Source organism: Pinus tabuliformis, chromosome 6 (assembly GCF_031772625.1).
Source record: "Pinus tabuliformis cultivar Carrire ecotype Pingquan chromosome 6, CPIR1, whole genome shotgun sequence".
NCBI classification, from domain to species: domain Eukaryota; kingdom Viridiplantae; phylum Streptophyta; class Pinopsida; order Pinales; family Pinaceae; genus Pinus; species Pinus tabuliformis.
Genome location: NC_142292.1, coordinates 1,836,875,778 through 1,836,947,866, shown reverse-complemented (window position 1 = coordinate 1,836,947,866; position 72,089 = coordinate 1,836,875,778). Strand labels below are relative to the sequence as shown.

General features: G+C 37.2%; 1 protein-coding gene across 1 annotated transcript; it reads left to right on the top strand.

The window, feature by feature from the left end:
• The first annotated feature begins 34,694 nt into the window (after positions 1-34,694).
• On the top strand, positions 34,695-63,310 carry LOC149266342 (chromatin modification-like protein). Its single transcript, XM_089430336.1, has 6 exons — positions 34,695-35,009; positions 35,097-35,169; positions 61,572-61,623; positions 61,745-61,814; positions 61,977-62,115; positions 62,689-63,310. Exons 1-5 carry the CDS (start codon positions 34,869-34,871, stop codon positions 62,055-62,057), a joined length of 417 nt encoding a protein of 138 aa, XP_089286462.1. The 5' UTR covers positions 34,695-34,868; the 3' UTR covers positions 62,058-62,115; positions 62,689-63,310.
• The last annotated feature ends 8,779 nt before the right edge of the window (positions 63,311-72,089 follow it).

Here is a 72,089-nt window from a genome sequence, read left to right as displayed (position 1 = left end):
CCCTGAGTTTCCTGTAGGTTGGACAAAACAGTGTTTGCTTCCTTAATGGATCTCCAAGGTGGTCCCGATATCTCTGATCTCAAAATGAACAATGGGTACATGAAATTTTGGCATTTTTGCTATTTATGGTTGATTCCTTGGAGCGTTGTGTTAGTTGGAAGTAGTATGATATTTCCTCATTGTGACCATTGGTGATCAAGCAACTTCACCTTGTAATTATCACCCACTCTCACATAACTAAATCGACCACCTTTTTTACTAATGCTCCTTGATGTGACATTCCAACATGGCATGCTGACTGGGAGTTTACTTTTTGTCTTCGAGCTGAGGGTGGCCAAGTTAACTGGCCACCTCCAGCTTATAAAAACTTTTTCACATTCCTTACACTTTTAGCATATCGTACTCGGGGAAGAGTTTGGATGAGGTGCCATACTTGTGCCTACCTTTGCTGGCCAATACATGTTGGAGGATGACCTTGTTGTGCTTCTTGTTCAGGTGAGTGCTCTTCTTTGGTATTTTTTGTTGATTTCTTCCTGCTGATGTAGCTGTCTTCTGGTTATTTCCTGTGTGTAGGTATTGGTATCCTTGCTACTGTTGCTGAGCTCTAGATAGGAGGCACACGTCTTGTAGGGATACTGGAGCTCCCTATTGCATTTGTGGTGAAGGAGAATGTAGCAATGGCCTATTGCAATTGTAACACAAGCTGCTACAGGAAATCCTATAGATGTTAAAGGAAACCCTGTAGCTGCCTTTTCTTCATCATTTCTTGTTTTTTTTTTCACTTAGAGGGAGGCTGGGTGGTGGTGTAGGAGTTGAGAAATGGTGATGAAGGAGATGGAGTGATGGGTGGATGAGGCCAATGATGACATGTCCTCTAGATTCTCCCCATTTTTTTTGTATATTTTTTCATTTTCCTGTGTTTTTTTTTTTTTAATGGACATAGGGGTAGGTATGGATATGAGTGGATGTTGGGTGAGAGATGGTGAGGTGTAGGGTCCTCTTTTTTAACCTAGAATAGGCCTGCATCATTTTTTTCCAATTGGGACCCCTTTCCTATAGTATTTCAGGACATCCTGTAGTACTATAGGATCTTCCTATAGCAGCTACAGGACATCTTGTAGAAAGCTAGAAAAATACTCAAAAATTGGTTTTTGATGCCTGAAAGTGGAAATGGATGATGGGGACATGGTAGGCATGTATGAGATGAAGTGGATGGAGGAAGAATTAAGGTGATGATTGGCTTGATTTCCCTAGAAATCTGAGTCCTTTGTTGTCTTTAAAAACCTGCAAAATGACATAATTTTATTAGTGGGCAAGTTTGAGATCCCTTCCATGGCATTTTTTTTTTTGAAAGACACACATGTCACTCCAAAGGAGGTTTTCAGCCTTTATGCCTGCCCTAGGTGCTTCAAGGGAGGTTTTCAATCATGGATATTTTTATTTTCCTTTTTCACTCCCGGGATGCCTCAAGGATGTTTTCAACCCAAGAGTTGGCCTCAGGTGCCTCAGAGAGGTTTTCACCTATGTTCCTTATTGTTTTTTTTTTTTCAAAAATAAAAACAGTTTTCAAGAATTGGGTGAGCTGGACGATGAGACACTTCCAATCACATTCACTTCCTTACTGATGGTATTGATGAAATCCTCCCTTGACATAGGTATTTTATAGGCTTTTAATTTGTACCCATTGACAAGTAAGGTGATAACTTCTTCATCAATGGTCCTGATTTTCACAGGCCCATTATCATGACACTTTTCTATCATATATGGTCCCAACCACCTAGTCATCATTTTCCTTTTAAGTCCTTGATCCTGGAGTCATATAGCAAGGCCTAATCTACTTCTTGAAAAACTTTGTCCTTGATGTTTTTGTCATGCCAAACCTTTCTCTGTACTTGAATAACTTTAGTTTGTAGGAGGGCCTTCATCCTAAATTCATCCAAACCATTGAGTTGGAGCACCCTCTCCTATTGTGCCTTTGTAACCTCCAAATCCAACTGTGCTATTATTCTCAAAGTGTTGTACTCAAACTCAAGGGAGAGTAGAGCCTTATTCCATAGATCAAGTCATAAGGGGTGAAGCCAGTGGTTGTCTTCCATATTGCATTATAGGCCCAAGTGGTCGCCATTAGTCTGTCAGCCCAATATTTTATGTTGCTGCTCACAACCTTGGAGAGGATGATTTCCAATGTTATGTTAGTAACCTCTACTAGTCCATTAGCCTGAGGATGATAAGCAGTTGACTTCCAGTGTTTGATCTTATGTTGCCTTAACAAATTCTCAACCAGGTGTGATGTGAATTGAGCTCTTTGATCAATGACTAGTTCTATAGGGTACCCAAACTTGTAAAATACATTATCCCTTAAGAACTCAACCACTTTCGCTTTTGTTTCTACCTTGACAGCCTTGGTCTCAGTGCACTTTGTCAAATAACCAGTGGATACAATTATATACCTTTTCTGCCCTAATGGTGGATCAATGGGACCAATGAAATCCATGCCCCACTTTTCAAATGGCTTTAGAGTCACCTGAGGTTGCAAAGGAATTTCATCCTTGGGAGTAGGTTTCCCCATTCTCTGGCACTGATCACATTGACTGGTGTATCTTCTTACATCTTGGTGGAGAGTGGGCCAGTAGTAGCCAGTTTACAGTACCTTGAAGGTTGTCCTCTTAGCTGCAAAGTGACATCCACAAGGCCCATCATCATAGGCCAGAAGGATGTCAAATACTCACTCCTGTAGATTTTCCTGTAGATTCACAAGCTCATGCAATGTAAGTCTAAAGAAAGAGACAATAATCTACTTCTACTCTTTACAGTGAAAGCCCATAAAGATCCAACAAAAAAATAATCGACAGGAGGAAGAACATCAATGGAACATAATACAATAAGTATCCGGGGAAAGCCATAGCTCAAAACCCCACTATCTGTATTTCATTAATCAGAATCCAAGATGATAATACAATGCTTGTTCTCACAAGAACAATACCAACACTCAGTAAAATCAATCTCCTAGCTCACAAGCAAGCTCAAGCCAAATATAACAACTAGTACATTGTCCCTGCACTCTAGTCTCAATTGGTTCTTTCTTAGAATCAACATGCATGAGTTTCTGATGAGGGGCCCTTTAGTTAACTGGAGTAGCACTAGTTGAGTGCATTAATGCATCAACTTACTGTTAACTCACTATTAGTTCCTCAAACAGTTTGGAACTAATTTAACTCGACTTAACTCAGTAAATTGAGTTAACTAATTACCACTCATACTTAACTCATCCTAGAACCCTATAATATAGGGAGAACATATACATGACTTCAAAAATACTTCCAACTCAAAATTCCTAAGTTAACTAAGTCAACTCATTCTAGTTAACTATTACAAGTTACTATGAGAATAAAATTCGATTTTCATTCTCAGTTTAATTCAAGGGAAAATTAAACTGGAATTTTTAGATTCTATTTTTATAATTTCTTGTTTCTATTTTCAACAATCCCTCTCAACAAGAAAGGAATTCAACTCGATCCCGATCCTAAACCTTTGGAAAGTTCTACATGAAACACTTCTCTCTAGTGTTGTTGCTCCAACAACTCCAAAAACAAAAAACATCCAACCTGAATCAGAATGATGCCTCTGTCATCAATGTCTCTGACTACTCTTTCCTTTGTCAACTGAAAACTCTCTTCTTTTGTTGACTCTGCCTTTCTACTTGTCAAACCTCTCTATGCTTATTTCGTATCTAACTACTCTAGCCTACTTTGTTCTCTGACTCCATCAATCCCATTGATTCCTCCAGTTACTATGTACTTTGGGCTCCCGTAGTAAGGTACGATCCATGAGATAAAATCACTCAATGGACCTTGTCCAATTTCAGCCCTCTTAGGACTATCACTTCAAATCGCCCCACCTCACACCTGGAGGTATGGCTGCATGTGATCCCTCTGCCCGCTTAGCTCAAAATTCCGCCCTACTGGAGGTTTCTGCATGACTAGATGCCTCCACTCAGTCTCCTTTCATCTTCTCCAATTGTGGCTACTCCACAATTGTCTGAGACTGCTTCTTCTGTGCTTGAGTGGATCTCTCCACTCAGTCTCCTCTCAGCTTCTCTAGTTGTGGCTGCTCCACAACTTCTTGAAGCTGCTTCATAGGCTTCCTCTGTGGCTGCATGTTGAGAGGTAATTTACTCTCCCTCTCAACCGCCAAGTCTCTAACCTTTTCCTTTTCTCCTCAAGGATTTGCATGCATCTTGAACCTCAAGAGCATACATGTTCTTGGCTAGCACACCAATATGTTTCATTAGTCCCGCCATTAAGAAATTTTCTAAAAAAAGATATGATTTTAAATTAGTGATATCTCCCTCATCTGAACTTCGATTCGACTGATTTTTTTTTTGAATTTGGGTATTTTTTTCGCAAAAAATCCAAATCTTCTATTTGTATCTGAAAATTTTGCACAAACATTTTCATATTTGCTCTACAAACTCACGGCCCAAAACTCAAAACTATGAAATCTCCTCTATTATAATGTTCTTAGCTTCAATACCATGTAGATTTTCCTGTAGATTCACAATCTCATGCAATGTACTAAAGAAAGAGACAAGAATCTACTTCTACCCTTTATAGCGGAAGCCCATAAAGATTGAGCAAAACAATAATTGACAAGAGGAAGAACATCAATGGCACATAACATATAAGTATCTAGGGAAAGCCACAACTCAAAACCCCACTATCTGTATTGCATTAATCAGAAATCCAATATGATAATACAATGCTTGTTCTCACAAGAACAATCCCAACACTCAATAAAATCAATCTCCTAGCTCACAAGCAAGCTCAAGCCAAATCCAACAACTAGTACATTGTCCCTGCGCACTAGTCTCAACTGGGTCTTTCTCAGAATCGACATGCATGAGTTTCTGATGAGGGAATATTCAGTTAATTGGAGTAGCACTAGTTGAGTGCACTAATGCATCAACTGACTATTAACTCACTATTAGTTTCTCAAACAATTTGGAACTAATTTAACTAGACTTAACTCAGTAAATTGAGTTAACTAATTACCACTCATACTTAACTCATCCTAGACCCCTATAATATAGGGAGAACATATAAATGACTTCAGAAATACTTCCAACTCAAAATTCCTAAGTTAACTAAGTCAACTCACTCTAGTTAACTATTACAAGTTGCTATGAGAATAAAATTCGATTTTGATTCTCAGTTTAATTCAAGGACAAATTAAATTGGAATTTCTAGATTCTATTTTTATCATTTCTTGTTGCTATTTTCAACACCTCTTCCCTGACACATCTCCTCAAAATTTGATCTGGACCTAGCTTGAAGAGATTGCCCCCAATCCAAGTGAATGGGGCGCTCTTTCTCACAATTCTAGTTTTTTCCTTGGAGGGAAAATTTAGAGAGAATTGTGCAGCCACCAGGTAGTTGGCTATGTTAGAAAACCACAGAGAGAGCACTGAAATAGAAAACAAATGATCATTTGGCAGCTGATCATCAACCATTCCATCGTCACCTACAGGCAAAGCAATTCTAGAAAAAAAATCTACAACTACATTTTCTCTACCAAGCTTATCAATGATAGTTAGATCAAACTGTTGTAATAAAAGAAACCATCTAATGATTTTGGCATTCACATTGGGCTTGTTCATCAAATATTTGATAGCATCTTCGTCAGTATGTACAAGGGTTTGGTAACCAATTATCTAGTGTCTAAATTTGTTTAAGGAATGGACAACAACTAGGAGCTCTTTTTCCGTCACAGTATAGTTCAATTCAGCCTTGGATGGATTTTTGCTAATGAAGTAAATGGCATAAGGCAACTTGTCATTTATCTGGCTTAGAGTTGCTCCTATATCTTTGTTAGAGGCATCAACATGGATGTGGAAAGGAAGAGCCCAATTTGGGCCTCGGAGTATGGGTGCAATAGTCAGCTTGTCTTTTAAGGTTTCTAGGGCCTCTTGGCAGCTTTCTGACTAGCAAAATTCAGAGTCCTTGGCCAGTAGTCCAAACAATGGTACGCTACTTTGTTGAGGTCCTTTATGAATCTCCTCTAGTACCCAACTAAGCCCAAGAAAATTCTGAAATCCATCTACTTTTGAGGAGTAGGGACCCTCTTTATGATAGCAATTTTATTTGGGTCCACTTGTAGTCCTTCCTGGGATATTGAGTGACCTAGAACAATCCTTGATTTCATAAAGAACTCACACTTCTCAGGACTAAGGGATATGTTCATTTAAATGCACTTATTTAATACTTTCCCAAAGTTAGAGAGAGCCTCCATGAAATCACACCCATAGGTAGTGGAATCATCCATATAGATTTATACAGAGTCATGGACTAGCTCAGCAAAGATGCTCAGAACTTTCCTTTGAAAAGTGGCAGGGGCATTACATAATCCAAAAGGAAGGACCCTATAAGAAAAGGTACCCCAAGGAAAAGTGAAGGTGGTTTTATGTTGGCCTCTGGGCTGATCCAGATCTGATTATAACCACTAAATCCATCCAGGAAAGAGAAAAACTTCTTCCCTGCAAGAGAATCCAAGACTTGATCAATGAAAGGTAGAGGGAAATGGTCTTTTTTAGTGGCTTTGTTTAACTCTTTGCAGTCCACACAGATCCTCCATTTTCAATTCTTATTTAGGACTTGTTACACAGCAATTTGTCACCGTTTGCCACCGTCCCTATTACCCCCTCACCCGCACACTGGAGGAATCATTCCGGGACCTGTGAGAAGTGACGTGACCTGAAACCACTTGCATCATATTCCTCTAAGTATGAACTTCATTTGCCTTGAAGACATCTCCTGCAAAATATCCATGAAAACAACTCTTTTTGCATTAGCGCGGATCCACAGTTTACTGCCCGCACCAATGAGGGAAATCCTCTAAAAAGGGCGCGCCATTAGCGCTTTGTCCCAGAGTCGCACTCGCGCCAACCGAATTGAGTAAAGTTTTTAACCAACAAGCTTCCGAAGGTTCTCTTCAACCCATTCACCAACTGAATCTATGTTGAGCTAGGATGGTTTGGCTTCGAATCTCCATAGAAGGGAAAGTGGTTTGCCACCTTTCATGGAAGTTTCCAAGTGATAAAGCCAATCCCATGAATAATGTGGTTGATCCTATCTCTTTCTTCTCTATCTATAAAAGCTTGCCTCTATGCCTTGAGCAAGCTAGTTACAGTAATTCTAGTTCCAGTATAGTGATAGAGAGTTTGAAGTTGTAAGAGCCTTCTTTTCACCCATAAGGCCAAATCTAAGTAAGGAGATTCTTGTCACCCAAAGAGAGAGAGGCTTGTTTCTCATCCCAACAAGCTTTGCAAGACATGTGTAGCTGACTACCCAGCCAAAGGAGGGTTTGACGTCAGAACAATGGTTGTATTCTTCTTTGTTATTTATTAATAATAGATGACTATCATTATGGTTCCACTCTCATTGTCTTATGTTTGATGTTGAGTTATATCTTTTCTGACTGATATATAATTGCATCTACTAGATTTTATGCTTGTATTCGTGTTGTTCTTTGCATGTGCAGGTGTCCAATCACGGAGATCGTGGGGATCGTGACCGGCCGAGGCAAAGGAACGAGGGCGACATCTCTTCTACGAACATTAGCATTGGAATCCAAGTAGGTTCTCACCATCCACCTTTAATTTGCAATTAGGAACTTGCGTGATAGCATTGTTTGATTGTTGCTAGACCCGGTCTAGGCTAGTAGGGATCGTCTCTGTCCGCAGAGGGGATTTACCTCCACAACAAGACTAGAACTAGAGGAGACACCCTTTCACTATCTGAGATGGGGTAAATGATCCTTGCATCCAACAACTTTTGCAGTTCTTATTTAACTATGTCTTTGAGGGTTGGGTTCATTCTCCTCTGAGGTTGGCGCACTAGCTTGCAACCTTCCTTGATGTAAATGTGGTGAGTACATATCAAAGGTTGCAGTCCCTTCATTTCCTTATAACTCTAGGCAAAGGCATCCATGTGCTCTCTTAGCATGTGACATAACTCCTTTTCCTAATGTGCAAAGAGAGAGGGGTTGATTTTCAATGTTTAAGTTGGACCAAATTCTATCATTTACATGAGTAGGACTTGAGTCATCTAGGCTCAAATCAGTCCAAGGGTTATCTTCAGATTTCTTTACTAACCCATCAGGAGACATGGTGTTGGGGGCCAATTCTGGAGGATTTAATCAATCAGGCCATATTCATGAGGTTGCACCCTCCTATAATAGCATATAGGGTACATATTGGCTAGGATCTGGCATGGGATACTTCATCTTCCTCCTCCTCTTCCAACCATATTGGTAAGTCATGCTCTAGATATGGTTGAGTAGGAGGGTACAAGACCAATTGTTTGGACAAATGCCCATTTTTAATGGTCATGTTCCCAGCCCTGCAACTTATGTAAGCATCAGTAGTGGCTAGCCATGGCCTTCCAAGGATGAGAGGATAACCATTGAATTTGGTATTAGGTTGGAGAGCTAAGAAGTCAGTAGGGTATTCCCAAGAATCAATGGAGACCATCACATCCTCAACAACTCCCTCAGGAGCTACTGTGCATATGTCTGCACGCTGCAAGATTGTTGTGGTATTCCTTAATGATCCTTGGAGATTTAGTTTAAGCATGGTCTTAGTCATCAAATTGATGGAAGCCTTATCAATCAAGGTATGGGGGAGAATGATGCCATCAATGTGCACATCTACCACAAAAAATTCCAAGGTCTAGATACTTTGGGCAAATCACTCTCCCCAAAATTAAGTCAAATAGTTGTCTAATGACATTAATGGTAGGGGTGTCTTTCTTTCTCCTCCCAAAATGTTTGAAGCATTTCTCCTTGATTAAATTGTTGTAGATGGGGACATCTTTGATAGCTTGGAGGAGTGGGATTTTAACACACAAGTTTTTGAATTCACCTAGAAGTTTAGTCTCTTATGGGGTGTGATGGCTAGGATGGATTAGTCTCTCAGGAAAAGGAGGTGGATTGTCTTGAGGAACACTCTCTTCCTTTTCCTCTTCAAGCTCCTCAGGTGGAGATGGAGGTTGGTTATCTGGAAGCACTCTTCCAAACCTGAGATTGATTTCTTGAATTTTAACAGCATAGGAAGCGTAGGATGTCTCTCCACTATAGACTTGTTGTGCCTACTTGTTGTTTGGGTTAAGATTTGGTTGAGCATGCAGCTGAGGTTTTTTAGGTGGAGCAGGGTTAAGGAGTTGTGGTTGAGATGGAGATGGAAGCAGTAAGGTTGAGGATTGGTTGAATGCATGCCTCCACCCCTGTGATGGGGTAGTCCATTGAGGTTGTGTGGGAGACTATGGCTGAAATTATTGACTGGCAGGTTGGGAATGGTATTGAGGTGCATAAGACTAGGGAGAAGGTGTGAACCATGAAGGATGAGCAAGAGGAAACCAAGGGGGAATGGATGCATTCTTATTGGTGTTGTAATATAAATAGGATGCCCCTTGCATTCCTTGCTAGTATGGTCGAGGTCCTTGAGGCCTCCTTTGGTTGATATAACATAGTTCCTTTATACACATATTTCAATCCAGGCAAAGAAGGGCACTTGTCTGTGGAGTGGTTTTCCTCACAGACTGAGCAGATATCCATAAGATTCAATGGAAATTCATTTCTAGGGTGCCTCTTAGTGCATCTAGGGAAAAAGACAACTAAGGCTCTTTCTGCTTCCTCCTAATTCCTCTTGATCTGCATGGTGTCCATTTGTAGAGCAAGGGTATGCAAAATTTCACTCTTAAAGTCCTCCAACATGTTTCCAATTTCACTTTTGATGGATGTGTTGGAGGAGGATGAACTGACCAAAGCTTGACTAGCCCTACCCTTCTTTCTGGCTACCCTAGAATGATTTTTGAAAATTGTCTTGATATCATCATAAGATAGCTGGTAGATGTCCCCTCCAGACAACATGTTTAGGGTTTCTAGGATATCTTCCCTGATCCCTCTAAGAAGGACTAACTTGAGTGATTTAGGATCGAGGGTGCATCTGGCCCTTTTGTAGTTGAGTTGGAACATTTCCTCATAATATTCCAAGGATTCATCATGTCCCAAGGTCATTCTGAAGATTTCTTCTTTGGTATCTTGGACCTACAGTAGTCCCTATACTTTTCATTGAAGGATTTCTGCATCTAAGCCGAGGTAGTGATGTTTTCCCCAGGTAAAACCATGAACCAGCACAAGGTTGTATTCTTAAGGGTAGATGGGAACAATTTCAGCTTCTGGTCATCAAATGCATAGTCATAGGTTCTATAGATGACAAAAAACTCAAACAAAAAGGTATCAAGGTCTTATGAGGTTAAGCCATGGAAGTGAGGAAGGGAAGAAGGACTTATGTTTTTCATCCTAACATCTCCATTGGTTTACATGCTGGGGAAAGCACCTTCATTTCTATTTGCAACCATGTTGTAAGTGTGTGTAATGGTTTCTTCTTCTTCTACCCCAATAGGTTCTTCAAAGATCTCTTGTGGCTCACCTAATGGGTCCTCCAACTCCCCTGTAGTCAGAGAGGGAAGTTGACAGCCATTGAAGAAGATGGAAGGTTGGTTGTTTGATGGTGTGGGGGTGTTTGGAAAATCCTAAATTGTCTCTACTCCTATGAGTCATGAAATAATTTTTTTTAAGGTTTTGTCATAATTACTTGCAAAATAGAAAGAAAGCATAAATTGAAACTATCTATTGAATGAAAAATAAAAAGAAGGCAGAAATTGCAACTATTTACTGAATGTCAAATAAAAAGAAAGCAAAAATTACATCTACGTAGACACCTCCCGTGCAACGACGCCTAAAAGTGATGAGCCTCAGTATTGTAGCAAGGATGTTGCAACCCTTAGGGCTACCAACTTTACTTTATCAACCCGAGATTTCGTACAAACTTGGAGGAGATAGTGTTATATGCACAGTAGATTAAATAACTTACTCTTGTCACTTTTCAACTAGGGCGATAGACCACTAGGGTTTTCAAACTAGTCTTATATTGACTAGAAGGAGTTTGACTACTGACAATGAATGTACAACTAATCTTTAAATCAAGAAATTAAATATTGGCCTATTTAGGAAATGAAAGTGATGAATGGAAAGTGCTATGAAATGCCATGAAATAATCTAGCTAAGAAATGACACACATTACTTGCAGAAAAGAACTAATCTAACCTTGCATTCTATCATCTGGCTATTTGGACTAAGTGGACATGGGAAGTTATCCTATCACTCTATGACTGATGTATGCATGCACTAGCTATCTCATGTTGAAATGGTAGAAAAAGAGTCTTTTGATTTTTTATTTAGAAATGTAAATGCTAAGTTAAACAATCTGATCTTTGCAGGGGAGAAAGGCATGGAAGAGCTGGTCTAAAATGGCACTGAGAGGCATGGAAGTCAAGTGGAGGGCCTACCCTATGCTCAGACTATCATTTCTGCTCAAAACATGTTTAAACAGGCTGCTATAGGAGATCTTGTAGCTGCTATAGGAATTGCTACAGGATGTCCTAGTTTACTACAGGATGTCTTGGTTTTCTACAAGAAGTTAGCTGAAGGCCATAGGAAGGTAGGGAAGGTGAAATGAAGTGTTGTAAATATGTCTGATGGTGAAATAGGGTGTAGGGAATGTGTACATTACCCAAGGCTCAAACCTACACTTCAGGATGGTTGGATTTGCCCAAGGTGGTTGTCCACAATGGCTACAAAATAGAAATTTGGATTAGGGGTTGGTAGGCCTTGGCAAAAGATGGAGAAAACTTATATGAGGTTGGTGGAAGGAGTTCCTCCATGCAGAGCAACAATCCCTGCAACAAAACATGTTCTTCTCTCATTTATGCATAACTTCATATAAATAAGGAAAATATGAGTTGAATTTGAGAAAACCGATTTATTAATGGCGAATGACTAAATCTATGAAATGAAATGTCTTCTTAAACTACAGAAAAATCAAGAAACAAAATGAAAATTGCAGGTGCTTCCAATAAATCATAAATAATGATCTATTCAACAATGACCCTAATCTATGTAATTGTCAAAAGATAAATCTTTTTTTGGGGTTGTGAGAGTGGGGCCCTCAAACCATGATCCCATGATGGAGATGAGGAAGAGACCATTGTCACAAGATTTTCTAAAGTCATGGTAAATCTTCACGTAAGAATTGGAGAGAATTTACATGTTCTTTTTTTGGTTTGAATAACCATAATGTTTAAAGATGTTGGAAGAAAAAGGCCACATACAAGAAACTTTTAAAGCAAAAGAGACAAAAAACCAGAGGTCCATTGGATAATGGAAACCATGTTGCAAAGAAGATTCAATTGTTTTGCACTCATTTCCATAAGCAAGGTCATATCATAGACAAATGTTGGACTTTGTATCCAACAACTCATCCACGACATTTGAAGAAGGTGGAGAGAGATTTTGGCAAGAATGGAAAAGGGGATTCCATAATTGATGTGGGTCAAGATGATTCACAAGATGATGTGCAACTGAAAGAAGCGCCATGGAAATGGTTTGGTAAGAGGTGGTTTGATTTCTTATCCAAATAAGGCTTGCATTTCTTTTGTTGATAGATGCAATTATTTGCCTTAAAAATGCATTTCTTTGCCTTATGAATGCATTACTTTTCTGTTGAAAGTATGCTGCAACTTGTATGATGCAAGATGTTGAAAGTGGAGTTCTGTTTGACTCACTTTAATGCAACAAAGAAGGAAATTTGTGGTTACAAGTTTGTATGTGAATGCATTTCTTTTGAAAGCATTCTTGATGTTTCATATTTTCGCCATGAAGGTGTGTGAAATTTGAGTATGTTACTCACTTCATTTGCAACAAATTTTTCATTCTTAATGTTGCATATATTTTCCAAGAAGGTGTGTGAAAGTAGGGTATGTTACTCACTTCATTTGCAGCAAATTTGTCAATTCATCTCTTATGTACCCATACATGTTTTTGGGCTTATTGTACTTGTGTTTATACTTGAGGGAGAGTTGAATAATTGTACACATACATGAGAGTTTTTTTGTGTGTGAGAAGTGGAATTGTTGCTAGTTTAATTGTGTTTAGATACATGCATGAGTGTCGACTTATGTCGATTGTTGTCACATGTATGTCAAATTGACTTGGAAGAGTTGATTTTATCTCCAAAGATGAAAGGAAGTTGTTGATGGATTATTGCATGAGATGTGAAATTCTTGTTGTTTATGCAAAGAATCCTCAAGTTGTTGTACATGCTTATGTTTAGTTCTCAAGTCAAGTCAGTTGCTTGAAGATGATTTTTGTCGACTTGTGTTTAGTAAACCATCGACTAACATACCAAGATTTTTTGCACACCAAGATGAAAGAGTACATGGCGATGTTACATGATGTAACAATTGTTGCTTTGAAGGAGCAAAAGAAGAGGTCGTCGATTTGCATTTCTTGTATAATGTGTTTTTTCCATTTAATGGTTGTATTTGTGACAAGATGTCACAGGATTTTGGAAGGTCCATTCTTGAGCAAGATGTTCATGCTTAGATTTCATTCTCAAATCATGACATGAGCATCATGTTGAACTGGAGGATGATAGGAACAAGAAGCGAAAGTGGACGAGATGCCAACAATTTGCAACGATTATAGACCATTTGTATGTGTTGACGCGAAGATTCTCAGTGGGAAGGCTATCAGATTGTATTAGTTTTCCAAGCACCGAGGGATCGATGTGGTAAAACAAAGGTATTTTGCAGCCAGAAAGTGTCCAGCAAGTGTTGGAGTGGGTCAAAAGCAAAAGGAGAACAGTGGTTGAAGGACATAGCCATTTGCAATGCAAGGCATGTCAGTGTACCCAAGTGGTTGTCATGGAGACATTTCAAGTATAATCAATTGATAGAACTTGGGAAGGAGAAGAGTGTTCAAATCTCATTAGATAACCAACTTCTGTGGGTCCAAAAGGCCATCAGTGGGAAGGAGTGATCAGAATCTGGATTAGGGGCAAAAATTAGCTCAAAAATCAAAGTGCTCAGAATCATGTGAAACCTGAATGACCACGTGTGTCTCGTCAAAACAATCCCAACACAACTTGTTTCGTTCAAAACGGAGCTCCTATGAGGAAGTTTTTCACCAAACATGAAATTTTTTGAAAAAAAAAGGTTGACTGGGCATCCATACAGCCTAGTCAGCAAGGAGAATATTCCTTGGAATATTCCCTAGAATATAACTATATAGGTGGGTGAATCATATGTTGACAAGTGGCATCTGGGCATTGGGCAATTGGTGATGATATGGACCAATGAGAAGGCAACACGTGGCAAGCACAAAGGCCACCACATGCCCCTATAGTGTTATATCAAAATTTTGTGGAGGCATCGGGGTTCGACCTCGCGACCTCCCCTCTACAATGCCCGCATCTTAACCGTCTCACCTACACTTTGGTTCTTAACTATTATGGGTAACCACATAAACTTAATGTTTGATGGTTAAAGGATTGGTGGTTAGGGAGGGCCAGCCCTCCCCATGTGAACACACTACCCGAACCACAGGCGATCACAGCTACGGTTTACAGATCCAGCGGCTCCAACACTTGATGGTTAATCCCCATGTGAATGCACCAACGGTAACCAAAAACGGTTATCGACCGACGTTTAAACAAAAAATAACCATGAGTTTAATGTTACCATGTGACAACACGTATCTGATGGTCAGCGTTACAAACTGCCAGGCAACAGTTATGAAACCACACAGATCGTGTTCACTACCCATGTGTCTGCCTCCTTTAACCACGGGGTAACGGTTAGGCTAACCCCGCAATTAGCATTAATCCACCATTAACCTTTAATTAATCAACAGTTAGTTTTTAATTAAATTGGAGTTAATTCGGCGAAATCCAGCATTTTCGGGCCTGCCTCCAATTTTAGCAGCCCTAACTGGAGTTCTTCCAGATTTGGAAGAGGATTTGTAGGGAAAGTTAGTTTCTCTCATAACTAGAGCATTTTTCGATGAAATGAGGATCAGAAAAAGGTGTTCTTAGCTAATTTTGACATTATGAACACAATGGAATAGGTTTCAGAGGCAATGGGGCACTTTTGTATGTGATTTTTCCACGTTGAAGTTTTATGAAGCCTAGGGCCACCAGGGAGGAGGTCAAGCCCAGAATAGTTGTAGTCTATTTGCAGAGTTTGGAGAGCCATCTTAGGGGTTTTGTGATGCTCTGAGTCCATTGAAACAAATTTTAGGAGTTTTTTTTTCCAAAGAAAAAAATCGAACTTTTTATTAAAATAAAAAGTTACATAGTATATGCATTAAGCATTCAATTTGACTGTATGAAAGTAGATCATACAGCCCGCAGTATACAGTCCTGCCTAAAAGCAGAAAAAGAAAGTGCTGCTCCTATTATCCGGAGTGCAACCCACAAAAAAAACCAGCTGGCCTAAGTCTTCCTGCCCTTCTTCTTCTCCACTTTTCGCCAACCATCCATGTCGGGACTGTGACTTCGTTTATTACCACTTATTTCCAGCTGGAGCTCTTGATCCTTTTCCTCATTAATCTCCTTATCCTTATTGTCCTGATCTTTTTCCTTAGCTGTATTTTTTTCTTTCTTTACTGTAGTTGCCTTCTTGTATGCTGCATCTATGTTGTGCCATCCTTTCGACTTCCTTTGTTGTTGCTTGCTCTTGTTGAGGCTTGGACATGCATTGTACAGATGACCTATTTGTTGACATCCTCGGCATTTGAAAGCTGTATTCTCATAGTTCAAAGGTTGTTTCCACTGTGTATTATTGAAATTCAGGATGATGCTTTTAGGTAGTCCTCGGCTGAGATCTACCTCGATACATATTCTGGCAAAAGTAAATATTCCTTTTATGTGTCTCTCTCTGTCTATCTTTAACATTCTCCCCAAGGTATTTCCAATTGCTATTAGAGCCTTTGAATGCCAAAAATGTAAAGGAAGATTATGCATCCTAACCCATACTGGCATCCTTGATACCACCATGGTGTTGGCATCAAAATCAGGAAACCAAGGGGTAATAAAAAGTCCATCACTGCCCCAGAACCATGGCCCTTGGTTGAGAACTGTTTCCTTTTCTTCTTCTATGTGAAAACATACTATAAAGAAACCCTTAGGGTATAGCTAGATTTGGCATTTTTTTGTCCAAACCGAGTGGATCTATTGATACAATGCATCAGTTCTAGGCCAAAAGCCATTAAATCTACAAATGACTGCATTTTTTTGTAGCTTTGAATATATATCATTTACCTCTGGTATTTCGATGGCGATAGATGGGCTCTCCGGCATTTGATCTACAATGTACTACCCCGGAGGTTCAGTGACAGCTGTGGGATTTTTCCCTTTGCCCTTCACTGCTTCCTTAAAAGACCCTTTGCTTTGCGAGCTAGGTTCAGCGCTTTCGGCTCCTCCTCGTAATCTCATATTGAGAATGATTGTGGAGCCTGGCTTGATGTTGTATTCTTGCATGGTTCTGCATTCCTGCAGCGATCTGCCCTCATTTAACAGGTGTTGTTTCTCAGCCGAGTAGCCAATCTGATCGGCAATATTGTTCTTCAAAATAAATTTTAGGAGTTGTAGAGCATTGTAAACTGTATTTTTTCCATTTTGAGCAAATATAGAGGCCCAAGCGATGGAGACTGGACCAAGGAGATGTAGCCCGGGAGGGGTGAACTCCTTTATCAAAACACTGTGTTAAGTGTTTTTCTTGATGGTTTGTTGTTCATTTGCTTTCTGTTATTCAATACTTTACTTTCATGCTTTTCTGCTCATGATTTCACAGAAAACTTGACATAAAAATTTACATGTTTCTGTTCACAAACATCATAAAGGAACCATGCACGTGAAGGAATTGACAAGCACATTTTTATAAAGCTGAAGTTGAAATGAGCATAGCAAGACTAATATTCAGCTACATATCACCACCTCACCCTTTGACCCCCATTTGACATTTTCCATATGGTAGGTGTTGACGTGTTTCACATGTGGCACTATTGAGATGTATATCAGGATATAGAGATATCGACAAATCTCCATAATGCAACCCCTGCCAAATCTCGATATGTTTATATGACAACTTAGCCTACGACTTCATTACTATGACACTCAATCATAGTTTAAAACATGGCATATGTTGGCCTATCCTCAACCACTTCACATTGTTGACGTGGGTCATGTGTCACTTACAATTGCATGGCTAGCAAACCAAAAATATTGAATATGAGTGACATGTGTCCTCCATCTGGCACAACCACATCATCATGAGTGTCATCACCTTGAAAATGCTCCTCAATGCTTCTAGTACTTTGATACCCAATAACTATGATACTCTAGAGGCTTGATGTCATCAATTGACACACCTAATTAACATAAATGTTTTACATCGAGTGTCAGTATGTTGACTAGAGCCACGTAACGCTGGGGATTCCCATAAAAAGCATGTTTCCAAATCCTCTGATGGTATGATATCCCAGTAAACCCTCTACCTGTTAGCTCTTGTTAAATTCCCTCTTGTCATCCATATGGCCAAGGACTCGGGATGAAGCCTTAACCCCAAAATTTCCATGAAATTCGCTAAATCAAAGGGGAATTCCATCCCTGAATTTCCATAGTGTGTTGCACTAAGGGGATCTGCCTCTTGTCATCCATATGACCAAGGACTCGGGATGAAGCCTTAACCCCCAAATTTCCATGAAATTCGCTAAATCAAAGGGGAATTCCATCCCCAAATTTCCATAATGTGTTGCACTAAGGGGATCTATCCCATATTTCTACCTGGAAATGTATACTTGTAGGGAAAAATCTTAGCCTAATATCCAATCAACTTATCACATGAAGCTAGTGAGGCCATTGCACATAATCTACTCCACCTAAGATCTTCAATTTCTCCCCAAACAGGGAAACCTTCTAACTACACATTCGTCCAAACAAATATACATCTAAACCACTAAGTCCTACTTTTTGGCTTGGCAAAGACCAAAATCCTTTACTCCAAGGCCACTTAAGCTCTTCTTTAAACTTTCCACCAGCTCAAGAGTTCTTTAGTGAACTCTTCAATAATTATCATTACATGTTATGAGAAAACTTTGTCCTCTTGAGTCTCTCAATTCGAAATTAAGCCTTCTATTCACACCTTTGACATCCACACCATTCATAAGATTGATTTCATCAGCTAGCTCAGAGCTTCTCTAGTCTATCTAAGAACATAACACAAACACTAGCTATGACTGGGACTAAAAGTCCTACAAACCCATACTTAATGTGTCATTTACTTCTTGTCCATAATAAGAAAAGCACAACACAAAAGTATATTAAAGATTGATTATCGGAGATATGAGTATTATACATCCATTTTAGCCTGACCTAGTATACATCATATAGACCATGTTGCCCACTAAGTAGACAAGCACATAAACACAACACATTTTAGCAATGATCATTTCTTTCTCATTAACATAGTTTACATTTATAGAGATGGTCTATGAAGGTAATTATCTAATCAAGATCCTTTGATGCCTACAAATGATAAAGGGTGAGCCACAATCCACCCCACCATAGCCTTAGTTACACTATAATATTTCTTATAATTGGCCACCCCCTAGCCAAACCAGGAAGCCACGAGGGAAGTTTGCTCGACAATATGGGGAGGAGTCATCAAGACCACTCTCCTTCATCAAGTTAACTCACAATAATATAAGAATAAGAATATTATATTATTAAAATAATAAACTAAATAAAAATAAATAGTAACAAGGTCCTAAATATAAGGAAGGAAGTCAAGAGTAAAAAATATTCAAAAGGTAAAAAAATAAAGAAAAAATAATTAATATAAACAATAAAGAGGTTAATAAATTTATAGTTGACAAGAGATTAAAATTAAAAGGCCTGGTTCCCGGATGCGGGTGATAAACAAGGACAGTGAGGTGGCAATCGACTGGGTTGGCGTGTGGCGAGACCACATGGCCTTCCGTAGATTGGCACAGTGGTCCAAAATTGGCATTCACAACAGCCATAAATGCACTTTACGCGAGCGCCGTCTCCAACCTGTTAACCGTCACCAACCTCGGCTCTGTGCAAACATGAATCCTTGGGAGAATTTCACCTCTGCATCTGTCCATCAACCTCTGCAACCTCTGCCACTGCAATGCCTCTGCCCTTAAGCCGCGACTGTACCCAACTCCCGCACAACCATCGGGAGACGCTGCCACCTCCTTTGCTGCATTGATTTCGGCCCGGGCATTCACTTCACCAGAGCCTGAATTATCATTTTATCTTCCCTTTGGCCCTGGCCGCTCATCCCTCCGCTGAGCAGTCCGCAAGTTCAATTGTGTCTTTGCACCACATTGTGCCCAATTCCGGAAGGAATTCGCATACTCCTGCAGATAACATGCCAAGAATGCGACACCGTATGCGTAGCCGCAGGGGCAGGAGCTGAGGGAGCCTAAGTCGCACCCAGCATTCTCCTGCTTCAGACACCACTTTCTCCCTGGTAGAGCAAGCCCTCGGGCATTACCCAAATACACGCAGTGGAAGAAGATGCCTCCACTCGGTGCCCCCTGCCTTGCCTCCCAGTAGCTTTCCATCCATTTCTGCCTCGTCTCCTAGAGGCACTCCACCCCTTCCTCAACTGCAATCCCAGAATGCCCAATTCACCTTCTGCTCCACCCTAAACAAGCCCATCATCACGGCCACTATATCCATTCTCTTTCACGAGGCGGAGCAGATCACTGAGGAACAGGCCACAGAGGTTGGTGGACGCACCAGTGCAATTGCAGAGCAGGGAACTATGGGTGGTGGCAGCACCAGGGTAATTGGGGTACCGGACATTGCAGGTGGTGGGTGCACCACAGAAGGATGCAGCCACACCAAAGCCAAACCAGATATGGCTCAGACAAGCATCCAAGGAGCAGGGGAGCGGAACAATGAGCAGAAGACGAGACGTGCAGGGAAGGAGGTGAACAAGGATCAACATGCAGACGAGGTAATGGACCCTTACTGTTGTCTCATCGAGGAAGAACACCTGGCATTGCAGGCTGGCAACACGGAGACCTCGCTACAGGTAGGTGGTGACATGGAGGAGTACAAGTATTTCATCGTGGAGGAACACCCACCGTCTCCGCCTTGTTCCTAGTCTGCCACCTTCCTGCCGCGTGTCCGCCACACAGTATCTGCCACTCAGCCACGCCACACGTCTGCCACTCAGCGTGCCACGCGTCTACCACTCAGCGCGCCACGCATCTACCACTCAGCGCGCCACGCGTCCACCACACAGTCTGCCACTCAGCGCGCCACGCGTCCGCCACACAGTCTGCCACTCAGCATGTTACGAGTCTCAGGTTTTTTGGGACTTTGATTTCTAGTTTTTTGTTTCAATGGGGTTTCGGGGAAAAAACTATGGGTTTTTACTCTTCAGTTGGTTTTTTGTCTCATTAGGAACACTGACAACAAACTGGGTTCTTTGCTGGTTTCCCTTACATGGGCAGCAAGCTAATTTTTTGAACTCTTTTCTGCTACAGACTGGTTTCCCTTCCTGAGCAGTCTAGATCTAGACTTTGTTGGTTTTGCCATTCCTCAGGCATGGTTAAGTACAGGCTAATGCCTCAGTGTATGATATCTTTTTTTCAGTAATAGAATTAGCATAACTTAGAAAAAAAAAAAAATTAAAAGGCCTAGTCTAACTGATAAATGAAATAGACTTTTCCATCATAATCCAACGAAACAATTTCAAGAAAGAATGTGATTTTTTGTCGTATAAAATGCATTTTTGAATGCATAAATGACTTCAACGCCTTGGAAAATCCGTGGGGCACTCGAATTCTATAGATTAAATAAATTAAACTCAAGTTTTTAGAAATCTCTGTCAGATTTTGATTAAAATTAACAACAACAAAAAATGTCGTGAAAAAGGTCATTTCGTCTATAAATTAGACTAAGTCATCAAATATATGAGTTAAATAATAAAATCAAATAAGAATATAAGAATTATAGAAATATAAAAGTATAAATATTTCACTTTCTAGCATTCACTTAACATCTTTTTTCTATTATTGACCTTGCATCTCTAACCTATTTATCCTCCAAAGCTTGATCAAATCTCTTATTATTCTCTTAATGATGAGACACATTTGTTGGCTCAAAACATTGACTGAAAAAATTGGCATTGTCTATAAGTGAGACTTTTTGAAAACTTTCTGGTTTATTTAACGATCTAATTTGTCTAGAATTCGACAGGGATTCATTGAAATCACAAGTTTAACGGGTGAACTCTTCACAATTGAAGTGCCCTAAGGGTTTTTTAGGGTGTCAAATCCATATATGTAGTTAAAAAAACTAGTTTAAACAACACAAATCAAGATTTCAAAATATATTTTTTTTACGGATTTTGCGCCAGAAACTCCAAAACATCTCACATATAGACAACTCGGGAAAAAAAAAATTACGGTGATAAATAAATAATTATTTATTTATTATTCCTTAGTTATTGGAGTAGTCTTTAAGTGTGCCTTTTTGGAGTTTTCGACACATTTCTGGCTAGAATTTGACCAAAAAAAATTGTGGCCAAATTTTGATTTGTGTTGTTTAAACTACTTTTTTTAGTGCATATATGGATTCAAAACCCTAGGGCACTTCGATTGTGAAGAGGAGTTCACATGTCAAACTTGTGATTTCAATGAATCCATGTTGGATTTGAGACAAATTAGATCGGAAAATAAATCGCAAAACTTTCCAAAAAGCCGCACTTAAAGACTACTAGTTACTTATTTAGCTTCTCTCTTGAAATAATTATTTTCTAACCCATTTTGACCATATTACCCAGAAATAATTAAATAAATTATTATTTATTCATTATTCTTTATTCATTACACTTTTCATGTATGAAATATTTATTAAATCACTATTTAGTAGTTACTTCTAACTTGCTATGAACTTATCTCCTAGAAATAATTAATAAATCATATTTCATTTATTAACTATTTCACCCACTTCTCTTAATTTACTCAATTAACCATTATTTTTCAGTTAGTTGAGTAAATAAAGATTATTGACCGTTTCATTAATATTTTCCTCTCCTAAATACAATAAAATATTCATGATGGTTAGATCTTGATTTGGTCTAATAAAATACTCACAAATGATTTTTTTTAAATACTCACAATTGATTCAAGCTTATGATTTCAATGAATCCCTCTTGGATTTGAGACAAATTTGATCGAAAAATAAACCGGAAAATTTTCCAAAAAGTCGCACTTAAAGACTACTCGTTACTTATTTAGCTTCACTCTTAAAATAATTATTAAATAATTGTTTCTAACCCATTTTGACCATATTATCCAGGAATAATTAAATAAATTTTTATTTATTTATTATTTTTTAATCATTACACTTTTCTTGCATTAAATAATTATTAAATTACTATTTAGTAGTTACTTCTAACTTACTATGAACTTATCTCCTAGAAATAATTAATAAATCATATTTCATTTATTAATTATTTCACCCACTTCTCTTAATTTACTCTATTAGTCATTATTTTTCACTTAGTTAAGTAAATAAAGATTATTGACCATTTCATTCATCTTTTCTTCTCCTAAATACAATAAAATATTCATAATGGTTAGATCTTGATTTGGTCTAATAAAATACTCACAGTTGATTCACCTGTCAAACTTGTGATTTCAATTAATCCCTCTTGGATTTAAGCCAAATTAGAACGGAAAATAAACCGGAAAACTTTCCATAAAGTTGCACTTAAAGACTATTTGTTACTTATTTAGCTCTTCCCTCTTGAAATAATTATTAAATAAATATTTCTACCCATTTTGACCATATTACTGAGGAATAATTAAATAAATTACTATTTATTTATTATTCTTTAATCATTACACTTTTCTTGTATGAAATAATTATTAAATCACTATTTAGTGATTATTTCTAACTGACTTTGAGCTTATCTCCTAGAAATAATTAATAAATTATTTTTATTTATTATTATTTCACAAACTTTTATTAATCAACTCAATTAGTCATTAATTTTCAGTTAGTTAAGTAAATAAAGATTATTGACCATTTCATTAATCTTTTCCTCTCCTAACCATTATGAATATTTTATTGTATTTTATTGTATTTGAGCTTATCAATATTTGGTCTAATTTTAAGAGATTAATTGTGAGTATTTTATTAGACCGAATCAAGATCTAACCATTATGAATATTTTATTGTATTTAGGAGAGGAAAAGATTAATGAAATGGTCAATAATCTTTATTTACTTAACTAACTGAAAAATAATTATTAATTGAGTAAATTAAGAAAAGTGAGTGAAATAATTAATAAATGAAATATAATTTATTAATTATTTCTAGAAGATAAGTTTATAGTAAGTTGGAAGTAACAAATAACCAAATATGTATCATAAATATTTAAATTAAAAATAACAGGAATCGAGTTTAAAATATACTACTAAAATGTGAAGTCAGAGTATCTCTATTACAACTTGAAGCACAATTTTTCTGCATAATCTTGACACATCAAACTATGTGTTGGTGCTGCTGCTGATTTGGGGGCATTAGAGTATTCACATTAGCTGAGACCATGTCAGATGTTTATTAATGAATTTGGTTCCTCTGATCTTAGATTCAAATGGCAATGGTAAAAAATACTATTTCAATCAAGTGAAAATGCACAGAAATGATATAAAACGAACTGTATATCCCTTACAACTTTATATTGCAAGCTGAAACTCATTGATCTCAAATTCAAATGACAATAGTAAACCACTCATAAGAAATACTACTTCAATCCACTCATAATGCAAAGAAATGATGTAAAATGAACTGCATATCCCATTCAAACTAAATATTTTATATTGCAAGCTGAAAGTCATTCTTATTTGTTACTTCTAACTTACTGTAAACTTATCTCCTAGAAATAATTAATAAATCATATTTCATTTATTAATTATTTCACTCACTTTTCTTAATTTACTCAATTAATAATTATTTTTCAGTTAGTTAGGTAAATAAAGATTTTGACCATTTCATTAATATTTTCCTCTCCTAAATACAATAAAATATTCATAATGTTTAGATCTTGATTCGGTCTAATAAAATACTCATAATTCATCTCTTAAAATTAGACCAAGACATTGATTTGGTCTAATTTTAAGAGATTAATTGTGAGTATTTTATTAGACGGAATCAAGATCTAACCATTATGATTATTTTATTGTATTTAGGAGAGGAAAAGATTAATGAAATGGTCAATAATCTTTATTTACTTAACTAACTGAAAATTAATGACTAATTGAGTTAATTAATAAAAGTTTGTGAAATAATTAATAAATAAAAATAATTTATTAATTATTTCTAGGAGATAAGCTCAAACTCAGTTAGAAATAATCACTAAATAGTGATTTAATAATTATTTCATAGGAGAAAAGTGTAATGATTAAGGAATAATAAATAAATAATAATTTATTTAATCATTTTTGGGTAGTATGGTCAAAATTGGTTAGAAATTATTAATAAATAATTATTTTAAAATTCTTTCAAGGGAGAGAAGTTAAATGATTAAGGAATACTAAATAAATAATGGTTTATTTAATTATGGAGTAGCCTAACTTATAGATGAAATAGCATTTTTCACGAGAATTACAATTTCAAGGTTTTTGTTGTTGTTTAAAATACATTTTTGAACGCATAAATGGATTCAACACCCTCAAAAACCCACACGCACTCGAATTATGCAGATTAAACAATTTAAACTCAATTTTTTTTTAAATATCCGTGGGATTTTGATTAGAACTAACTAGAAAAAAGGTCGTGAAAAATGTCATTTCTTCTATATGTTAGACTATGCCTTTAGTTATTCCTATGGATGGGTGAAAATGTTTTTAATTGGAAATAACATGAAATTAATTAAATGAATTTATGGGTTATTTTCAAGTGTGTAAATATAAATAATTTAGAAAAAATGGTTCTCTAAATTATTTCCAAAGGTGAAAGTGGGTTTTAATGTGTAAACGAATGGCATGTTTCGATCATCCCCCATAATACTTTTGGGTGATAACACTTGGACATCCCATAATGAAAAGCTAGCCTTGACCATTAAAATAGCAAACCATTTTCATTTTTTCTATGTAAAATATGCCTAAATTTTGAATTTAAGGTGAGGCTCATGTGCACATGGCATTCAATAATTGGGTGATGTGTTTAGATTATATTGCTCAAGGGATTTGCAACAATCCCTCTTTTTCTTAATTTGATTTTTGTGCTGAAATCATTGTGGCCATCCAAAGACCAAGACTTGACCATTGTTAGATCCCTTTCTAATTAAACATAGAACATCATATTATGAGTGGAAATATTGATCCCATGATGCACCAGTTGGAGTATATACACTTTACAATCTCAAGTGCTTTTCCATAACGTTGTGTGTAAGTGATAGACTACATGCACTTGGTTTTAGTTGTGGTTAGTTTTAGTCAACATGATTGCCTAATATTTTTTCAACTAGATGTTGGTCACCACGCCATGTCATCACACCTCTATGCCAAGTTACCACCTCAACTGTCATGTGGTAGTTCCACTTCATCTCACACCATGTGTTACTCTACCCTTAGCTAGTTTCCACCAATCATGTGCTCATGTGCCTCTCTACTCTTAGCTAGTTTCCACCTATAATGTACTCGTGTGCCACTTACCCATGTATTAACCCTGGGTTATGTTTGCTAAAGGTAAGGTGAAGGCACGTGAATTTAAGATAAGGACAAATTATCCTTGACTTCCACCCTCTAACCCAGTGGAAAGTATAAACACAAAGTTCAAAGGGAAGGCAATATTGGAGCAAGGTATGTAGAGAAATATGGGGTGGAGGTGAATAAGAAGGAGGGAAAACAAATATGGGAAATGGAGAATGTACCCACCCTCCATCCTTTACCCCAAAGGTAAGAGAAGTGAGGTGGGGTGGGGGTAACAGAATGCAGATACAAAAGGTAAAGAGTATGAAGGAAGGTAGTTGTAAGTCAAGGTGGTGATAGGAGAAAGGTCAAGATTGGAGGATTCCTTTCTACCTCATGGGAAAATGGGTGTGTATGGATAAGGAAGGCATAGGTGTACATAGATAGAGGTAATAGATGGATGGAGAGGTGAGAATACTTGTGTCGTCCATCCTAAGGGAGAAGTGAAGGAAGGAAAATCAAGGTGGAGGATATGTGGAATGCATAGGTTGAAGAGTGAGTCAAGTTAATTGAATGGGGTGAAGGTAAGTTTGGATGGAGATAATGAAGGAACGATAAAATATGGACTACCTCCACCCTTTACCCCGGAAGGAAAAGGAAGTAATGGAGTATGAAGGATGGTGACAGGGAATGTATGGAAGAGAAAGTGAAGGTGAGAGAGTAGAGCATGGCAGGGAGGCAATACATGAGCTAATATTTGGAATCTAAAACCCTCTTTCCCAAGGAAGATGAGGTCAAGGAAAGAATTGTTATGAGAGAGGGGAGAAAATATGTGGTTTACATCAAAGACTTAGGAATATAGGTGAACCCTTCATGACCCTTAATTATACCAAAATACTTAGAAAAGGGTTTTGGGTCAAAGATTTGGTAAATAAATGAAGGCATTAGGGGACCTTCCATGGGATTAACAAAAAGTATTTCAATCTAGACTCTAAGGGGACTTGCTCCATTCATTATTTTGGAAAAGAAAAGGATTGCAGGAGGTTATTTTCTAGCTTTTGTTGTAATTTTTTTCTTAACGAAAACCTCTATTGAGATAAATTGAAAGGTTTTCATCTCAATTTTTGTAAAGTATAAATTGAAATCATATAAAAAGTTAATTCTTATCAGTTAGGCTATGGATTAATGCAAACTCATCTTTCCTCGTCTTTATATTGACGTAAAAACCCATGCTTTTATTCTAAAAGGACATTTCCACTAAAGAAAACAAGGCATACATGTGTTGAAGAAAACCAAAATAAGAGCACGCTGAAAATTACCCTAATAAAGCAAGGAAATCCTACCTAACTACCCTAACCATCAAAGGAGAACTCACTAAGTGATGTGATAGTGCCAATGAAATAAGGTGAGCAACTTAATGACTATATGAGACTCATTCATGCAGTTGGCTATTAGGTAGAATAATGATAGTGGGGAATGCAAATGGAAAAGGCTAAAATTCATACCAGTGTCTATAGAGGACATCCCAAAATAGACAATGATGTTTAAGTCCTTCATGACAAATGACTCCATCCTTGATTGAATGTGATCTACATAAGCATGAGAAGGAGGCATATCAATGGAGGCAAACCATAAAAATTTTAACCCTTCCCAACAACTTTGTTGCTTGTGAATGATGGCTTCTATTGTCCTTTATTTGTTGCTAGAAGATGTTACGATTTCTAGCTTGGTTTTAGCTTCTTCAATAATGATGCACTCCCTATGCATATTTTGAGAAATTAGTGATTTTCATCCTAAAATAGGAAATGAATCTTCCATCTCCTCAAAGCTAAATACATTTGGGTATACATAAAATTTGTATCATTGTCTCATAAACCAGTGACAAGCATTTACCTAACCTCCTAATTTTTTGAGGAGAAGTATAGGAGGTCATTTCAAGCCAAGAGAAGGGGGGAATGAATTCTTAGGCTCTTCAAGCTCTTTGTTTGTCATCTCAGAATCATAAACAACGACACCATTGATTGTGTATTGTTAGAAATGCAAATTTGTTGATGTTATTAATTCACTTTTGTCATGTCTTCCTCCACTTATTTTCCTATAAGAAGCACATGACAGGAAGAACAAGCTCCATTTATGAAACATATTTTTTTTCATGTTCCATTTTGTTTAAAGGAGAAGGTACCAGTGTAGTCTCTCGATATTATTCTTTTGACTTAATTTGTTCATCTTGAAGCTTACTTTGTAATGCACTTAATTAACAAAATAAATAAGTTATCAACAATATGACAAGAAATATAAATTACATAAAATAAATAGGAGAAACATGAGTATTATACTTATAGAATATGAACACATAACCCAAAAAGAGAGTAATGTTTATGGGCCTCTCCAAGGGGGAAACCTCCAAGTGAGCATAACTCCAATATGACAAAAAATAGTGGATAAAAAATGACCAGCCCTTCTACCTCTATAAATAGTTTCTTACTGGCAAAACCCTAACTAGTTTCTATAAATAATTTTTCTTTTCTTTATTTTGACAAATACATTACAACATGACTCAAATATAATTATGAAGACTGATACCAATTACATTTCTCAACACTCCCTCTTAACTAGGGAGGTATTCATAATGGTACACATAGGTACAAGGATGAACTTAAATTGACATGTTCTATGAAGAGTCTCAACACACGAAGTGCTAGGGACTAAATACTTAACCAAGGTATATGTCAAGTAGGGACTAAGGTGTTATCCATACTTTTGCCACTATATGTACCATTCGGTTTTAGCTCTAACACCAACCCACAGGGATCTAGGTATCATATCCATGGTCAAAGCTTCACAAGACCAATGATACCCTCCCTACTTAGGGATCTAGACATCATCACAAGCCAACCATATGTCCTCACAAGCATTATACATGCAAGCAACCCAAGATGCTTCATCTCTCCCTATAAAATAAATTAGATATACCTCTCCAATCCAAGCATGCTTCCAAAATGTTCGACCTTCTTATGGAGATATCTATGTGTACAATCATAATCCCAATATATATATATATATATATATATATATATATATATATATATATATATATATATATATATATATATATTAATATAATATATATATATATATTATGACCTCCCTCTCAACTAGGGATTTATACATTTTAACCATTTTTCTTCTTAACTAGTGGACAAATCCATCAACAACTTTATTCTTCCAGCCACACAAGCTCTTTCTTTTGCATCATCACATCATTGGAGAACTTCGACCTTCCGAAACTTCACTCCTTCAGGAGCATCATTCCTTAATCTTCATTTAGTAACAATATCATCTTATCAATTATCAATGTATCGAGGTTCTTACAACTCCCTCTTTCCATCATGCTCAATATCAGTGATACATTATCAAGAATGAGGTAAGCACTTTCAACATTTTTGAAGACTATGTACCTACAAATATCTAACAACTAGTACAACCAAGTACAAACATATATGTATAGGAGCATGACATCAATTTTATTAATATAGGATTAGCATATCATCACAATGGGATAAACCAGGGTTAAGAAAATAAGGAATCAAACTTTAGCCATCCAAGACCTAAACCTAGTTAGGTTTACAATCAACAAGGGTTGCATCTTTCATACTCTAGACCTCAACATCTTTGCTATGGTTTTGTAAAAAACCCTAGATTCTAACATCGAGACTTAAAGCCTTAGATATTGGCAACTAGAGCAAGCTAGCAATCCAATCATAACAAAATTATTTTACATTTAGGGTTTCAATATTATACCCTATAATTTCATATCAAACTCTACTAGGGTTTTTGTTGTGAACCCTAGATACAAATCATCAAAACTTCAATTTTAATGTTAAAGGTTACAATGCCAAATGGTATTCCAAGGAGAAGGTAGAGGAAAAACATTTCACTTCCTTTAATAAAAGCTTATGGGGACCAACAACCTCCCAAAATGGAGAGGCATGATCCAAATGATAAATTTATAAATTTTCATCTATGTGGGTTCTTTCCAAGTGGAAAATTTGGAACTATTGACTTGTAAGGCCCATTTTAGGGGTGGGTCCTATTTTGGTGATTTGTGGTTATGAAAGTTTCAAAGCATGTTTTGGGCTATTCGATCTGAGACTTTTGTGATCCATATTGTAGAATGAATGTCTTTCAGCTTAATCACATCATTAAGATTTGGTCGACGTTTCAAACCAACTAATGTGGTTCATCCTCAGGACAAGGTGAAAAAATCAATCAATCTTTAAGAATAAATAGCAGGGATGCATCATAGCCCAGGGTTAGTCATTGAAAAACTAGCCGTTGGAGAATAGTTGACTAGGTAAAAAGAAATTCAAAGAAGTTAGAATGGAATAATTTGATATTCTAATTATAGTTATAAATTATTTAATATTCTAATTTTAGTTATGAATTATTAATATTTTAGTTATTGTAAATTAGTAATAAGTTGTTAGGAAATTTAATAAAAAGAGGATGGGAGATTATATAATAATAAGATAAAAGTAGTTGTTAAATATAATTAATAATCGGGTTTTAAGGTTAAGAGAAAGATTTAAATATGCTACAAGGGATAGGAACTATTTATTATAATTTTTAGTTATAAATTAGTAAATATTTATTATTTATTATTATAAATTTAGTTACAAATTAGTATTGCTAAGAATAATCATATTAATAAGATGGTTAAGAATAACCTACAAAGATTACTAATGATAATTATTAGGAGATTATAAGAGAATTAAATACTAGAGAGGTTAAGATCTAAATGATTATATACTATAAAGAATAAAGTAAAGAGGAGTTATGATAATGAAGCAAAGAGGAGTTAAGAGAAAGAATCAAATAAGCTTAATAGTACATATTAATTATGTTAAAATGGGGTTAGAATAAGAATAAAGATAAGGGATAATATATGCTAACAATATATACAGAAAAGGAGAGGAGGGAATAGAGTACATAGTAGCTAGAGAATTATTAATTAAGCTAAATAAGATACAATAAATCCAGAAAAAAGGGGGAGGGCGAGGGGGGAACAAAAATACATGGAGGACCGGGGGGAAAGGAGGGACAAAAAAGACGGAGGACAAAGACAAGAGGATTATAAGGAGAGGGTTGGAATCCAACTTTTACTTAATTTCCAACCATCGTCTCTGTTGAGATTTCTAGCATGCCTTTCAATTTCGATCGCCTCCCTAAGCTTCCTATGGTGGAAATGATCAACCCTAGCAATGACTCTAGAATCCTCAATACAGACATGGTGTTTGAATTTCTCCGCATGCTCGGCAAGAGCTGAAGAGCAAGAACGATTGTGCCTTATGTCTGCAACGTGCGCATGGATCCTCTGGTTAATTGATTGATCTGTTTCACCAATATAAGGAATACCGCAAGACCATGGAGCCAGGTAAATCCCTTCATGTTTTGGGCGTTAAATGATCATTTTCGGTTCAAAATTTGGTGAATAACTCACATAATAAGACAACATAAACTAGCCTAATTATTTGCAAGGTTTTTTTTCTCCTAAATGAGCTTGTTATTCTTGTTTTTTTATTCTTATTTGAATAGGGTGAAAACCCCATAGGAATGACTAACAAAGAAATAACATGCATATAGGAACCAAACATAATTGTAGGAGTAACAAAGTTTGAAACTCTTTAACATTATTCTACATGCCAAAAGCCTTCCAACAACACAATTATCACCTTAATCGAAGTTCGTATGAGGAAGTTAGGTCTCTCACAAGTTGACCTATGATTTAGACCACCATGATGTTCAACCGATGCCATTTCAGCTCCCATTACTCACACATGTGGAACTATTCAAAAGTGGACTTTCAAGAAGGACCTACATGGTCCAAAACCCTAACCCTAATTTAGAGTTGAAACATGGAAAACCTTAACCCCATATGACTATTGAGGCGTGTTAAACAATAGGCCATTAGGAAAGGAAGGAATTCCATTCTTGTTGTATTTATTTACTTTTCCATAGCTGACCAAAGAAAAGGACTAGGATATTGTGAGTAGAATAGATGAAGTAGAAGATCCTATGGAAACCATACATGTGATAAAGTCCATGGTAATTCCATAGTGAATTCATCTTTCGTTGTATTTACATTTCATTAACGAGAAGAAAAGTGCAAGGCATGGTTCTCACATTCTAGTTGGGTTTTGCCACAATGAATTTCCTAGATTATATGATGTGTTGGTGATGTGGCTGGTATGGTGTTTATTGTTTTAACTCCACTTATTGCATTCTTAGTTTATTTTAGAGACTTGAGTGATATGCTTCTAATATTGAGTCGTAATAATAAGTAAACACTAAAAAGATAAAAAGAGTTCGCAGAAACTTGTAAACTCTATTGTGACAGAATATTCCAGTAGAATATCCATGGCAATTTATAGATTAGAGCACTCTTGAGAATATATTCTCAAAATCCAACGTGACATAAGTTATTTAGTTTTAGACCTAATATGTGTGATTGGATCCACATGAATTTGACTACATTAAATATCACTCTACTCAATGCAAGGAACAACAATTGCAATTTGACGAACATAGTATGAACCTTGAGAAAATTATATTTGATTGATTTGATTTGTTTTGCAAATTCTACATGTTCCCTATGCTTTGTTCTTCAATCAATATGCTTCTCTACATTTTTTTAGTGCATTTGGTGTAGAGGAAAGAAAATTAACAAATTTGGATAAGATCAATGCCACACAAAAGGCTCATGTAGCCAATGGAAAACAAGAGCATTCAATTTTCAAGATGCATAATATTGGATCCTAAAAGGCACTCCACCATCCTTGTGGATTTCTCCCCTTTTCCTTGGTATTCTAGATAGAAAGGATGACAATAATTGCTAGGTTAAATACCCGCTAGTAACTCCAAGGGGCTTAATGAGATTTGATCTTGAGGCCTCCACGACCTTTTGCATTGGAGCATCTACCAATCAAGCTAACTCTTCGGGCTCCTAGTTTGCACTTTATGAGTGTGTTGAGCATTTGAATTTTCATAGAATGGGTTATTTGGAATTTTTGTGACTTGGGTCCATATGTAATATTGCAAGGGGCCTATTTTGATATTATTATTTATTCCAATGAAAGCATTGTAAAAAAAATAAATTAGGATTTGCTAGTTTGGCAAGTTGAAAAGCTAGCAAAGTCAACAACTGAAACATATTGGATTATGCAAGATGTAGATCCATAGGTTTGAGGAGTTGTAGGTTAATCTAAAATGCGTGGAGGAGAGATTGAGAAGTTGACATTCCTCTTTTGACTACTCATACATAACGTTGGGCAACCATACAAGAGGTGAAGGAAAGGAGGGCATGGTGGTGTTGGGTGTGGAGGGGGTAAAGAGGGTAATGCTCCTCCCAACCCTCATAACAACTCATACACAACTAATGCTATGCAACTATGAAGGATTTGATAGAAGGAAATGTCATGTTAGTGTTTATTGCCTAGAAGGAGGAGGAAGGCCCACAAAATAAAAGCATATGGTTGTAGTCTAAGGAATCCACCATAATTTTGCACATGCTTTTACTTTCTTTACCATTGAAACCTAGATTATACTCTTACCTTGTCTAATAGTCCACAAGTTGTCACTTTCATTGTTGGTATCTACCCCACATAAACTTAGACACTATCGAAAGGTAATATAAAATTATCTAAATAATACATGGTTAAAGGGAAACTGTCAATCTTTTTGACTAAGTGTTAAGATACAAATTTTCAATTTTTAATAAAGACATTTAAGTAAAAGAGATTTTATTGTGAACCTAAACCTATATTAAAACAAAACAAACATATTGAGTGTATTTTTCATTATTTACTTTCTTTGTTTTCCTTTTTTTAAGTATCTTATTAATCATAATAATCTAAATTGTAAAAGGGCAAAACTCCGAAGGCGAAGTCTATTCTAACACGAAACTTCATCCACACGCCATTGGAATTTCAAAATCAATACACTTATTTATTTATTTATTTTTTCCCTCTTTTTTTCCCTATATATATGATACCAATCTAAACTCTAACAAATGAACTCCATTCGAACAACGGAGACTTGAGAGAGCGAAATTCCGTTCAAACCTATCGAAAGGTAATTTCGTTACTTACTTTTTTTTTCCTCTCTTTTTACAGGCTCGAAAGGTAATTTCGTTACTTACTTTTTTTTTTTCCTCTCTTTTTACAGGCTCGAAAGGTAATTTCCTTACGTACTTTTTTTTTCCTCTCTTTTTACACATAGCTCGAAAGGTAATTTCGTTACTTACTTTTTTTTTCCTCTCTTTTTACAGACATTTTATTTATCTTATTAGTCTAAATTGTAAGAAAACCAAACTCCATCCTAATGGAGCCGAACTCTGTTTTAACTTTTAACAGAGTTTATTTACTTTTTTTTCCTCTCTTTTTAGTCTAAATTGTAAGAAAACCAAACTCCATTCTAATGGAGCTGAACACCAAACTCCATTCTAATGGCGCCGAACTCTGTTTTAACAGAGCCAAATTTCATCCCTACATAAAATTAGAGTTTCAAAAACCAGTGTATTTATTAATTTATTTTTCTATTTCATTATGTATATATATTGTATTAATCCAAATTTTAACAAAACCAACCAAAAATTCCATTACAGTAAAGTAAAGCTAAACTCCCTTTTTCAAACCCTGACAGTATAGCTAAACTCCCTTTTCAAACTCTAACAATATAGCTAAACTCCCTTTTCAAACTCCATTAGAGTAGAGGTAAACTCCCTTTGAATTTCAAAATCAATGCACTTTCACATTGACAATTTTAATGTATTCACAAAACACACATAACTAGTTTTACTATGGCAAGCAAAATTTTTACCCTATCTCATGACCAAAATGGACAATGAAAAGAATTTGGCAAATTTTTACCATACCTGACGATCAAGTTCCATCCATGCAGGGTCCCATCCATTTCGCAGACTACATACCCCTTTCAACGGATCTTCTGACCACGTGCGGGAACAACTATAAAAATGAGTTCGAAGTCCAACAGTTGCTCTTGTGAATCGGTTTTCTATTTTGGGTACTCGAAATTTTCTTTATTTTACATACTAGAGTAGAGGGTGCAACATTTCTGTAAACTAAAGCCATTAACATTTACCAAACTCCTCTGAAAAAAGAGATCAGAGCGAGAGTGAAAAAAGAGATCAGAGCGAGAGCGAGAGCGACATGCAGAAGGGCGAAGTGAGAATGGCGGAGAGTGGAAAGGGCGGAACCGAAGAAGCTTCAGAGCCGGAACAAGACCAGGACGGCCTCTCGGCCCATTCCCCATTTCAAGCTCCTCGTTCTTCTGCATCTTCACTTCCCAAGGTAATATATTTCTCAACCTACCCTGAATTTGGCCATTCTTATTTTGCTTACGTGGGGTTTGTTTCTTTCCTTCAATTATCTTGGCAGGAGTTGCCCCAGGTGGAGCTGGAACTGAGACTGCTGCAAGCTCTGGAAATTTATCACCCCGCCAAGCTACAAGGTCATTATGCTTCCAACTCTGTTATTTTCTTATAAAAAGGAATTTGAATTTGTGGTCCTTTGTTTCTGTTAGATGCTGGGTGTATGAATCTGAAACACATTTAGTATGACAATTGGAGTTGTTACTGAAAAAAATTTAATTTGTTACACAACTGCTTTTATCTGTGTCAACCTCTGGCAGATTTTGGTCATGAGCTTGCAATTGCTTCCAGGGTTGTTTTTGTTCCGGTTGCTTTTTTGGTTTGAATTTTTTCGCGGGTTCGTTTGCCCAATCGTCGCCAATCTGAAAATGCGCCTCCTTATTGGTATTTCAGGGGATTCCTACACAGTTACACCATTTAATAATTATTGGTATTTCAGGGGATTCCTACACAGTTACACCATTTAATACATAATTTTTTATAGAGACATAATCGAGAATATATCGCACTGGTAATAGTATGCTACCAAAAAAAACACGAAACAAGAAAATGGGAACAGAACAAGAAACAAGGTTAGAGGTCTTTGGGTGATAAGAAACGTGAAAAGCCCCCGCCCATGTTTATGTGTATAAAATTGATTAGTATGGTTCTGTTTCAGACTCAAGGTGGGCATGGGAATGAGAACGAGAGTGGAACAAAATGGAATTGGAAATTGTTCTCGCGTCGTGTTTCCGGGCAGACCAAATCTGAATTCTATAATTATTATCAGCATAGAGCTATCTTAACCTTGGATCTAGTAACCACTATGAGGGATCAAAAAGAAGAAATTGAAGCACAAACTTGTAGGTGCTTGAAAAATCCGAGACTAAGATGGATTTGAAAAATCCGAGGTTAAGATGATTTATGTTGGTTTATTCGTTACTATTTATGGTTATATTTTTTACATTGTTTTATTTGGATAATTTTTTTTACATAAGGGATCTCAATTTATTTTGTTTTGATTTCTATTGTTACACACATGACACATATCATTGCTTGATGCAACCATCCATATTGTTTGAGCCCCTTTGTTGTGCCAAGTAACAAGGCCTGAACTGGATTACTGATTGTTCAAAGTCCGTTCAGTTTTCCTGCCTATGAAACAATAGCTAATTGTTGGTGATAATAGTGTTAAGCTGGAACAAACTACCACATCAATGGTGAGTGCTTGGATTATCTTAAGGGTATGTATCAGAAACAAAACAACAATAAAATATGGCCAAAGATGTGCACACCAAGAATGTTGGATATTGATATCGTCCATAAAAAAGGTTCGCTAAAGACCTGCTGTTTGGCACCCATATATGTGGACACGAAGAATGCTGTGGGTTGATATTGTCATTAAGAAAGGTTCACTAAAGGCCTGATGTTTGGGATCCATATTTTTGAAATATCAGGAGCATTTGGGGGAGGGTATATTTGTTATTGTGCTCATGGTCATGATATTTCGTAGTCAAAACTTGATTTTAATATTTCGCAGAATGTCGTTTAGGTTTTGTGTTAGATTATCCCACATCAATTGGATTATATGGGGATCTAAATATGCTAATAAGAAGTGCAAGGGAAAGGTTGTAAGTCGTAACCCTAAGGGTATGATGGTCTATGTGTGCATTGTGAGGGGGGATATAACAACCTACAAGTCACCATTTCTTCAGATGCTTTGTCCTTAAAGCATATACAATGATTAGATTGATCAAAGGTGAAATTGTATTGATACGTTGTAGACATGTATATCCCACCAAGATCAACCTTAATTGGAATTATTTGTTGTATATCCCACCAAGATCAACCTTAATTGGAATTATTTGTTTATTTCTTTCATTGCGACTCCAAGTACTTTTACGAAAAGAAATTGCATTGGAATTTTGATTCCTTGTAATATAAACAGAGTGTCACGCTAAACAATGTACGTGTTGATAAAATTTGCTAACTAGTACGATGACTCTGTCAATTAATAAGATTTCAATAGTATTTGAGATGTTTTGGTATCACATTGAAGTGAAGTATTCATTACCTATCAAGAGGTGGGAATTTACACTTGTGAGGCACGTGACCGATTGGCTTATCCCAATGATCACGTTGGCTCAACTACTTATCATCGCCCCCTTTGTAGGAATGTGCTGCCCTTTTCTTTTGAGGAATCAGACCTTGGTGGGACTATAACTGTGCCCACTTTCATTGATCCAATTTACTTGTTGTGGCTTAGATTTCATTCGTACTGATAGATTGACCTTTAATCAGGTTCGTAGATTTTTTTTTTTTTTTTAACATTTCACAACTGAAGTTTTTGTCGTCACACTTTTCGTCTTTTATTTTTTAATTTTGTTGTGATATCATGGTGTGGTTGTGGTCTTTAGTCAAGATTTATTTTTTATATCGAAAATCTTTTTCTTGTGCTGTAAATTGTGCTTCATTTCTTGAAAAACCAAGTGTAATGAAGATGATGCTTGATTTCACTTAACTTGATAACTATTTGTGAATATTAGTTGACTTCATATTACTTATGTTATCTTCTTCATCAAGCAATTGTACAAATGTGTAAAACATAAAGATCACAAGAAAACAAGAGATAACAAGATTTAGGCTTGAAGCCAAGGCAAAACCCCACATGGGGAAAAACCAAACAATCCTTCTCTTATAGAATCAGATCAAAATGAGGTATCCAAGACCCAAGAGCAAGACCAAAATTGCCACAAAGATCCCAAGTCAACCCTTCTCCAAGTCTCCTCCAACAAGTTAAAGTCAACGAAAGTCAACACTAATCAAACTTTTTGAAATCTGGTCAAAATTGCAGAATTTTCGATCTTGTAGTGGAGGCCGAACATCGGCCCTGTAATTACCTTATAGATGCCACAATTTTTTTGCATGTGTGAGCATAAACAAGGCATAAAACTCAATTTTTCTCTCTCCTTTGACTTTCTTCTCTTTACTTTGACTTCAGCTCTCTTTCTTCTTTATTAGGTGCAGAAATTGATGATTGATGTGATGAGTGAGTGAGTGAATCCAAGAGGTAGGATTTGCCTCTTATATATAGTTGTCCAAGAGGGTCAAATAGGTGCCATTGGGCTGACTTGTCCAAGGATGACCGACTTGGTCTTTGTGTTAACTATTTGACTAAAAAATAAAATTCAATTTCTTTTCTTTCAAATGTCCAAATGGGACATGACTCAGATACAAATTCTTTGACTCTTAGACTTTTTGAGCATGAGGAACATGCTTTGACCAAAAATAAAATATAATAATAATAATGAATATTCCAATGATAAAAATACATTACATTATGAAGACTGACACTAGCTACAGTTTCAACACTCCCTCTTAACTAGGGAGGTATTAATAATGACTCAATAGGATATTCTCAAGTTGAAATATTCATATACGAAAGGATCCAAATTGATAAGCATCAATGATGATTTACATCATCATAGCCAACATTGTAAAAAACAAATAAAAATTATCAAGGCCTTGAGCAATATGCTCTATCTCTCCACTAGATCAGAGCACAATGTTGGAAGGCATAAATTTGGACACCATCGCCTCTCAAGGCACATACCCCATCCCGGTGTTCCCAAGGTATGACCTTATACGACTATTTCCTAATCCAAGGAAAAGTATGTCCTCCAGACCATTCTTTACCAAGTCCATATATCCAACTTAGGATGTTAATCCTAGTCAACCATAATACATGACTCAAGAATGTACATCCTTGATGTTTATCCAATCCACCATTCTCCCTACCAGGGTTTGAATTTCATGCACTAGGCCTACGGTTGTTAGTCTTGGCCATGGCACGTGACACATGGAGAACATGATGTCCATCCGCACTCCCTCTTAACCAGAGAGGAGATCCTCACTTCCTTTCAACCGGGGAGGAGATGTCCATAAGCCCAAGCTTGTCTCATAATACTCATCCTTTCCCTTAGGAAGGAACTTCATCAATACTTTGAATGTCTGCTCGTCAATGGAGATATACTGTTGTTTCATGTCTTCATCCTGCATCATTTCATGAATCATAATGAACTTTGATCTTCCTGGTTCCTTGATGCTCTTCGTAATTGAATCCATCATGTCATTAAGTAGTACATCAAACATCTTATGGAGCCAAACTTCTATACAACTGATTTGTGCAAGCTTTCACATTTTTCTTCCTATGCATTACAGTAGAATTTTGCTTCTCATTCTTCCAAGAAATTAGATCAAATTCCAAGTAGAAATGACCATTGATAGTATCAACGTTAGTTTTGCCAAAAATGATGTGCTTAAAATTCGAACCAATCAGCTGTTGGATCAAAACTCTTCAGTGATGGTGCCTTATATCTGATAAACGGTCAACCAACCTTCTAGGAGAAAAGGTAATAAGCATCTTTTGACTTTCTACCCAACCATTAGAAGTAATATATTTGACCAACATATATCATGTTTTGCTTCTAACACTTTTTGAAGATAATATCTCTAATCCATGTGTCCCCTTTTGAATTACTTGATTTGATTTCTAATTGCAAGGTCTTCTATGATGATGAGACTCCCTCTACATGATAGGAGCAACCTTTTTCATCTGAAGTAAGAGAACCTCTTCCTTTGATTAAGAGGAACTTCTTTTTGAAACTTGCTTCCATGCTTCCATTCAATTGACTGTCTTAGTAAATTGCCTGCTCTTCCTGTACAATAAACTTTGCTACGTCCCTTTAATTCTTTCATCTACTATATCGAAATCTAGTTTGCTTCCGAAATGCTTGGTTCTGGTAGTATCGCTTGACTTATTCTATGATGTATGAGGTCAACTTATCTTCACAGAAATTGAAACGAATATCATGCTTGAGAAATTTCTATAGTGCAATACATTGAATTTTGACTCTTCTATAGTTCTGCTTCTATTGTCAACTGATAGTCCTTGTCTCTAAAAGAGATGATGGCTACCTCTAAATCTTCATGATGAAATTTTGGATACATGAACATCTTAAATGCGACTGTATTCTTTTTCTAGAATTCTCTTTAGACAACTTCAATGTCTCTATTCCTATATGCTCCTTCTTAAACTTGATCTCCATTGCTTTGCAATTTATGAATCCAAAAATCTTCTATCTTCAAACATAACTGTAACTGCTATTTTAACTGCCATCTTCTAAATAAGAAATGAAAATCAAACTTGTTTGCAAACCTGGTACTTGTTATATTCTTCATTATTGTTAGTAGTAGAGGTCCTTGTTGTCTTCGACCTTGGGTTTCTTTTTGGCTCCTTCAACTGTTGGTGCTTCATTTCTTTCCTTCATTTTGTTGCTTTTATTGTTCTTAGATTTCTTGGGACAATCTCTTTTCATGTGTCCATATTCATGGCAACCAAAACATTGAACTTTGGACATATCCTTGTTTCCATGAGGCTTGTTGTTGTTGTATTTGTGATGAGATCCAAATCTTCCAAAATTTCCGAACTTCTCCTTTGATCTAGTAGCAAAGGCTTGAGGATTTTCATTATTGAGTTTAGTATCATCTTTAGCCTTCAGCCTTGTTTATTCTAGAACACATAGAGCCCAAAGTTCTTCAAAAGTCGGAGTATCTTTTCTTGCATAGATACCTCCTACAAAACCATTCCAAGCTGGAGGTAGAGCATTGATTATGAAAGTGATTAATTCAGAGTCAGATATGGTTTCTCCAAGTCCTTGTAGTTGATATTTTATTTTTGATATCTTCATAAAGTATGAAGCTGCATCTTCTTTTGTCATTTTTGTTCCATAAGAGTTGATTCCTTAGAGATATCTTCTGGCCGGTAGTATTGCTGGAATATAATTTGACCAATTTGCCATAGACTTCTTTGGATGTAGACAGATCTAAAACAAAAGAGATAATATGATCTTTGATAGACTCATAGAATTTTTTGAACTCTAATTTCTCCCTTATAGTATTTGGTTACTTCTTGAGCATTGTTTTTGTCTGGTACGGGAACATTGCCTTCAACAAATTGCATGACTTCATTTTCTTTGAGAACTGGATCAATTCTCTTTTTCCAAGCCTTGAAGTTAGAAGCTTCATCAAGTTTGGTGCCTTCCTTACAAACAAATGTCATCTAGTTGGGAGGATTACACATAGAATATAGGAGAGTACTTACTTGTCAAAAAAGGAAAAATTGTTAGAAGAATGTCTTCAAGAATGTTGATGAGTGAGCAAGAGCTGTTTTATGATGATATTTCCAAGAGCCTTCAACAATGCCCTTAGGTGATTGATGGCTGCTATGAAAATGTCTTCAACAATATGATTTTCAAGCCTTCATTCTTTGCTTTGATAGAGAGAGAGATATCTACTGTAAGAGTGTCTTCAAATATGCCAACAAGTTGTGATCTTCAAACTGCCTTCCTTTTACCTTAGCTCTGATTCCATGTTGAGAAACCAAGTGTAATGAAGATGATGCTTGATTTCTCTTGACTTGATAATTACTTGTGAATGTTAGTTGACTTAGTATTACTTATGTTATCTTCTTCATCAAGCAATTCTACAAATGTGCAAAACATAAAGATCACAAGAAAACAAGAGACACCAAGATTTAGGCTCCATGCCAGGGCAAAACCTTACAAGGGGAAAATCCCAATAATCCTTCTTATAGAATCAAATAAAAAAGAGATATCCAAGACCCAAGACCAAGACCAAAAACTGCCACAAAGATCTAAAGTCGACCCTCCTCCAACAAGGGAAAGTCAACGTTGGTCAAAATCACAGAGTTTTTGGTCTTGCGGTGGAGCCCGAATTTCGACCTTGTAATTACCTCAAAGATGCCACATAATTTCCACACATGTGAACAAAAACAAGGCAAGATTTGAATTTTCTCTCTCCTTTGACTTCCTTCTCTTTCCTTTGACTTCAACTTTCTTTCTTCTTGATTAGGTACATAAATCGATGATTGATGTGATGAGTGAGTGAATGAATCCAAGAGGTCGAACTTGCCTCTTATATATAGCTGTCCAGGAGGGTTGAATAGGTGCCGCTGGGATGACTTGTCCAAGGAGGGCTGATTTGGTTTATGAGTTGACTCTTTGACTCAAAAATAAAATTCAATTTCTTTCTTTCAAATGTCCAAATGGGACATGACTCAAATGCAAATTCTTTTGACTCATTATAAATTCTTGACTCTTTTTGAATTTTTGAGCATGAAGAACATGCTTTGACCAAAAATAAAATATAATAGTAATGAATATAATAAATATGTTAATGTTAAAATTACATTACATTATGAAGATCGACACTAGTTACAATTTCAACATCATTTGCATGCCATAAGATCCTCACGACTCCATATCAGGGAGACGATTAATGTTCTCTCCCTCATCACTCTACTTCTTAATTATACATCAAAACATCAGAAAATACCCTCATTAGGTATTAATATAAAATCCAAAAGGAACCCCATCAAAAACATACACTTGTAGATCATCGCCAAATTTATGTCTTGACATATAGTACAAAACTTAATCTTAGCTCTCCAAAAAGCATCATAAAACAAAAATTCCCAACCATAGGTCTCATATAAAGTCATGTAGATCAATATTAGAAGCCGAAAAATATACACACATCGGAAATATCTTGACAATGACTTATAAAAAAGATGGATATTCATTTTTAGAGGATTGACTCTCCTCATTGACCTAGATGTGCTAGAGGCCAGCCTCTAAAGAAATACCCACCTTAGACAACTCATTTGCCAACACATTCCTTTCTTTGAAAACACAATGAAAAGGGATGTGATTGAAAGCACCTAAACAATACCTGAATCTCCTCAAAGATAGGCCTTAAGAAGGAGTTTCCTAATGTAGAAGCCCCTCACATCCAATTAATGACCACCTGAGAATCATTGAATATTTGAATTTTTGAAACACCCTTTTTTGTGGGTAAAATCAAGATAAATTTCAAAGCCTTATAGGATGCCTTATCAAGAGGTGGGAATTTACATTTTTGAGGCACATGACCAATTGGCTTATCTCAATGACCACGTTGACTCAACTACTTATCACTGCCCCCTTTGTGGGAATGTGATGCCCTTTTATCTTGAGGAATCAGACCTTGGTGGGGCTATAACTGTGCTTCACTTTCATTGATCCAATTTACTTGTGATGGCTTCGACTTTGTTTATAGTGATAGATTGACCTTTAATTAGGTTCGTAGATTTTGTTTTTTGGCATTTCACAACTTAAGTTTTTGTTGTCACACTTTTTGTCTTTCATTTTTTTTTTAAATTTTGATATCATGGTCTGATTGTGGTTCTTTAGACAAGATTCCTTTTTGGATCTTGAAAATATTTTTCTTTTGCTCTAAGTTGTGCTTCAAAATTGAATTGAATTGATTTTATTTTTCTTTCAAAGATGTCGTTTCCTATATGGTTGGATTTTTATTTGACCATTGGTCAAAAACATACGCTTGTAGATCATTTATGTCGACATATAGTTCAAAACTTAATAGTCCTGTAGATTAATATTAAATGCTAGAAAATATACACACATGTGAAATACCTTGACAACGACTTACAAAAAAGAGGGATGTTCATTTTTAGAGGACTGACACTCCTCATTGACCTAGATGTGGTAGAGACCAATGTCCAAAGAAATACCCACCTTAGACAACTCATTTGCCAACACATTCCTTTTACCTTAGACAACTCATTTTCCAACACATTCCTTTTTGTGAAAACATGATGAAAAGGGATGTGATTGAAAGCACCTAAACATACTTGAATCTCCTCAAAGATAGGCCTTAAGAGGGAGGTTTCTAATGTAGAAGCCCCTTGCATCCAATTAATCACGACCTAAGAATCATTGAATATTTGAATTTCTGAAACGCCCATTTTTGTGGGTAAAGTCAAGATAAATTTCAAAGCCATGAGTTTTACAGAACTATTTTAGCCATGACCTAAACCTGCTTTGAATTAAAGCACGTGTATCCCATGTAAGACTCTACCTGCTCCATATAGTTGCAGGTTACCTTGAGTAGCGCCATCAAAATAAGCCAATTTCTTCCTCAATAATAATCCTTGTTGAATATGCAACTTTAATTTGCTTTAAACACTTGAGAATATTCATCCCTTTCGAAGTAAGTTGCATGGTTGGAATAAACTTAGTTTTAAATAAACTATCATTTCTTACCAACCATAACCCCAAAGCTATAATTAGAGGCAATCCCTTGATCCTCAGTTGTCCACATAAAACTCAGATGTGCACTTACTGAGATGAATCAACCTGTTGGACAACTGAGAATTTGCTTCCTTTGGCTTGCTTCTCGATCTTCGAGGGAGATAACTAATCTCCTCAATCCTAGCAACTAATTTCCCAAAACTTAGCAACTAATCTCTCAATTCTTAGCAACCAATCTCCTTAATCCTGGCAACTACCTTATCTCAATAATGAGGTGTATACTAAGATTAGTACAAATCTAACTCACTAATATTCTAGAATCTCTAGAATATTTCATTTACATTTCTAGGACCACGAGAATATAGAAAATTTGACTTTCACTTTTTTCTAAAATTTCTAAGGATAGGTAGAACTTTATATTATGATTAAAGTATACTTAAAATCCTTCTTGTTGTCACTAGCCTACCACTTGGGAAACCAACCTAGTAGCACAAAAATAGTGCTTTTGTCCACACTATTGGGAAGTATGATATCCTGTTCTCAAAATTTATAGTGTTTGATAGTATTCAAAATAAAGCCATGAAATTGCATCCTATCTAGCCTGCAACTGGCAGCTATGCTGGCTCTAAAACAAAAAACATATAAAAACCATATAAACATCTAGGTTGATGGAGAGTCCACCTATATGGTGGTTGGTTCTTCATTATCACCATTAGAACGAGGAAATTCTAGATCTATTACTTTCTTTGCCAAGATAGATACCTTATCATCCAATTTTCGGATTTGCCTTTGAACCTCATTGATGCATATGAGAATTTCCTATTGGGTCTTTGATCTCTACACAAGAACTTTCCCCATAAAAGTTTTAATGTACCGATACTGTTACCACACAATCTAGTAGGGCCCTAGGAGGGGAACCTATGGGACAACTACTAGACCAAGTGACAACAATGGGACAAAGACCCACTGTCACCTCAGTCAATGTCCCTTGTTCTTTACGGACGTTCACGAATGGGAGGAGTCTTGGTAGGAAGGAAATCACTTGAAATGGATATGTTAATGACTAGCTATGAAGTGATTTCACAAACTACATTTAAGGAGAGACACAATAAAAGTTCAATGCTTCAAAGAAGCTAATACGCTCTCCAAGAAAGACCTTGAGCGAGAAGATCAAGACCTAGGGTTTGAGATATGCAATAGTGATGTGTTTTCCTAAGGTCAAGTCTCTCGAATGAAGTAGGATCTCTCTAAGGAGCTTTATGTGATGTTATGATACTTCCTAAGGGCTCTTTGCTCTCTTTGAAAGACCTAGGAAGGGCTTGCACTAGACATAGGGCTTTGTGAATAAGCATGGGAAGAAATGCTTCCAAGGTATTCACTAGGTCAAGGCAAGGGAGGAGAAAGGGTCTCTTATGATTTATTCCACTGAATACAAAGCTCATACAACCCTGAAAAAATCCACCTATCTAAGGAAAAATAAGCTAGGTTTCCCTTCTAGGGCACACCTAGGGTACAAGAATTTATGGATAATTCACCATGAGAAGTCAACCAAAATTGGAGATTCTCTAGACAAGAGCTCAAAGAAGAGTTTTGTTCGAACATAATCCAAAAATTCCTCCTCATGAGGATTTCGCTTGATGCCCTAGCTAGCTGTCCTAGGAAAGAGGGGCCGAAAATTTAAAGGAGTGAAAAGAAGGAGAAAGGAAGAATTGATCACCAAACTTCTTGGGCCACTGCTTAGTCCCTTAGGCTATGGAGTCTAAAATGATTCAAAATTGGCCAAAATCGTCCTTAAGGAGGCTAAAGATTGATGCCTTAACAACCAACCTCTAACATTTGCCCATCCAAGATTTATGGAGTTTTATGGAAGAAAAACGAAATCTCATCATCTAGGAACATTCATTAATTTTCATGCAATGACTAACATATGCAATTGCCAACCAAATAACTTTCTAAAATAATATTCAATAAATTATGGCACAAGAGCATTAACTAGTTGCAACAATTCCATACATTATGCATTATTCCAATTAAAATGTTCAACAAGAAGCACTTTCAAAATGACAATATGATATATCCATCCACAAATTATGAGGTAGCTTCAAAGAAGATCAAAATTTTAGCTCCAAATATCAAAATGCATAAAAGAGTCTCCACTAGCATCTAAGAGAAAAAGTGTGAAGTCCTTTTCAAGAGAAGAATCCAAATGATGATGATGAGTTCTCACAAATGAGACACATCTCTATTTATATGAGTCTCTCCTAAATTGAATTGGCGTAATGAGCCTCCAAAATTATAAAATAATGTGCTAAGAACAATTCTTGGCCATAAGCCGATCAAGTAACTATTACAAGTTATGAAAAATCCATCCATAAGTGAGCATAATTGATGACGTCATGATGTAGAAGGGTTGTGGAGGGCCTCATTGAATCCTCTAAATGCCATGATGAGAGAGAGGGCTCCAATAAAGATGAATTAGGGGATGGCCCCTAATTTGCCTTTGGGGCACAAATGTTGGTCCCATGGGTCTCCAAATGAAAGAAAAGCTAGTACAATGCGCCAAGTGAGGGCTCTAATGATGGTGCTTGCCTTCTTCCCATGTCTTAAGGATGAGACAAACCTCCTTTGGGCCTTCGATCAACTGCCCTGATCATGTAAGTCGGTTAGGTCATAGTGGTCCAAGTGCATCATCTTGCGAATAATGTGGGGGAAAGAACAAATTGCTGAAGGTGCCCATGGCATGAAATGATGCTCAAACACATGATGGAGTCTCATGGCTCTCAATGTCATTCCCCACAAATGTCAATATGCTCCTCTGGTGGGCTTGAACCCCAATTAAGTTGCCCAACCCATGATGAAACCGCCTACCAATCACATATAAGATCCAATGTACTTACTGACCATGAGGTGCAATAATTCATTAGTGCCTCTACGTGAATCAAGCTTGTTAGTCAAGGGCACAAATGAGACTTCATAATAGTGTTACCTCCGTAAGTAGGAGTGGCTAATAAACAACTCTATTAGGTGATCGCAACCCCTAAAGGAAAAGACAGGTCCAAGGTACATACTTCAATTGATAGGGGTCATGTGGACAATGGTGAGGTGGATAGGGACACAGGGGTCTCAAAGCTAAATGCCGTGGGTTCAAGGGTGGTAATGATGGGGGACGTCCACATATAGGATTATAGATGTAGGAGGGAGAAATCGTGGATACATGAGTTACCTTGGCCTTTGTTCTTTTACCCTTCTTCAATTGCCTTTTGCCTTTTCTTGATTTTTCTTTATATCACTGCTTGGGGCTCCAAGAGTTGAGAGCATGCTGTGTATGATATAAGCAGTTATTACCCCCTTAAGGTGGGGCAGTTCATCGCCCACTAGGGGTTGGGACATGCATGTGTTCCTTAATGATGTGGGGGCACTCATGGGGCCCTAGGAGTCAGGGTGATGGCCGTAATGAAGGGGTAGAGTTCATGTTTGGCTTTTGCCCACATGCTATTTTAATGTCCAAACCATCTTTTGCATTTTATAATATTCTTTTCTTTTGTTTCTTGCTCTTGGTAATGATATACTTTTAATTTTTTCTTTTTAGCTGCATCAACCTTTGGAGCAACATTTCTAGGCCCAACCTAAACATTTGGACAAGGGGAGGTGGTGTACTATTGCCTTGTGGACCCAAAGAGGGAAGATGATGAAATAAGGCTTGTAATTTGTGGAGGGGAGTGAAAAATATGAAATGGGAAAATGGGATTACACTACCAAAATCAGGGTTTTCACTCCCTTTGTGAAGTTATAAGCTAATAGGGGAGATCCCATGGGACTAGGATTGGGGATTAACCACCCCCCCTCCCCTTTTAAGGTAAGGGAACAAAACTACAGTCAAAACCCCTCCTTCCAAGTCACCAAATAATCCATGTCTAATGTGCCTAAGGAAAAACAAGCATAAGCACCTGATTGCACAATGAAAAACATACCTTAAGGATTGGATGATCCACCTTCAAACATATGCTCTCGACAAATGGGTGAGGGGACATATGACTAGTTCAAGGAGCCGAGATCAAATGGCATAATGTATTGGCTACACTGGTGGCTGTCAGGGGCAGTTGGCTGTCGGTTGAGGACAAATCAAGGAGAAAAATTCTCCTATGGGGTCACCCACTTTTGGTGGCTAATAGGTACAAATCCACAATCTACATATAGCGGGTTTGTCTTGTGCGAGTACTTTTCGTCTCAGTTATCCAACTATTTATTTCTTCTTGAATTTCGACGTCCGGGATAAACCTTTTCTCTACTCAAGCTTCTTCCTTTGCCTAGTGGATTTCTTTGTGAATTTCCGGAGGAATACTAACAACATAAGTTGTAGCCAAACGCTTTGTTGTAGCCTTAGCCATCGAAGTGGAGGTGGGGTGGGCCTTACGATGGCCCTTACAACCAGAGGGTTGATGGATTGTAGGCATGATGCAGATCACAGTTGGGAAGAGAAATGAGAGGCTAGAGGAGAGAACATCCGAAAAGAATAATGCTAACTTCCCCATACAACAAGAGCAAAAGTAACAAGTGACAACAACCAACCCCAACAAAGGATCACAAAGGGAATGCAGCTTAGTTGCTTCTCTCAGAATGATGTAAACAAGAACAACCAACTAGCCAAGAGTTCTTGAAAAATTATGAAGGTAGACAAACAAGCCCTTCGACGCAACAACTAAAACCATATACTCAAAGACGACCTCACTCACATTTGTGACCCAAAGGAAACAACTGAGACTAAATATAACAATGGTGTGTGGAGGAAAAGTTAAGTGAATCTCTATATAAGCTAATGAAGAGTAGAGGTGATTAGAGACAACAACTAACCACAACAAAGGGTCTTTAAGGGAGTGCGATTTAATAGGTCCTCTGATAATAACCCAAGCCAATACAACCAACCAACTCAGAGTTCAATCGATATTAAAGGGGGAGACATTTGAGCCCTTTGGCACAACAATGAAATGCCAAAACAGAGAGATGACCTCACTCACATAGGTAACTAGAGAGAAATATCAAATACTGAAATTGACAAAGATGAGTAGTGGGAAAATTAAGTAGATTGAGCAGAGGGAGAGATGAAGTTGAACAATCCTCCTTTTGAGACCATACTTCTATTTATTTAAGTGAAATTACAAGATGGAATTATTTCCCACTTTTACTAAGTGGTCATTAGAAGTTGTCTTGATCTACTTCTCGCACATTCACACCTAAACTATGCAAAAAGCTACCACTCGAGCTATATTTCTCGACACTCTTTCTTGGTAAGGAAAGAATTATGCACCAACCCAAGTCTGTCTCCGAACGTTTTGGAACTTCCCTTTTGCTAAGGACTTGGTCAGAATAATAACTACCAAATAATTGGTGGGAATATATTGGAGCTTCACTGCTCCTTTCTGAAGTGAAGTGATACCTGAGTTTTCTATGGTTGTATTGGTTATGAAATATTGGATTGTCAAAGAGTTTGATGCAACTGTAGTTGTCACAATAGACCATTGTGGGATCCAAATCCTGTTCAAATAAAATCCTACAAGTAAATTGTGAAGCCAGATGGTCTCACAATTCATTGTACTAGTTTCCATATACTTTGCCTTTGCTGAGCTAAGTGCCACAAAAGTTTGCTTTCTATTGAACAAGGATATCATTGTTGATCCCAAACTAAAACAACACCTTGAGGTGCTTTTTTTGTCTGCTGAATTACTTGCCCAATTTGACTTTATATACCCCTTTGACTTCACTTCACCATCTCAAAGATATCTCAAACCAATCACCATACTCCATTGTGCTCTTGAAATATTTGAGCACATGTTGTGCTGCTACCCAATGTTCCTGCCTTGGCTCCACCATAAACTGACTTAAGGTGTTCATTGCAAAACATATATTTGGTTTGCTATTGACCAAATACATTAAGGAACCTATCAATTGCTTGCACAATGTGGGATCCACCAATCTTGAATTTGAAGCCATCGCCTTCTTTATATTAGTGATCATGGGTGTGGCCATGGGTTTGCAGTCTTCCATCCAAAATCTCTTTAGGATCTCAACTACATATTTACCTTGCCCAAGGAACATCTCACCTGGTTTTCACCAAACCTTCAAACCCAAGGAGTAATGCATCATGCTATTGTTCTTCATCTCAAACTCAAATACCATATTTGCTTTGCACCTTGTAATGAGTTTCGTTACACTTGTAAGAAACAAATGTCCATATAGCATCAAAATAAGCAAATCGGTCCTGATGAATATATAATATAAGTTAGGATTTGCTTCACTTTTGGTGAAGCCCATACTCAATAGATGTCCATTAATTGTGGAATACAATGCTCTTGGTTCATGCTTAAGTTCATACAAGGCTTTCTTTTAAGCCCTTAAACATGGGACTCCTTCCCATTTACCTTGAAGCCCCGAGGTTTCTCTATGTACGCTTCTTCATCAATGATCCCATTAAGGAAAGTTGTATTTACATCCTTTTGATGTATCCTCCATCCCGTCATTGAAGTTATAAACATAATTGTCGAATGGAAATGTACCTAAAAATTGGAGCAAATGTCTCTTCATAATCAATTCCATGTGGCCACAAACCTCGCCTTTAACTTCTCGATGCTACCATTTATAACATGCTTGGTTTTGTAGAGCCACTTAGATGTTACTACTAACTTCCCCTTCGGTTTTGGCATTATGTCCCAAATATCCTTGTTCACAATGGAGGCGTACTCCTCCACCATGAAATCTTTCCATACCTGTTGGTTTGATGCCTCTTGAAAATTGGAAGGCTTGGATCAATGATGTTGCTCATCAAAGCCATGTTAGAAGGAAACTTCTTCGGATGCTTGTTCTCCCTCAATGTGCTCCTTGGTTGTCATCTTGAACAGGGACTTGTTGGTGTCTTTGGTGACTTTGGATCAAACTTCTAAGCTTCCCACTCCTCCTCTATCACCAAAATGGGATCACATGACTTCCTGGATGCAAAGTCTTCCTCAAAAGTCTCATTGTAACCCACAAATAAACCCTTCTTGCTAGAGGGCTCTAACTTGGTCCTACTTTCTCTAGGTACATGGATCTAGATTGAATAACCACTGATGGGGAAATGATTAACCTTTAGCTTCTCAATAGTGAATGCCTCCTTTGGTGAGTTATCCCCCATGATCCTAGGAGGACACGTGATCTAGATGTAGATTGTTGTGTTGTATGGTTCTGCCAAAGAAACATTGACAAGTCCTAGTCATGAATCATGGCCTTAGTAGCGCTTATGACGGATTAATTCTTTCACTCTACAACCCCATTCTGTTGCTGGTTGTATAAACATTGAAATAGTCAGTTCCTTCTTAATTCCTACCTCCTTGCAGAAACCCTTGAACTCTAGTCACCCCCATTATTCGATCTCAAAACCTTAATCTTCTTCCCTTTCTAGTTCTCAACAAGAGATTTGAACTCTTGAAACCTACTAAAGACTTCACCTTTTGTCTTTAAGCAGTAGATCCATGCCTTGCGAGAGAAGTCATCAATGAAGGATACATAGTACATGCTTCTTGTGATTGATGCTATTGTCATCGTTCCATATATGTTTGAATGCACTAGGTATACAATCCTCTTAGACTTGTGCTCTCTACTTGGGAAAGTAGCCTTGGCATGCTTTCCAAGTGCACACCCTTTGCATATTCTTTGTTGCTTAATGCTAGATTTTGGAAGACCCATGACTATTTTCCTCATAATCGACAACTCTTTGTAATGTAGGTGCTCCATCCTCTTGTACCATAGCTCACACAAGCTATCTGTGTTATGAACTAGGGCTCGAACAGGTTGACTCTGTAACACGTACAAGTTGCCTACCCTAATCCCCATCACTCGTGCTACTTTTGAGTTAGATAACTTCGGTTTGATAAGAACTTGTTGGTTCTTGAACTCTACTACATTGCCCATATCCTCCATAACTAATGCTGAAAGCAAATTTTTCTTGAGACCTTGAACAAGCAAGACATCATCAAAGGCCTAAAGAGTCACTTGATTGGAATTGGAAGGGAATGGGATCAACTCCAGCTACTGGGTACTTGGCATCATCACCAAGTTCAACCTATTCTCTTGAGTCCCATTTTGTTAGACTTGAAATAACTCTTGAGCTGATGTCATGTGCCTAGATGCTCTATTGTACACCTACCAAATGTTCCTTGGAAATGTACTGGTAGATTGGAAAAATACCTTTGATATATTTTTTTTCAAACTTGGTAACAAACTCATTCATTTGAGTTTTCATAGATGTTCCTACCTGCGTTTGCTGTTGCTCCCCCTTGCCCTTCTTGTTGAAAAATCAAGTGCAATGTAGACTAACACTTATTTCTGAACACTGATAATTAATTGTGATGATTATATATCTTCTTTTAGCATTTATAACTTCTTAATCAAGCAATTATACTTAGAAATTCAACCATACAAGAATATGAAAAGTAGAGATCACGATCCCTAAAATCAACACAATGTTTACCGTGGGAAAACACACTTGGGGTAAAAACCCAATAATTCTTTCTTTAGATAATTAATTCAACAAGAGATATCAAAGTCATAGACAAACTGACCAACATGATAGCAAGATGATAGTCCAAAAAGTGCTAAGTCGACCCTCCACAAAATTCCAAGTCAAAACGTCTACAAACTGTCCACAAGTGCTCTTGTTCAAGGTCTATTATAGGTATGTATTGGGGCCGAATTTTGACCTCTTTCTGTGCCATAGAAAGCAAACACTTCACCTCAAAAACTTTGGATTCCACCTTAAAAAATCAACATAGAAACTTAGACTGATCTCAGCCTTCTGTAGTCACTTGAGCAAGGGCAGATAGATGACTTGTTTTTATTCTTTTTGTTCTCCTTATCTTCTTGTCTTCCTTCACTAGAGAACAAAGATATACTTGTAATGCTTGTGATCCAAAGTGCATCTTGGATGGAGGACGAATGGGCTACTTATAGGTTTCTTGAAGGATGGATGGGTGTCTCCTGTTAAATTTCCATGAAACTCTGCAACTACTCAACGAATTACTAAAAACTGAAATCTAGTTAACTTTCACCAATATATAGAGCATCTTATCAACTTATAAGCAGTGGAATAAAAACATAGAGATTAAAACACATGCACAAATTGACACTTATTTTTCTCAGGAAACCCAAAAGGTAAAACTTGCGTGCTCGATGTGGCTATTTTATTGATTGTCATTGGAGCAATTGAATTTATTACAAGGCAATTTGTCTCTCTTGAGAAAGCCTTTTGCTTCTCACACAAATCTTAGCTAATACAATTGCTCTTGGCCTGCCTTGATCTCGGTTCCTGCACACAATTCTTCCTTTGCTGCCCACTTGACTTGCTCTGCAAACCCTAATGTCTTGCTTCAATTCTGCTCCTCCTTCCTTGCACACTTGAGCCCCTTAGTCCTTGCGTTGATCTCCTATTTCCTAGTTCACTTCAAGCCCTATTTTCTAGCATACTTGGGCCCTATTTCTTAGTGCACTTCAACCCCTATTTCTTAGGACCCTAGCTCCTCCTTCATGCACACAACCAACTCCTAAATTCTAACGCACGTGTTCCTCCTATTTCTTAGGAAACAAGTTCTTTGCCCTCTCCACAAACAAGGCTCTTCTCACAAACTCGTGAGCTGCTTTGTCTCACAACCTTGTGCACAAAACAAATGAATAATCCTTGTGCCTTCTTCCTTCTTTTATAGGCAAACTTCGATCCATGCAAGGATGCCCAACTTAATTTAGAACTTGAGCTATGATAGCGAGTTAACTGAGTGTTACTTGCTCTCCTTCCAATCACACTGGAGTGGTTAACTTGTGCTTTTTCCAATCACCACTGGAGATCTAACTCACTCTTCCTTCGATAAAGACTGAAGACTACCTCTCTCTAACTAAACTACTAATTGCCACCTTGTTCTGTAGTCAAATTGATGAAGACTTCACCTAACTGAAGCTCCAACTCTATGCATGCTAACTTGATGATTTTCTAGTAAATTGGGAATAACTCATCCTAACCGAAGTCTAACTCATGAGGACAACTTTAGGTCTTCACTAGCTAAATCATAAGCCAGAAGAGCTTGCTCGCTACATTTTCAAGACTCCCTCTTAGTGAGGAAGGTACTTCTGAAAGAACCTCTTCCACTTGGATCTGTCTTCAACACCACCACATTATTTGTTGCTGCAACTGCTCCTTTTGAACTAGAAGACTTCCCTACTCGCTGCTGCAGAATCTGATCTGAAGACCCGTTGCTTCCAACCATACTCCTATTTTGTGAGTCTATCACCTCAACCATATGTGCCATGTACTTCATGTATCTCTGTGGCTGCTTACTCTCCTTGAAGGTGGTACTGGGAGGTCCAACTCTCTTTTGAACCTCCCTAAGCAAATCTTTTGTTCACTTGGCTTGAACTCTCCTTATATTGGGAGTTACTTATTGAGTGGCTGCCTCCACTCGCCTTGGGCTCTGCCCTCATCATCTTGCTGGTCGACCCACTTGCCAACTAGTCGAGACTCAAATTGTGATATTGGCCAAGGCTCCTCCTTGAGAGCTCTAACTTACTCTTGCTCTAAGGACTCCCTTAGAGCTCTACTCTCCTCCACCCTTATGTCTCTACTTTGTGCACTTCCTAACTTGCTGCTCAAGGCTGTGCTTGTCTCAACTTGTAGCAAGTACTGATTCTTCTTCCTCACACTTGTCTTTTTCTTACATCCAGAAGCTAAGTGTTGGAGGTAACCCTTTCCTCTGTTGAAGATGACATAATAACTCTTGTCCTCAAAGGTAGCTATTGAAACAAGGTTCTTCTTTAGGCTTGGAACATAGAGGACATCTTTGAGATGGAGAGAGCTGCCTGGCTCCATCAAAAAATTGAAAGTACCAACTCCCCTAGTTGTGTACTTGCCATCATCTCCTAGCTTAATTTGAAATTGCATGTCCTTCTCCTTCAGGTGGTTGAAATACTCCTTGTTCCCGATCATGTGGAAGGATGTTCCTGAATCAATATACCATACATTGCTGTCTATCGAGCTTGCCATGCAAGCTATCAATGAGAAATATTTCTTGAACTGAGAAGAAAACACATCTACCTCAACTGATGTAGCTACATGATCCTTACTAGATTCCTTCCAATTAGGACACTTAGTGGCATAGTGTCTGAACTCATGGCAATGGAAGCACTTGATCTTTCTTAGATCCTTCTTTTTCTTCTTGCCCTTTTGACTGGACACGGCCTCTCCTTGGCCCTTCTTGCTCTTGACTTTGCCACCTTTTCCTGCCAGGGCAAAGTTCTCCTTGTCCTCTATCAGAGCTGATCTCCCAACTCTCGTCCCTCTTTGGATTTCTTCTTGGATGCAGTCACTCCATAACCTTTCCCAACTGGGAATATTCTCTCTGCCACTTACTGCATCTGGAAACTATACCAAGACTTGTGAAGTTCGAGAAGTGCAAGACCCACAAGGTCATGGTCTGCTGCAGTCACACCCACTCTACCTAGCTCATCTCGAACCTAAGTGAACTTCAAAAGATAAGTGATGATGAGCTCTCATTTGTTCATTTAGATACTTAGCTGCTCTTTGAGAGCAAGCTTCTTAGCATCATTGGAACCATGATACATATCTAAGATGGTTTTAAACATCTCGTATGCTGTTTTCTTCTCATGGAGATGAGGGATAATTTGATCTCTGATCCCCTCAAGAATGATCTTGCTCCCCTTGGTGTCATTCTTGTTATGCTGGATCAACTGTTGGGCATCTTGAGGTGGAGCTATTGCTTGCTTCGCATACTTGAGCACTCCATTATCTTCCAACACCACTGAGAGCCGCTTCTTCCATGAGCAGAAATTCAAGGCTCCCTCTAAACTGTGATCTGACTTTAGTCCTTGGAATACCATATTCCTATCCAAAGAACTGCTCTGCTCTCCAAACTCTAGCATAAGCCTTCTGCTTGATCTGCATTGTCCATTAATTGGTCAATCTGGTGTTGGTCGTTATACTAATCTCTGCTCTGATACCATGTTAAATTTCCATGAAACTCTGCAATTACTTAGTGAATAACTAAAAATTGAAATCTAGTTAACTTTCACCAAGATACTAAGTGTCTTAACATCTTAAAAGCAGCGAAATAAAAACATAGAGATAAAAATGCATACACAAATTGACACACTTATTTTTCTCAGGAAACCCAACATTGCTTGATGTGGTTATTTTATTGATTGTCCTTGGAACAATTGAATCTATTACAAAGCAATTCGTCTTTCTTGAGAAAGAGTTCTGCTTCTCACACAAATCTCAGCTAATACAATTGGTCTTGGCCTGCCTTGATCGCTACTTGATCTTGATTCCTGCACACAATTCTTCCTCTACCACCTCCTTGACTTGATTTTCAAACCTTGCTGTCTTGCTTCAATTATGCTCCTCCTTCCTTGTCCTGATCTCCTGTTTCCTAGCGCACTTTAGGCCCTATTTTCTAGCGCACTTGGGCCCTATTTCTTAGCGCACTTCAGCCCCTATTTCTTAGGACCCCAGCTCCTCTGTCTTGCACGCAACCAACTCCTAGATTCTAGCGCACTTGTTTATCCAATTCCTTACGAAACAAGTTCTCTGTGCTTTCCACAAACAAGACTCTTCTCACAAACTCATAAGCTGATTTGTCTCACAACCTTGTGCACAAAACAAATGAATAATCCTTGTGCCTTCGTCCTTTTATAGACAAACTTCAATCCATGCAAGGAGGCCCAACTTAATTTAGAACTCGAGCTCTGATAGCAAGTTAACTAAGAGTGTTACTCACTCTCCTTCCATTCATCATTGGAGTTGATAACTCATGCTCTCTTCAACCAACACTGGAGATCTGACTTTCTCTTCCTTCAACCAATACTGAATACTAACTCGCTCTAACTGAACTTCTAATTGCCACCTTGTTTTGTAGTCAAACTGATGAAGAGTCCACTTAACTGAAGCTCCAACTCTACGCATGCTAACTTGATGATTATTCCAATAAACTGGAAATAACTCATCCTAACTAAAGTCTAACTCATGAGGACAACTCGAGGTCTTCACTGGTTAAGGCACAGGCCAAAAGACCTTGCTCACTACATTTTCAACATCTCCTTGGGTAGGCCAACATGATCATAGGAGGGCTGACTTGGACAACTTGTGGAGCCATAAGTCATCGATAATAAATTCATTTTTTCTTTTTGATAAATACATGAATAATATAAATTTATTTTGAGCATGAGGAACAAGCTTTACATAAACAAATAGAACAAATAAGTACATCATGGAAAAAGAGAATTACACCACATGAACAACGGGGGTAATAGGAAAGCCTGCCGTGAAAAAGCCAAAAAAGCAAGCTTATGGACCTGCACATCAATAGGAATGGACTTAGCAATGTCAATGGAAAACATTGACTTTGACTAATTTGAGTGCCTCTTTGAAGAGGACCTTTCCATGGAAGTGGGGTAGTGAAATTCAGCCTGAAAGCATGTCCAAAACACTCTGGAAAGCTGGCATCTCTAACCAACATGTTCTACTATTCTGTAATTGGCACACCTTTACTTTCATTAACAAAAATTAATGGTAAAAGTTGAAGTGGGACCCCCATTTTAGGATAGGTTTAGTGATAGAATCAGACCTATTGGGCCTTACATGGAGCAGATAGAAATTGGGGTGTTTTTTTAGCGTTCAACACATGACAGTCTCTTTGATGTTTCATCATATATTCAGAATATGACACCTGTACCTTTTCCTCCTCCCTTTGATCTAGGAATTGGGTGATTTTAAAACTGAAACTGAAAAGGGTAATAAACTGCTTAATGGGGCCAACTAATTGAAACCCATATGTTGCTGAATTGTGCCAACTAATTGAAATCTATATCCTGCTGAATGGTACCCATGTCAACTAATTTAGTGTCAAATGGCAGGGACTGTTGACGCTATTCATTAAGAGAGAGAAAGCTCCATATTCTTGGACTTGGTTGCATCAGATTAATGAGCCAAACTTTAAACAAACCATCTACTCATTTGATTATAATACGATGATTTTTGGATTCGAGGCTCTAGAGGCCATTTAGAGTCTTAATCTTTATGTATCTTCATTTAATATATGTATTGCAAAACTTATATCTTACTCACATTTTACTATATTCATTAACCCTTATATGCAATTTACATAAGCAAACTTTGCATATCTGATGTCTAATGGCTTGGATCTATATTGTTATTATTATTATTATCCAATTTTAAGGTCACAGCCAAGCCAGACACCAAATTGGTGTATGAGAACCCCTTGTTTGTGGGACAAGGGACCCACCTCCGCACAGCGATTTGACTGCTAAGTCTACGAAGGCATACATAGTCTATCACCTTTGAGTTTTGAACTTGTGACCTCTTAAGAGGAAACACATGCTCTTAACCATTAGGCCCACTCAAGTTGTATAGTGATTATGTGTGGTTTTATAAATTATATTTTTTGGATTTCTTAAATACCACATTTCATTGTTTCCAATGTTTTTTGGAGTCACATTTCCATGCTGTAGCCTGTACCTGTTTTGGAGACACATATCATTTTTTAAATTTGTTGCAACTCAGTGGAATCTCTATGGCTTCATTGGCTGGGCAAGTGTTTTTTTCATATTTAAATTCTCTAGTTCTCTTGCAAAATTAAATACAAGGTTTTGTTGTGTCTCTACTTTAGGTGCTTTCCATTTTGAAATTTTCTCAAAAATGGAGTTTGGACCCTGACATTTTAACCAATCTCATGATGAGGGCATTCATTCTCATCTATTTCTTTCTTTGACAACTCCACTTCTGGCAGTGAATCTCAGAGTTCTTCAATGCCATTTGCTTTCTTTAAGTGCTGGCACTAGAACTGGGAACTGCAAAGTAGTATTAGCAAAGTGGCTAATGTTGTCTGTAAGACTTCCCAGTTGCTTGTTCATTGTGCAAAAGACAACATGCATTCCTGAAGAGTTTGCATGTTTATTACCTTTGATGCATGGGATTGCGGATTGACTGTGCTGGAACAGAAGACACGTATGATGTTATGGTTGACAGAGCAGTTGGCATAGTTGGTCTCAGTTGAGTATTGGGCACAGGTGGACAAAAGGATTTGTTAAGCATGGGTGCTCTCCAAGTTGGATTTGCTACAGCAAAACTAGGAGGCTGGTCAAGTGCAGTTGATGGGAGAAATATTATATTGCTTGGGGCATTGTTGTGATGGAAGCATTAGAACATTATAACTTTACACCAACATACTGCAAACATGTGGAAAATAATATTTACTTGCATAAGGGGGAACAGAAGTTGGATAATGAAACTGAGAATTATAATCTTGTATGGGTTGGGTGCATAATTATGTACACCAAGGGGTGCCATCCTCCTCTTCGGTACTTCTCAGTTTTTTGTCTTTGCATCTGCATGAAGCAAAATTCCAAGAAAGCATCAGGTGTGCATAATTATGCACCCAAACCAGACAAGATTTTAAATTTCAGTTTTATTATACAACTTTCTTTCCCCCATATGCAACCAAAATTCCAAGAAAGCATCTCCTTTCACCTGCATTGGTATGATACAGCCATGTCAAAACACTGTCATTTCTTTACTTTATATGACCATTTCCTCTAGGGCCTTGAAAGGAGCTGTTGAGTTTTTTTTGTGTGTGTTTATTTATTTATATATAAGCTACCTTAAGCCTTCATTTGACATCTAAGAGCTCTTCTTTATTTGGCCGTATTTGTACTCTACATAATTTGACAAGACTTCTCCCATGAATGCACTCAACTAGCCTTGATCATTTTTTATAACTGGTAGTTCATTCCTACACAGATGACCACACAAGCAAACCAACTCAAATAAGTTCTTTGTCTTCTTCAAGAAAAAACTTACCTGCACTCCTTTATTCAAGAACAAGAATTTAAGGAATAATACTCTTACAGGCTACAATTTCAGCAAAGATGTGATAAACAGCTTATTAAAAATTATGCTCAGTGATGGGGAGTCGGGACAATCTACAACTTTTCTACAGCCATTATCTTTTGACATAAGTCTTAGCATTCCATATGTTGATACAAACACAAGTATTGGGCATCTACACAGTCATTTGCAAGCTTCTGACATTATGAAGGAACCCCCAATGAAGACCCTCATCAGCAATGCGATTATGTATGCATGCTAGAAGCAGACTAAGGTTCATTCATAATCTCATCACTTTGAAAGTCATAAACAAAAGGCAATTCTTCAACTAGATTATTTCTTGGGCCTCTTTTCATCGGGATCCTGAGTTTTGACTAAATCAAGCAGCAATTTGGCTCCTTTTCTCTCTATCACAATATTTTGGATAATTCTACCATGTGGACATTTTTCTGTTATACAGTGGTATCTGCCCATTATATCATGAGCAATTTCTCAGATCCTGTACTTTACACTTCTCTGGGTTCGCTTTACTTTCACCCACATTCTTTTTGATACAAGCATCCACCTCTTCAGTAATGATGCCTATCATTTATGCAGGAAGAGACATTTTAATCATTTCAAGCAAGACAGTTTCTCCACTTTTGCTGATGAAAGTCTCAAATGGTCAAATAAGTTCTTACTCCATTTGGCAAAGACTGGGACACATTTAAGGGCTAATGCGCCTACTGGAGGAAGCAATTGATTGGGAAGATTAATTGCTTACAAGACCTAAATGTTATAAGTCAAGTCTTAAACCCTTCCATAATTTTGTAAACTATGAAAAATGTTAACCATGCCTGAACAATGTAAATCATTGCCATTTCTAACGTCTATAGTTATTATAATATTATTCATAATAGCTTCTATCATAATATTGCAACTCCTCAATGCAGTGGTTGGTGAAAATAATAAAATAATATGTTTACAAGCATATATAAAGGCATCATGTCTTTACAAATGAAGCCGGTCAAAGCTTCCTGGGGTCCTTGACATACGAGGCTTTGTCGAACAATATTATGTAATTGAGCTTTGCTTGTGTGCAATTAAATGTTGCTAGTTTTCCAACAGTCTGCTCTCTTTGTGCCTCTTACCCATTTTTGGATGGTTCCTTTTGTGTTATTATAGTTTCTTTCTTCCCATTCTTGATCTGGCTCTGCACTTATGAGTTACTATATCTTTTGTTCATGCTATCAGCATGATGGTCCTCTGATTGTTTGCACCTTCTCAGAATTTTTATGCTGATTGTCTGCATCACATCAAACAGTATCATCATGCCGAATTTGACTCAGCATAGAAATTTAAGTTGTTTTTCTTATTGCCATGCATTTTCTATGTAATTGATTTAGTTTTGGGTCTGTAGGGATGCACCGACACTTCGTTCTCTTTGGCATGATGGAATACCTTAAGAAAAGGTCAGCAGTAACATCATTTTTTTTTGCTTTTCATGAATTGCTATCTCAGGGCTTAAAATTTGCATGAAATCTTTTGGTCCAAATACTGTTCTTCATTTATACTTGTTATTTTTTTGAGTAGGTTAAATCGAAATTTCTCCGCAGATGAGATATTGCAACTATTGGATCGATTCTATAATATTGAAATGCTGGTAATTCTGAATTTTACCTTTTCAGATTTGAGCTTATTTTCTGCTTGTTTACTGTTTTCTTTCAGTGTTCAGTTTGTGTAAAAACTTAAAATTTACTTAGAGAGGTTCCTGAGTGGAATATACAGTGGCATTAAATTTATCTTTTTGTCCATGTAAATACAGAAACCAGATGATGAGGAGATGGAGATTTTGAATCAAGAAGAGGAATTTAGTTTACCTCCCGATTTTCATGATGAGAAATGATTGAGATGGTGCTATTTTTGTGGTGTTTCTTGGAGCTTGCGTCCTCAATATGACACATGTAAGTGTACTAGTATAAAATTACTATACGAGACAGAAACTGGATATAATATTTTCAGTTAAACCTTTTTCCTGGACCCAGCATCCAATTTGCCCCACCTTGAGGCAGGTTGTGTGAAAAAGCTTTTGGACATGTGTAATATACTGGATGCATAAGAGTACAGTTTGTTGTACTTTTTTGCAAATATTGTACAATTTTACTTTCATTATTGTGCATATGTGGCCATTTTTAACAAGGAAAACTCAAAGGGAAACCCGGTGGATGCTTCCCCCCATTTGTGGGATAGTAAATCCATCAGTGTAGAGTAGTGCACCTAACCCTAGCCTAGAGTAGTGAACTAGTCAAATTTACAACAACATTAGCAACAACCAGTGGAGCTAACCCCATGTACTCATATGTGGGTATTTTTGCACAAACACGTGCCAATAAATTTATTCTTTCATATCTACTTAGTGGTCTATCTTTATTTCCTTTTTGCTGGATTTCACTTTCTTTATCCCATCTTTGCAAAAATAAACTGCTTGTTTCTCTGTAGGGAGTTTGATATCTAACTTATTTACAATTATGTTGCAGGCCAAGGGATGCTACTACTGCAAGGGAGCATATTCTCTTTAATCCATTTCAAGTTGATATGCCTACCATATGACCTAATTTCAGATGGACAGTTTTTGTTTTTGTTTTTTACTGCCATCGATATTTATAAACTCATTGTAGCTATGGTCTTTTGTGTGTTCTCTGTAGACTCTAATTTATACAGAGTACATGAAATTGCTATTTTCCAGTTCTGTGTATCACTTCATTTACTTGTTCTTTCTTAAGCCGAATTCTAGAAGAGCTGTGACTGCAGCAGATCTGATTAGAAAGAGTGAACACCATTCATTCATGCAGATGGTTCTGAACTGCATTATTTCTCATAGGTACTTCACACTGATCATGCAACTACCTGAAACTTCTGTGGACAGCAATTGGTCTAGTAACTTACAGCTGTCTGAGAGCGACAGTCAATGCGATTTCTATCTTGGAAATTTTAAGTGTTGTATAAGTCAATAAAATGAGGCCCTTGAGTACTGATGGAAGGAAATATTTGACAGGAAATTAGTATTCTTTTGCTTTGCCTACTGGCAAGAAATGTAGAGAATAGTATATAGTGCAATATTGACACTATGTTGGCAATAAGATTGTAGAATTATAGTTCTTGGCAGGAGTAGTTTAGTTACATGTCCTAACACATATAAACATGCTTATCTATTCAGTTGGTATTAGTTTACATGAGACCATTTAGTGGTTGTCCATGCTATTGTAAATGTACAGGAATGGATTGGATTGATTGCAGTTTGAGTGTTTATTCTTTTTAGATATAGAGATTAGTATTAGACATATTTTTATCATGTCAGATCTGCATTTTGATCTGAAAATGGAAATGGTAATAAGTTGCAAAGAAGCCTCTGAGTGTAAATTACTGGTTAACCATCAAACTCTGCAATTATGTATTCTAGGTATCTTGTATCCTGTTCTTGTCAGGGCTTCCGACCACCATAAGCTATTGTTGCTAGACTCTGATGTAGTGAGAATAAATGTATTATACGAATCTTATTTTCTGCAAAATAAGTCTTTTATTAGCACATAATCTTAAACAATGGCTTGTGCAGAACCTTTGATTTTGAATATAGCCATATCTTATCATGGAAAATGGTAGAGATGGATATGTCGAATCTATGTTTCGTGGGAGTAAAGACCATCTCTTGGGTTGAATGAGGCAGACTTCCTTGATTACTGCAGGATAGATGGAATTTTTATTGGACTCCTTAGATGAGAAACAAGCTTTAAATATGGGATGATAAATACATAAGAGGAACATATCACTAATAGTAATAACCAATGGGGTTATGATAGGGGGAGAAGACAATGTTGCATTGCCATTCTATCTCATCTCTTTTACAAACAACAAAGTGGGGCTGCATCCAAATTTTACACTCCTTTCACGAGTGGGCTAAACTTTTTCGTTGGAGATATAAGCTACTCTTCTATTTCCTATGGGCAGAGGGAGGAAAATGTGCTTTGCTTCTTATAAAAAAGGTGCAGAGTGCTCTTCAAACAAAGGTTTGCTAGGATATGCAGATGACGAAAAAATAAATCCTTTGTCACAAGTATACGGCAGATGGATCTTTGCCCATTGACATTGCTTTATTCTCCATCCTTATTGATGAGTTAAAAACTGTTCGTTTGAAATTCATTCTTTTGTATTGAATTTTTTTAATCTTATTCTGCAAGATTATCTTCCAATGCTATGGTTTTAGGCTTGTGTAGATAAGAATGACCCTGACATTGTAGCACTCCACTGGCAAATGTAGAAGTAATAGAAATGCTTCACTTTGCAGACGTGTTTAAACCTGTGTAATGAGCAAGCATTTTATACTCAGATCCAAAACACCATCCCAAATTTCTATTTTGCATAAGATTGTTTGTGGACATGAGGGAGTATGGAATGTGTGAACTTCACAATGGAAGGAAAGATACTTGTACATCACCTCAGTTTCTTGCTGCCATAGACCAAGTTGCCTTTCTTGAAGGACTAGGAACCCTTTTCAATTTTAAACCCAATATGTTAGTGGTCTTTAATTGCAGGCATTTTGTTAGGAATTGGTGGGCTTATCATGAATTAAGATAGGGTGGTTTATAGTTTCAAGATTGTGTAGTTGCCTTGAGTATTTGTCATAACTCATATTCATTTAGCAATTACAACATTTTTGGACCTTGTTTTCTAACATTATTATTTTCCCAAGCTTTGTCCTCAGAAGTTTTCAAAGATTGTTTTGTTTACCAATTCATGCTCAGGGGATTCTAGATGAGGAATTCTTTTATGGCAGTTCATTCTTCTAATTACCAACATACCTTTGAACTCTTCTTAGATGGAGCAAAGGACACTAACTCATAAAGCTTATAAAAAAGATTGTTGTTGTTGAGAAATCCTCAGCGCAACATAGTTAGGGTTTATTTAATTTGATTTCTCTTTCTTGGCACTTTCTTATATGTTCCTTATTAATTCTTCTTTGCAATTATTATATTTTTATAATCAAGACAATTGTCAAACAATGAAGATCACAGACACAACAAAAAAACACAAGATGTTGGCACTCAACCAGGGAAAGACCCATCTTATAGGGGAAAACTCAAAAAATCTTTTTCTCTTCTTTTAGAACCAAATCAAATGAAACAACCAAGACCCTTGGACCAACAATAAGACCTCTTCCAACCCACCAAGTCAACCTCCCAAGAAGATTAGTCAGTCTTTAGTCAACTCCTCAAAAGTCAATAAATCGATTCTCAAAATACTTGTCAACTAGGGTCTCGACCCTCTTTGAACTTTTGAAATTTGACCTACATTACTTCAGGCCTGCAATAACCCTAATCAGTCCTTTAATTCACATGTGTGAGCCAAAAACACAAGAAAAGAGCCTATTCAACTTTGCTTGGATGCCTCCTTTCTTCGTTAGGATTTCCTTGCTTGTTCAAACCTTTCCACACCTCTTCCTTCACTTTCACTTCTTATTGTTGAGAAATCCAGGGCATAATAATTAAGTGATTTCTCTTCTATTAGTAATTGCTTGTGATTGCTTTTTACTACTTTATATTAATATCTTTTTTACTTAGGTTATTAGTGTCCTTCACTCTAATAGGTTATCATCTAGGGCCAAAACCTCTCTCTTGAGAGAAAAACCGGAACAAAATCTTCTTTTTATAGAGATTCCAATTGACGAATACCGAGATCAAAACCCTTGACCCATTTTCCACTCCAAGACCAAGACACAAGTTCCCTTGATGAGATCCTTAGACAACGATAGTAAGCCTTTTGCTCCTCCCCTTTTGTCGGCTCCTCTTCCACTTCACCCTCCTTTTGCTTCAAACATTCGACCTCCTTGAATTAGGTCTGCAATCCTAATTCAGAAACCCTAACTCATGCACATGACCTTATCTTATCCCTTAACTTTCTTCGCTTTGGATAAGGTCTTCTTCTAGGTTGTCTCGGCCTCTCTTCTTGACTTGACCTTCTTCCAACTCGACTACCCAAGAGGACTGCTACTCTTCTCGACTTCTTTTGCTGCAACTAAACTCTTATTGCCTCAAATGTGTAGAGGATATAAACCCAAAAACAAACTTGGAAAAGAGCTTGGATTATACTTCTCTCTCCTTCGCTTGTTAAAGAGCTCTCTCATTGTACTTCACACCTTTTTACTTCAAATTAGATGATGACCGAAAATATGTGCCAAAAATGATGCCTAGCAGCCCTATTTATACTTGTTTTCCATCAAAATAAGCCAACTTAAAGAGGGTATGCCACCATGTTTGTTTGAGGAGTTTATTAATTCCATTTTGAAGCCGACATGCTAGGAGATGCTTGTGCTTGTCTTGGAATGTCTTTTGACTCTTTCAATAACTTATACAAATGTGTAACTTGCCCAAGAAGGGTCCTTTCATACATGACATAGACTTTGGTGACTAGATGACAAATCCTAAAGGCTCACAATTTCAGCCATCACTAAAAATAAAATTCCTTGCTCACAAAACCCATGTGACAAGCATTACAATAATAATTTTATTTTTCTTCGTTACATCAATTACATAAAATCACAATTACACATGTCATTATGAAGATCGAACCTAGTTACACTTTTCAACACTCCCTCTTAACTAGGGAAGTATTCTTAATGGTACTTGGTCATTCTCGATCTGAAGAATTTCTCATAAGAAGAGTCAGATTGACAACCCATCCGTTTAACATCACATCAACCAACATTGTAACATAGCAAGGCCTTGACTAACCGCTTTGTCTCTCCACGAGATTTGAGCTCAATGCTGGCGAGATCAATGATGTGTAGACACCCTCATCATTGTCTCTCTCAGAACATACCCCCCTGGGTTCTCAGGTTGTGTTCCACTAGGACCATTTTTATCTTGGATTCCTAGTCCTCAAGGAAAATCGGTCCTCTATGAATACTCTTATCTTGGCATCCTCAAAGAGCATCAGATGCTAGATGTTTACCCAATCTTCCATTCTGTATTCCCAAGTGAAGACAAGAATGATGTGTCTTTCTCTCCCTCTTAATTAAGGAGGGCATATCTATTCCAATAAAGGAATGTACTCATTCCTACGAAGGGAATGTACCTAAGCTCCCTCTTGGCCTAGGAATTTCTAAGTTTCTTCCAAGTAAGAAACTTGTTTCTAGGTTCCCTATTAATTAGGGACCTACGACAACTCCTTAGGTGGAGATGATGGGACAACCAATTGCTTGAAGAACTCCTTACGACACTGTGAGCTTCTTTTCGTTATCTAGTCGTCATGTTTGAAACTTCTTGGTAGGGCATAGACCATCCATCACTCTCATCCATGAGTCAGTTAGGTCATCATCGGAAAGTGATCCATTTGTTCATATCTGGTCTTCCTTCATGCCATGTTTCCTTAAGGATCTTTCATCCTACTACATGTGTATCGGCGGTAGAAGACATCCATAGATCTTCCCTTAGAAACCCTGCATAAACCCATCCAGATATTTGTTCAAAAATAAAGGAATGAACATTAAAATCAACATTACCTTTGTGATGGTCTTTCATCATGACATCTTCTAGTTTGCATCAGCATCGTGCATACATATCGACACATCTCCCAAATATATATATATTGTCAAGGGTCTCTTTCTTTTTCAGACTCTATCAAAGTCTTCATATCTTCCATGGATATATCTTAGTCAAATCTTCTTGGTCTTTTGGATGTTGATTTCCTTTACCATGGTTGCATATCCCACGTTCTTTTCCTTCCTTTCTTCACACATTTCATTCTTAGGAGCTTCCAATGAAAGTTCCTCAATTGTAGTCAATCACCTCATACTTCATGTGAGGACATATTATGTTGATTTCATTTAGTGAATGTGTGCCCTGTGCGTTCCACTTTGAGGGAGGAGATACTTTCTTTTGATCACACTCTTAACATAAAGCATTGGTTCATGATATATAAAACTGTATGAAATGACTTCCACAATATCAAATGTAAGCATACATACCTCATTTTGACTACTCTTATCTTGGATGCCCTAACTCATCCTCAAAGAGCATTAGATGCCAAATGTTTACCTAATCCTCCATTATGTATTCCCAAGTGAAGACAAGAATGATGTGTCTTTTGCTCCCTCTTAATTAGGGAGGGCATATCTATTCCAATAAAGGAATATATTCATTGCTACAAAGGGAATGTACCTAAGCTCCCTCTTGGCTTAGGAATTTCCAAGTTTCTTCCAAGTAAGAAACCTGTTTCCAGGCTCCCTCTTAATTAGAGACCTACGAAAACTCCTTAGCTGGAGATGATGGGACAACCAACTGCTTGAAGAACTCCTTACGATGTTGTGAACTTCTTTTCATTATCTAGTCTTCCTGTTTGAGACTTCTTGGTAGGGCACATACCATCCATCACTTTCATCCATGAGTCAGTCATGTCATCATCGGAAAGTGATCCATCTGTTCATATATGGTCTTCCTTCATGTCATCCTACTTTATTCATGCCATGTTTCCTTAAGGATATTTCATCCTACTACATGTGCACTAGTGGTGGAAGGCATCCATAAATCGTCCCTGGATAACCCTGCATAAGCCCATCTAGATATTTGTTCAAAAATAAAGGAATGAACATTAAAATCAACATTACCTTTGTGATGGTCTTACATCATGGCATCTTCTAGTTTGCATCAACATCGTGCATACATATCGACACATCTCCAAAAGATATATATTGTCAAGGGTCTCTTTCTTTTTCAGACTCTATCAAGTCTTCATATCTTCCATGGAGATATCCTAGTCAAATCTTCTTGGTCTTTTGGATGTTGATTTCCTTTACCATGGTTGCATATTCTATGTTCTCGTCCTTCCTCTCCTCACACATTTCATTCTCAGGAGCTTCCAATCAAAGTTCCTCAATTGTAGTCAACCACCTCATACTTCATACGAGGACATATGATGTTGATTTCATTTAGTGAATGTGTGACCTATGCATTACTGCATCCCTTTGAGGGAGGAGATACTTTCTTTTGATCATGCTCTTAAGATAAAGCATTGGTTCATGATACATACAACCATATGACATGACTTCCACAATATCAAATGTAAGCATACATACCTCATTTTTCCTTTGGGTCATCCAGACTTCCTGCAACAACTTCCTTGATTGAAAGAGCTTCAATCCCTTGATTTGCTTCACTTTTATGTCATCATACCATCATCCCATGAATTCCACAAGTTTAAAATTCTTGATGAAACACTTGCTTCCCCTCATGATCAGTGAACCTTTCAATGAAGATTCCATCAGAGAATCTTGAGGATCTAAAGTATCCCCATCAATAGATGTTTCCTTTTGACAAATGTATGATGAACCTTGTACTAGATGACCTTGCCACTTATGTTTTCAATGAGATTCCCAATAACTATATCCTTGACTTCCATAGATTCTAACCATCTTTCATGCTTCTCTATGATGATGTCTCGAGCTCTTATTTTCAATGCTTCTATGATGCCTTGATGCATCCCATTATTTTACTTAGTGAATCATGATAGCCATATCTTTCAATAGAAGACTTAGGAATTTGAAAAGAACCTATGCGAGGAACACTATCTCAATAGTGGAGATCTCGTACTTCCTCTTTCTTGGACTTCTTCTTTTTAGCTTCCACCACTTCTTCGGTGATATGGACTTCTTCTGTATCTCTCTTGATATTGCCCTTCTTTAACTTGGGACAATCTTTCCTGTAATGCCCATATTCTTTACATCCATAACATTGAATCTTAGCTATGTTCTTTCACTTTTGAGGACCAAATTTTCCAAATTTTCCTTTCCTTCTAGCAAATGTTTGAATCTTCTCATTTGATTCTTCAACACTTTTTGCTCTCAACCTGTCTTCTTCTATCTTGCATAGAGACCACAAGTTGTTGACTAGGATAACTTTCTTGTCCTCCTAATTATTTGATACGAGGTTACCTTGTTCATCAATTAGTGCATTTAGAACAATGGAGATCATTTCTTTGTGCAATATCATCTCTCCATGATCTTGAAGTTGAGAGCTTTTGAGAGACATGTGGATATCCCTTCATCCTTTGATACCTTCAATTTGTGTAGATCAAATCTAAGTGATATGGTCTCTCTTATGGTACTTTCAGAGAATAGTTCTACTAGTTTATCATATATCTCTTTACATGTCTCGAGCTCTACTATATAGAGAACGAGGGGAAATTTGATAGACTCCATAAGAATCTCTTGAGCCCTTAGAACCCTTTCCATGTATTCAGATACTGCTTGTCCTTCAGATGGTTTGGAGACCTTTCCATTGACATGATCAATTCATTTTCTTCGAGGACTATATCTATCCCCCTTTTCCATGCAAGGAACTTCGATGACCCAACCTGCTTATAGATCTCCTTGCAAGATGACGTCATTTTTGCTAGATTAGATTATAGAAGAAACAATACTTACTTGTCAAGTGAAGATAAAATCTTCAACTTGATCCCTTTGATGATGATTGATGATGTCTTAATGCTTCTTGGATGATCTTCTTCAATGGTAAGGACCTTGATTCAAAGCTCTATTCAACTTGACCTTATTTTCTTGACGATGACCCCAAGACTTCTTTGTAGACTCCTTCAATCGAGGCTTATAATGCTTCCTTTGACTATCTTGCCTTAAAGATGATCTTTGCTTTGATGCCTTCATCGAGATTTGATCCTTGAGTGTCCCTCAATAAGATGCACTTCGTTGACTTAGTCACCTTAGCTCTGATACCATGTTGAGAAATCTAGGGCATAACAATTAAGTGATTTCTCTTCTGTTAATAACTGCTTGTGAGTGATTTTTACTTCTTTAGATTAGGATATTCTTTTACTTAGGTTATTATTGTTCTTCATCACATAACTACCAATGCATAAACCATAAAGAGATAAGAGACACAGAATATAGGCTATCAGCTAAGGAGCCAAAACCTCACTCTTGAGAGGAAAACTTGAACAAAATCTTTTTCTTATAGAGATTCCGGTTGACGAATACCAAGACCAAGACCCTTGACCTATTTCCACTCCAAGGCCAAGACACAAGTTCCCTTGACGAGATCCTTAGACAACGATAGTCAACCTTCTGCTCCTTCCCTTTTCTCGGCGCCTCTTCCACTTCGACCTCCTTTTGTGTCAAACTTTTGGCCTCCTTGAATTAGTATGGAATCCTAATTCAGAAACCATAGCTCATGCACACGACCTTATCTTATGCCTTAGCCTCTCTTCTTGACTTGACCTTCCAACTCGGCTACCCAAGAGGACTGCGACTCTTCTCAAGTATCATCATAAAGTCATCATCTAGTAATCTTACATCTTTACAACCTCTTGAGAATTGTGTACCTGCAAATCTCTTCAACAAGTACAACCAAGCACAAATATATATGTACAAGCGCATGAAGTTTAATTTTACCACAAGGAGAGCATCTAGGATTATCAAAACTTTGAATAAGAAATTAAACTTTAGATATTCAAAACCTAAACCTAGTTAACAATCAACTAGGGTTACACTTTCATGCCCTAGATTCTTACAACAACATTTGCTAGGGCTTTATCACAAACCTTGGATATCATCATCAAAATTTTAATATTATACCTTTAACAAATAAACCATCTTAGGGTTTTATCCATAATGAAAGCATCTAGGGTTTTTTTTCAAGCCCTAGAATCTCATTTTAAATTTTACTAGGGTTCTTATTATAAACCCTAGATAATATCATCAAACCTTAAAATCTAGGGTTTTATAGTATGCCCTAGATATCATAAACAAACCCTAATAAATTTTTAGGGTTTTACCAAAGTGAACAAACACAAAAAGATAATACTACATAGGCTAAGTTTTAGAAATCATACACCTTAACAATATACAAATCTTCATGGTTCTACAACAAAAACC

Excerpts from the sequence above, each read along its gene's own strand:
- LOC149266342 (XM_089430336.1), top strand. The coding sequence starts at position 34,869 with ATGCAGAAGGGCGAAGTGAGAATGGCGGAGAGTGGAAAGGGCGGAACC. Across the intron at positions 61,624-61,744 it reads ATGGAATACCTTAAGAAAAG|GTTAAATCGAAATTTCTCCG; the intron begins GTCAGCAGTAAC and ends TTTTTTGAGTAG. Across the intron at positions 61,815-61,976 it reads TCTATAATATTGAAATGCTG|AAACCAGATGATGAGGAGAT; the intron begins GTAATTCTGAAT and ends ATGTAAATACAG.